This window comes from Solanum pennellii, chromosome 10, assembly GCF_001406875.1.
Source record: "Solanum pennellii chromosome 10, SPENNV200".
Lineage (NCBI taxonomy): Eukaryota > Viridiplantae > Streptophyta > Magnoliopsida > Solanales > Solanaceae > Solanum > Solanum pennellii.
The window spans coordinates 23,603,958-23,676,046 of NC_028646.1; the positions used below are offsets into that span (position 1 = coordinate 23,603,958).

At 36.8% G+C, this 72,089-nt stretch overlaps 1 protein-coding gene across 1 annotated transcript; it reads right to left on the minus strand.

Annotated features, from left to right (window-relative positions):
• Positions 1–12,038: 12,038 nt before the first annotated feature.
• On the minus strand, positions 12,039–24,335 carry LOC107032003 (putative RING-type E3 ubiquitin transferase C3H69). Its single transcript, XM_015233549.2, has 7 exons — positions 24,220–24,335; positions 23,032–23,119; positions 22,158–22,945; positions 18,197–18,266; positions 12,584–12,672; positions 12,399–12,459; positions 12,039–12,300 (listed from the first exon to the last, which is right to left on the minus strand). Exons 1-6 carry the CDS (start codon positions 24,228–24,230, stop codon positions 12,423–12,425), a joined length of 1,083 nt encoding a protein of 360 aa, XP_015089035.1. The 5' UTR covers positions 24,231–24,335; the 3' UTR covers positions 12,039–12,300; positions 12,399–12,422.
• Positions 24,336–72,089: the final 47,754 nt, after the last annotated feature.

Below are 72,089 nucleotides of genomic sequence, written 5' to 3' on the forward strand. Positions count from 1 at the left end.
ATCAATGTTTACATTTATTAAAAAGAGCTTGTGTTTTATCTTCGTTTTGTGTCATAAATTGCCAAACAACCGATTTTTTAACACGTTCTACCTTAGGCCTATGATGTACTGGGGGGAACAGGGGCAGGACAACGAAAGGGAGCGGAACTGGGAGTATTAGTAGCCGTATGTGGCTCAGTTTCATCATCATCATCATCAAAAGTAGGCGTATCAGTATAATTATCAATATCATTATCATTATCATTATCACTAAGAAAATCCTCATCAAAATTACCAAAGCGACGTTGTAAATGTTCATGATAAGGATCTAATCCTGAATTACTATCAATATTAAAAACCGTATCATCAACATGTGTATAATCATCCGTATTTATTCTTAATATAGTAGATTTTTTAGTTTTTGATTTAGAAGAACTACCGGTTTTTGCATTATCGGAGGATGTAAAGTTACAAATATTTTTTACACGCTCTAATGCAGCTTTTTTTCCTTTCCTTTTTGAACATTATTTTTACCGAAATCCATATTAAAAAATTAAACGTGAGATTAAATATAATACAAAAAATGTAATGCAAATAATAAATCACAAAATAAATAAAATAAAAGTTGGAACGAATGTACCGAACGTCTACTTAAAAAAGTAGACGTTAATGACCGCCGAAAGCCGAACGTGGAAAGTTGAAAATTGAATTTTGAAGCTCCAAATCTAATTTCTAAAGACCAAGTAAGGCAACACCGGAATTTAACATATTATATATTATAGAATTAGAGATTAGAGAGTTGAGAGAGTAGAAGATGAATAGATGATTTTGTGATCTAAAAGAATGAAATTTAGGGGTATTTATAAGTAAAAAAAAATGGGTTAAAGTGTAATTTTTAAAACTTTAGGGTATTAAAAAAGTTTGGGGTGGGGTAGGGCTCCTATTGGCTTAAATTTTACTCAAATAGCCGTTGGGGGGCCCACAAGCCGTAACCCAACGGCTATTAACGGATATATTTTTAAANCGGAACCGGTAAAAACTGGATATTCCTTAATTCCGTCCCGGTTCCTGTCCCGGAACCGGAAAAACCATACACTAACAGGTACTAACCGGTACCGAACCGGATCGGGACGGACCGAACTGGGAACCGGTAGGTACTGGTTCCGCTGCTGAGGAGGAGGCGCGTCAGATGAGAGCAGGAGAGTTAGCTGCTGGGGCGTCTAGCTCCAGANTTAAATTTTACTCAAATAGCCGTTGGGGGGCCCACAAGCCGTAACCCAACGGCTATTAACGGATATATTTTTAAAAAAAATTAACCGGACCGGACTGGACCAGTAATTTCCGGAACCGAGAAATACCGATTTCCATCCCGGTACTTGTCCCGGAACCGGAAAGAACCGGTCCATACCGGTACCGGACCGGACCGGGACGGACCGGACCGGTAACTGGTAGATACCGATTCCGCTGCCACCCTTATTCTTGACGAACGTCTTCAAAAACTTTGGCATTTTTAACGTTTGAATCTGGATCACCAAAATATTATTTGTCATAGCACACGAAAATCATAGAAATGAGGGGCATGCGCGATTTGGGGCTCATTTGACCTTGAAATGGGTTGGAATCTCCGTAAGGGCCAACGGTTTCATGGCCAAGGTCTTGACGGATGTCCACAAAAAATTTTGGCATTTTTGACGTTGGAATCTGTATCACCAAAATATGGTGTGCTATAGCACACACAAATCATCAAAAAGGGGGTATGTACACTTGGGGGCTCGTTTGACCTTGAAAATGGGTGGGACTGGCCGTGAAGGCCTGGCTACAGAGCCAAGTTCTTGACAGACGTCCAAAAAATTCTTTGGCATTTTTGACATCGGAATCCGAAACACCAAAAAAATGGCATGCTATAGCACACGAAAATTGTTGAAATGGTGGGTATTCGCGCTTCGGGGCTCTTTTAACCTTGAAAGTGGGTCGGACTGGCCGTGAGGGACAATAGGCTACATATACAAGGTCTTGACGGACGTCCACAAAAAATTTTGGCATTTTTAACGTCTAAATATGGGTCACCACAAAATTTGTGTGCTATAGGACACGAAAATCACCGAAATTGGGGGTATGCGCGCTTTAGGGCTCGTTTGACCTTGAAATGGGTCGGAGTAGACGTGAGGTCCAACCAACCGTATAGCAAAGATCTTTATGGACGTCAACAATAACTTTTGGCATTTTTGACGTTGGAGTCTATATCGCCAAAAAAATGGTGTGCTATAGCACACAAAAATCATCGAAATGGGAGGTATACGCAGTCCGGGGCACGTTTGACCTTAAAAATTGGCTGGAATGGCCATGAGGGCTAACAGGTTGCATAGGCAAGGTCTTGACGGACGTCAAAAATAAATATGGCATTATTGACGTCAGAATCCTGATCACAAAAAAAATGGTGTGCTATAGCACACAAACATAATTGAAAATGAGGGTATGTACGCTTCAGGGCTCGTTTAACCTTGAAAATGGGTCGTACTGACCATGAGGGCCAACAGGCTGCATAGGCAATGTCTTAACGGACGTCCACCAAAAAAATTTAGGCATTTTGACATTGGAATCTTGATCACCAAAAAATGATGTGATATAGCACACGAAAATCATCGAAATAAGGGGTATGCGCGCTTTGGGGCTTGATTGATCTTGAAAATGGGTTGGATTGACCGTGAGGGACATTCGGATGCATAGACAATGTCTTGAAGGATGTTTACAAAAAATTTTGGCATTTTTGACATCGAAATCGGGCTCACTAAAAAAATGTCAATATGGGGGGTATGATCGCTTTGGGGCTCGTTTGACCTTAAAAATGGGTCGGAATGGCCGTGAGGGCCAACCGGCTGCATAGCCAAGGTTTTGACAAACGTCTGCAAAAAGTTTAGGTATTTTTGACATCAAAATCCGGATCACCGAAAAAATTGTGTTATAGGGGGCATGAATGTTTTGGGGCTTGTTTGACCATGAAAATGGGTTGGACTGGATGTAAAGGCCAACCGGCTGCATAGCCAAGGTCTTGACAGATGTCCTTCAAAAATTTTGTTATTTTTGATGTTGAAACCTGGATCACCGAAAAAATGGTGTGCTATAGCATACGAAAATCGTCGAAATGGGTGGTCTGCACGCTTCGGGGCTTGTTTGACCTTGAAAATGGGTTAGACTGGCTTTGAGAGCACACCGGCTGCATAGCCAAGGTCTTGACAGACGTCCAAAAAAAATTTGGCATTTTTGACATCGAAATCCGGATAACGAAAAAAATTGTGTGCTATATAGCACACAAAAATCGTCAAAATTGGGATATGCTCTTTTCGCGGCTCTTTTTGACCTTAAAAATTGATCGGACTGGCCGTGAGGGGCAACTCGCTGCATTTCAAAGGTCTTGACGGACGTCCACCAAATTTTTTTGCATTTTTGACTTCAGAATCTGGATCACCAAAAAAATGGTGTGCTATAACACATGAAAATCGTCGAAATTAGCGTATGCGCGCTTCGGGACTCATTTGACCTTGAGAATGGGTCGGACTGGCCGTGAGGTCTAACCGGCTGCATAGCAAAGATCTTGACGGACGTCCACAAAAAAATTTGGCATTTTTTGACGTTGGAATCCGTATCACAAAAAAATGGTGTGCTATAGTTCACGAAAATCGTCGAAATAGGAGGTATGCGCAACTCATGACACGTTTGACCTTAAAAATGGGTGGGACTGGACGTGAGGGCCAACTGGTTGCACAACCAAGGTCTTCACGGACGTCAACAAAAAATTTTTGCATTTTTTGACGTCGAAATCTGGATCACCAAAAAATTGTGTGCTATAGCACACGAAATTCATCGAAATGGAGGGTATGCGTGCTTCGTGGCTCGTTTAACCTTGAAAACGGTCGTACTAGCCGTGAGGGATTGCAGGTTGCATAGACAAGTTCTTGACAGACGTCCACAAAAAATTTTGGCATTTTGATGTAGGAATCTAGATCACCAAAAAAATTGTGTATTATAGCACACGAAAATCATCGAAATAGGGGGTATGCGCGCTTCGGGAATCGATTGACTTTGCAAAAGGGTCGGACTGGCCGTGAGGGACAGCCGGATGCATAGCCAAAGTCTTGAAGGACGTTTACAAAAAAGTTTTGCATTGTTAACGTCGAAATCCGGATCACCAAAAAGATATCGATATGGGGGGTATGCGCGCTTTGGTGCTTGTTTGACATTGAAAATGGGATGTCTTGGCCGTGAGGGCCAACTGACTGCATAGAAAAGGTCTTGACAGACATCCGCAAAAAATTTCAACATTTTTTATTCGAAATACGGATCACCAAAAAAATGGTGTGCTATAGCACACGAAAATCGTCAAAATTGGGGATATGTGCGCTTCGGGGCTTGTTTGACCTTGAAAACGCGTCGTACTGGCCGTGAGAGAAAACCGGCTGCATAGCCAAAATCATGAAGGAAGTCCAAAAAAAATTTCAGCATTTTGGACGTCAGAATCCAAATCACCAAAAAATTGTGTGCTATAGCACACGAAAATTGTTGAAATTGGAGCTAGGCGTGCTTCAAGGATCGATTGACCTTGAAATTGGGTTGGATTAGCACTGAACGCCAACTGGCTGCTTAACCAAGGTCATGACGAACGTCCACAAAAACTTTCGGCATTTTCGACATCGAAATTCGGATCACCAAAAATATAGTGTGCTATAGCACACGAAAATTATCAAAATGGTGGGTAGGCGCGCTTCGAGGCTCGTTTGACCTTGAAAATGTGTCGGACTGTCCGTAAGGGCCAACCGTCTGCATAGATAAGGTCTTGATGGACGTTTACAAAAAATTTCAGCATTTTTGATGTCGCAATCCGGATCACAAAAAAATGGTCTGATATTATATCACACGAAAATCATCGAAATGGGGGGTATGCACGCTTCAGGGCTCGTTTGACACTAAATATGTGTCGGACTGGCCGTGAGGGACACCTGGCTGAATAGACAAGGTCTTGACGAACGTCCACAAAAAGCTTTTGTATTTTTTACGTCGAAATCCAAATCACCAAAAAATTGTTTGCTATAGAACATAAAAATCGTAGAAATGAGTGGCATGAGCGCTTCGGGGCTCGTTTGACCTTGAAAGGGGTTGGATTTGCCGTGAGGGCCAGTAAGTTTCATTGCCAAGGTCTTTACGGACGTCCACAAAATTTTTTGCCATTCTTGACGTTGGAATCCATATCACCAAAAAATGGTCTGCTATAGCACATGAAAATCATCAAAAAAAATGGGTCAGAATTTCTATATGAGCCAATCGGCTTAATAGACAAGTTCATGACAGACATCCACGAAAAAGTTTGGCATTTTTGACGTCGAAATCCGGATCACCAAAAAATTGGTGCTTTAAAGCACACGAAAATCTTCAAAGTGGTGGGTTTGCGCGCTTCGGAGCTCGTTTAACCTTGAAAATGTGTCGGACTAGCCGTGAGGGCCAACCGTCTGCATAGACAATGTCTTCACCACGTCCTGAAAAAATTTCAGCATTTTGACGTCGGAAACCATATCACCAAAAAAAGGTGTGTTATACCACAAGAAAATCATCGAAATGGGGGATATCCGCGCTTCGTGGTTGTTTGACGTCGAAAATGGGTCGAACTGGCCGTGAGATCCAACCGGATGCATAGCCAAAGTCTTGAAGGACGTTTACAAAAAAGTTGGCTTTTTTTACGTCGAAATCCGAATCACCAAAAAGTTGGTGTGCTATAGCACACAAAAATCGTTGAAATGGGGGGTTGTGCGCTTCGGGAGTCGTTTCATAATAAAAATGGGTTGGACTGGCCTTGAGGGCTAATCGGCTGCATAGATAAGGTCTTGACGGACGTCCACAATAAACTTTGGCATTTTTCGATGTTGGAATCCGGATTACCAAAAAAATGTTGTGTTGTAGCACACGAAATTATCGAAAAGGGGGGTATGCATGCTTCGTGGCTCGATTGACCTTGAAAATGGGTCGGACTGGGCGTGAGGGCCAACCGGCTGCATAGCCAAGGTCTTTACAGACGTCTACAAATCATTTTGGTATCTTTAACGCGGAACCCGGATCACCAAAAAAAATTTCAGCTATAACACACGAAATCCTAGAAATGAGGGGCATGCGTGCTTGGGGACTCGTTTGACCTTGAAATAAGTTGTAATCGCCGTATGGACAATAAATTTCATGGCCAAAGTCTTGATGGACGTCCACAAAAAATTTTGGCATTTTTTACGTCGGAATCCGTATCACCAAAAAAGTTTTGTGGTATAGCACACGAAAATTGTCAAAAGGGGGGGTATGCGCACTTTCGGGCTCGTTTGACCTTGAAAATGGGTTGAAATTACCGTAAGGGACAACCGGATGAATACACAAGGTCATGACGAACGTCCACAAAACAATTCAACATTTTTAACCTCGAAATCCGATTCACCAAAAAATTGGTGCTCTAAAGCATACAAAAATCATCAAAAATGGGGGTATGTGCATTTTAGGGCTCGTTTGACTTTGACAACGGGGTCGGACTGTCCGTGAGGGACAATCGTCTGCATAGACAAGGTCTTGATGGACGTCTACAAAAGGTTATGGCAGTTTTTACGTCGGAATCCGGATCACCAAAAAAAAGGTGTGCTATAGCACATGAAAATTGTCGTAATGGGGGTTATGCGAGCTTCGGGGCTCGTTTGACCTTGAATATAGGTCGGACTAGCCGTGAGGTCCAAGTGGATGCATAGCCAAAGTCTTGATGGACGTTTATAAAACATTTCAACATTTTTGACGTCGGAATCAGAATCACCAAAAAATGGTGTTGCTATAGCACACGAAAATTATCGAAATGGGGAATATGCGTGCTTTGGGGCTCCTTTGACCTTGAAAATGGGTCTGAATGGTCGTGAGAGCCAACCGTCTACATAGCCAAGGTCATGACAGACGTTCGCAAAAACTTTTGGCATTTCTGACGTCGAAATCCACATCTCCAAAATAAAGTGTGCTATAGCACACGAAGATCATTGAAATGGGGGGTATGAACCTTCGGGGCTTGTTTGACCTTTAAAATAGGTCGTACAGGCCGTGAGGGCCTACCGGCTTCATACCCAAGGTGTAGACAAACGTATACAAAAATATTTGACATTTTTGACATTAGAAACTGAATCGCCAAAATAATGGTGTGCTATACACACAGAAATCATCGTATTGGGGGGTATGCGCGCATCAGGGCTCGTGTGAACTTGAAAATCGGTGGGACTAGCTGTGAGGACCAACCGGATGCATAGACAAGGTCTTGATGGATGTCCACAAAAATTTTTGGCATTTTTGACATCGCAATCCGGATTACCAAAAAAAACGGTGTGTCATAGCACACAAAAATCGTGACGATTGTGCTTCATTAATGTTTTCTTCTTCTCTTACTTGGGTTTGATGCACTTGAGCTGAGGGTCATTCAGAAATAGTCTCCCTACCTTCACGAGGTAGTGGTAAGGTCTGCGTATACTCTACCATCCCTAGACCCCAGTTATGGGGATTTCATTTGGAATGTTGTTCTACAGACACTGATTGAGCTAGATCTCTAGATGACAGAAGATCTACATTTGGTTACTGTACACTCAACCTGGTTACCTTTAGAAGGAAGAAGCGAATGTAGTAACTAGATCAAATGCGGAGGCAGAATATAGAACTATGGCCCCAGGTTTTTGTGAAGTTTTGTGGTTACAAAAGCTTCTAGAGGAATTGAGATTGTCTGAAAAAGAGAAACCCCCTTGTATTGTGACAACAAGGCTGCAATCAATATAGCTTAAAATTAAGTCCAATATGACTGAGCAAAGTTGTCAATATTGATTGACGCTTCATCAAAAAAAATTATTACAAGTGGTGTCGTGAGTTTGTTCCATTTATCATTAAAAAGAACAGCAAGCTTATGCGTTTACCAAAGGCCTCAAGAAACTGATGTTTTATACACTGGTTTGCAAGTTGGGCATGTGCGACATTTTTGCAAGGCCCATCATTTCCAGAATAATTATGGGTAAGTAACAATTTGAACCATAATCAATAAGCAAATGATTAGACAACAAAAGGAGTGTCCATCAACGAAAGCAAACCAACTAAGGGCTACAACCATAGCATCTTTTATCACTTGATTTGAACTCTTCTTCTTTACTGGTTTGCTTAAAATTCCATTGCAATCTTAGTTTTAATTAATTGAAAACCCAAATAAATATTAAACTAGTGAATTTGTTCGCGCGATGACAAAAAATTTAATCAAATATTTTTATTTTTATTTTAATATTTGAATATTAAAAATATTTTAAGAATCATTTATAATTTTCAAATTCAAATAGACTGAATTTCAAATTTTAGTTATTATTAAATTGCAAATTAAATTATGTAACAATAACGATGTTGTATGAATTTTTTGTTATTGATTATATCTGTAATTTAAAATTACAAAATATATATGATATTAAATATATTATAGGAAGTGTTTGACTTTTAAAAAGAAATAAAAATTGATAATTTCACAAAAAACATTTACTTATAAATATGAAAATAAATTTTATTTTGATCATATGAAAATAAATTTTATTTTGATCAAATTTTTGAGTTATAGTTGAAGATTGATATAAAAGAATGATGCAATACCTCACTCTGGTCAAAATTATCACTTGTCTTTATTATCAAATTTTTAATTTTTTTTCTTTATTTTGATTAATATTATTCACAAAAAGAATATGAAATATCTTATTTATCTTTCTCCTTAATATTATTACAATCTATTAAATATTTTTCATCTCTCCTAATCATAATATTATAATTTATTATTTTTTCTACATTTTAGTTTTTAAAATAATAATCTTATTTATCTCTCCTCTTTATCATCATAATTAATTATTATTTTTCCTTAATTATTTTCTTTCTTTTTGATTCATAAAATTTGAAGAAAAAATAGATTTAAATATTATTATTATTCAAAAAGTTGTTTTTTAATTTTTTTTTTCTCTTGATCTGTAAAATATGTAAATAAATAAATAAAATTTCTCTTTGATGAAGACTCATAATTATTATTTTTTCTCTTTTTCATGACTTTTAAATATTTTTTTAATTTATATTTTATGATTAACAGCTCAAAAGAAGTTATAATAGTATCTAATTTAGGTTTTTTTTAAATATAGTTATAGTACTCTTCTTATATTATGATTACAATAAATATATTTACCTTATTTATCTCTCATCTTATCATTACTACAATTTATTGTTTTTTCATCATTTCTTATCATTGCTATAATTTAATATTTTTTCTTAAATTAGATTTTTTACCCCCTACATTTTTATAATTTTTAAAAATCAAAAATCTTATTTATCTCTCCTCCTTATTGTCATAATTTACAATTATTGTTGAAGAAAATTTTCTTCTTTAAAGTTTTTTTATTGATCTATAATATCAGTAAAAAAAATAAATTCAAATACTTTATTTGTCCCTCTCCTAACATTACTACAATTTATCACTTTTTCTTAAACCCTTTCTTTTACCTTCTATTTTTAAAAAAAGATTGTAGAAATAATAATTTTATTTATTTTTCTTCCTTACTATCACGCTTAATTTTATTACTATTCTCTTTTACTCTTCTTAAACGTTGTAGAATTTGAATTATAATTTTAATTCTAATGTAATGATCTCATATTTTGTTTGTCAAAGTCCTAATTTACATTTTTTTGGTTATAATTTATTAAATTCGTTTGGTTTACAAATTGAGAAACTATGATTATCTTAATGCTTTGAAGACACGTGATAACTTAAAAAGATGTGATTATTTTTCTCATCTCAAAATAATTAATATAATTTGTATGCATATGTTATAATAATAAACTTTTTTTCTGAATTTTTTTTGTAAAAAGGACTCAACTTTATTTCTATGAGCATTCTAATAAAGTTTGTTTAGAAAGTTTTTCCCAAATTTGTTATATGTATTTTGTTAAAGTATATAATGCCTCAAATTATTAGTTTCTTCAAATACTTTATTCTTTATGTAATTGGGGTTGTATATTTCTCAATCTCTCTCTCTCTATATATATATATATATATAAATAAAAAAAATATTTATATCTCTTCTGTATTACCATAAATAATTATTCTTATTCACAAAAAGCTCCTTTTTTCATAATTGTTTTCTTTCTTTTAATTTATAAATTTGAAGAAAAACGCAGATGTTAAATATTTCTGTTAATATTCACAGACTCTCTTTTAAAAAAATAAAAATAAATAAGTTCTCTTGATAAAAATAAGATATCTCTTTATTTTTAAATATTTTTCTCCTTTATATTTTATGCTAAAAAAACTCAAAAGAAGTTATCCATTTTCTTGATTTTTAAATATTTTTCTTATTTATATTTTATGTTAAAAACTCAATAGAAATTATAAAATAGTATCTAATTTAATATATGACATAATTAAAGTATTACCTTATTTATCTCTCCTTCTTACTTTTACTATAATTTATTGCTTTCACCTCTCCTCATCATAACTATAATTTACTAATATTTTTTCTTAAATTAGTCTTTTTATCTTCTATTTTATAAATTTAAAGAGAATATCTTATTTATCTCTCCTTCTTATTATCATAATTACTATTATTATTGAAATTTGTTTTCTTCTTTACAATTTTTTCTTTTGATCTATAAAATCAGTAAAATAAAATTCAAATATCATGTTTGTCTCTCTCCCTACGGCACTACAATTTGTCACTTTTTCTTAAATTCCTCTCTAATTTATTATACTTTTAAAAAATTCTAAAAAATAAATTCAATGAACTTATAATATNTAATCTTGCTATTTCTTGCCTCATCTTTTCATTCACTTTTCATTTGTGAAAAAAAAAAGAATAAATTAGAAAAATATACTTCAGACATTATTTTTACAATTTACAAACTGAATATTAGAGGATATTTAGATGTTTCTCGATCTTTGATATATTGAATTTCTATATAGAATTCCATTGTACAATTTTTATAGATCCGTTGATATAATTTTCGTTGGCATAAAATATTAAACTTGCACAAGTATATTCTAATGAATTCATTTATATAACAAATCAAAATTTTAATTTACCTGAAGCAGTAAATCTTCTTGTGGAATGATTCTTCAATTTTGTTAATTTACCTTCATATCTAATTTACCTTCATATCCTCTTGTCTGACTTCATTTGTACAAACAAATAAATTTTTTATTTATTTGAGGCCATAAAACTTTTCAAAAATTCAATTACCTGAATTAGTATATCTTCTATTGCAATAATTCTTCCATTTCGTCAACTTACTTTTCGATTATGTGCTCTCATGCATAACTTCGTTTGTATAGACGAATCAAAATTCTTGATTTGCATAAGGTAGTAATTTTATATTTTTTTTTGCATTGAAATTGAAATTTTATTGGTTACTTTCAGATTATGTGCTCTCCTATTTTATACTTTTTATTTGATTGTAATAAGTTATTGACAACCGTTACAATTCTTCATACTCCATTAGAACAATAAAAATATCATTTATGTAAAAACTTTTCATTGTCCTCTTTAATTGTAAGTTAATAGATGCATTAGATGTATTTAGTAGATTATTATTTTTATAAAAAAAAAAAACAAGTTCAAAAAATTGAGAAAAAAGATAAATTGGAATGGAGCCATATAGGCATGCCACATCAGTTTTTCTATTCAGCTTTATATATATATATATATATATATATATATATATATATTGATTGGACTAAGATTGAAGAGATTTCTTACAACTAGGCACACCTAGACATTGCTCCTTGCGGGATTCGACATGGATTCACATCCAATTATAGTTGCAATCGACTGCTTAGTCTATTCAGAACTTGAGTTGCATGATGAAGTGCTTTCAACTCAACACTAAAAGCAGCCAGTGAAGGAAACTCAACCATGAAACCAAAGGTCACTTACAAAGTGTTATAAAGAACTATTGTATATAACATAATGTTCGCAATTGCTGATCATCGTGAAGGGAGAAGATAGCAATTGAAATAAGCATTGCCTTCGAGTGAATTGATTACCTTTCGAGACATGAAGAAATGTTTATTTAGATCATAACCCCATATACATCAATTTTAAAGTTGATCATCAAACAATGTATTAACTTAGATCGATCATGAACAAAAATTCGAAGAACATTAAATAGTGGATTGGTAGGTGGAATTACTGATCGAGGTAAGCCCCAAAAAACATTTTAATTACTGATTCAATTTCCATTTCAAAAGGAGCTCTATAGTCTTTCTTTTTCCTGTCTCGAAAAAAATATCACACCAAATAAATCCATTAATTGGGCAAAAATGCCACCAATACAAAAGAGAAAAAGCAAACAGGATGATTTGAACATACCTTGAAATTACTAAAAGAAACTGTTCACCTAATTTCCAAATTCCTAAAGAAGTCCGAGAGCCTGAGGAAACCAGCAACATAGAAGAGCGAATCAAATGATGATCATAAACCAAAGCAAAGTATAACACCATGTAAGAGAGTGAGTAGTCAAATCATGAAGAAATAAAAGTTCAAGGACATATGACCTGATATTTTTAGCGATTACTGTGCTTCCATCTTCAGAGCCAAGATGGCGTAGTACCATTTCCTCCACACGACCATCACGGTGTTGATGCTGCAATAGGAGATCACAATGTCAACAATAAGCATCTTAAACAAAAATATCAAAATGTGAACAAAGACAAAAGATGGGAAATATAAAGGAGAAACATTGCTAACATGATGTAATATCACTATTCTTGAGCAAAGAAATGTCTAAATTTGATCAAGAATCTCCTTTCAGGAGAGAACTTATCCTGCGATTTGTGTGAAAGTGAATTGCATTTGATTTGCATGGGAACATAAAAAACTAAACTTTCCACTTCTTGTTATTCAATATTACCAGTGGAAACTAAACAACCGAAAAATCAACAGACTTGGGATGAACTATTATCAAGTCAGACTGGAAAAGTAAAGAAAATGTAGCTAGGCTGAAACTAATAAGCATGAATCTCACAAAACGCTAATGTGTCATATGTTTTGAAGATCACATCATATTAATATCTTTGGGCACATCAGATTCAAAATTCCAAACTTGAAAATGTTAGACGCAGCAACCCAGACCTACAAAGGTTAACTACATCAACATCCTACTTTGAAATCATTCTATCAGAATTCTAACGCCTAGCAAAAAGGTCATTGTCTCAACAGACAAGAAGGAAGTTCTTAATGATCTGGGGAGAGTGTTAATAATTATAAAATCATTAAAATGGCAAGAGCCGTTTCCTTGTATGTATAGGAAAGGTTTAGAGTCACGATAATTATGCAAATAGACATAGGAATTACTAGGTATTACTTCTTCCTGTTTAAAGACCCCAATATGCTCGAGGGAATGATCAAGCCATTAATTCTTAAATCTCTTATTTCTTTACATGATATCACGTATTAATCAATATTCGATTGATTAGTCTGAGGTTATCGACAAAAAAAATTTGTCTAAGTAACTCATTTTTTCGTCCAAGTTGCTTTTAGCTTCTTTTTTTTAAGAAGGTAACAACTTGTATTCTATTCCAAAACAAAAAACCATAACCTGCCACAACAAATTACAGGTTCCTAATTACATTTGTGAAGAGTAGCAGGAAGATCTTTAATCCCTATAGCAAAATTTACAAGAAACCTAAAACATCTGTAACTGATACTAGATATACCATGTACTCCTGTTTACACCAAAATAGAAACAAAACTAAGCAGTTCATCTTAATCTTCTGGATGGAATTACTCATGTTTTGGATGCATCTGAGACTTCTTACTCTCCACACAGAGCACCAGTTGCAAGCTGAATGATTTTCCATCTTTTTTTAAGCCCAATAATGCTTGCACAACTGCGCCATATCTTCAGAGTCTGCGTTAGTTTCCTAGGCATAACCCATTTCACCCCCTTCAGATTGATAAAAACATTCCACAAAATGTTAGTAGTCTCTACTTCTTCTTCACCACATAGAAGGCACCTAGAACTCAGTTGAATATTTCTTTTCATAAGATTTTCCTGGGTCAAAACGGCTTGCTTATCTTCAGAGTCTGCGTAAGTTTCCTAGGCATAACCCATTTCATGCCCTTCAGATTGATAAAAACATTCCACAAAATGTTAGTAGTCTCTACTTCTTCACCATACAGAAGGCACCTAGGTATCAGTTGAATATTTCTTTTCATAAGATTTTCCTGGATCAAAACTGTCTGCTTAGCAAGGAGCCAAGTAAAACAAGTACTTTGTAAGGGATTTAGTTTTCCATATTAGCTTCCATGGCCACCCATTCCTCTGACAGTTACAAGGATTAAACTTTTTCTACGCTCTTCTAACAATGAAATTGTCCTGATTATGATCCAGCCATCCCAAACTATCTTGTTCATCAATAGTTCCTTTGAACTGCCCCAAGACCTTGTAAAACTCAACCAACCTTGGATCTCCCAGTCATTTAGAGGTCTTCTATAACTCAGATTTCACCCTTTGTTTGACCACATCTCTACCAGAGTGTCCCTTTACTGCTGGTTTAGGGTGAAAATATCCGGGGACAAGGTTTTTAAAGATCCTTGTTCAAGCCTTCTATCTTCCCTAAAAGAGGTTTTCCTCCATCACCCAATTTAATATTGCAGTTTCCTGTGAGTTTTGGCCAATGGTTTTTGATGGCTCTCCAATGGCTTGACCTGTAAGTGCTAGTGACCATTTTAGTTATCCAGAGATCCTCCATTTCATATTTGGCTTGTATTACATCTTTCCACATAGCTTGCTCATCGGAAGAAAATCTTCATAGCCACTTCATCATAAGGCACTGGTTGCAGGTCATCCCCAAGAGAGTCGTTTTCAAGTATCATGGGTCTTTAATCCAAGGGAGATTGATGATGATGCCACACATCGTATTGGTGCGGTTGGATAAAATGGAGCCTCGCCTCGGGAATCTTGTGTGGTAAAAAGGACACCAAAACTTAGGTAAGCTCTACGGAGTGGTGGTTAGGCGACCTACTTTCTTGATAAAGTGTTTGTCTATCAAGGACTATCCTGTTCAAAAGATGCAAGTTGCAAAAATGAGGATGTTAAGATTGATGTATAGGCATACTAGAAGAGAAAAGATCAAGAATGAAGATATCAGGACAAGGTGGGAGTGACCTTTGTAGTGTACATGATGCGGGAAGTGAGTTTGAGATGGTTTGGGAATGTAAAGAGAAGAGGTGTAGATGCCTAGTGAGGAGGTGTGAGAGGTTGGATATAGTAAGGTATGAGAAGAGTTAAAGGTAGGCCGAAGAAGTATTGGAGAGAGATAATTACGAAGAACATGGCACTGGTTCATCTTACAAAGTACATGACCTTAGATAGAAGCATTTGGAGGTCATTGATGGTAGAAAATTAGTAGGTAGTTGAGCTTTGTCCCATTTTTCAGCAATATTTAGCTTGGTGGGAGTCTAGAAGCACCATGTATGTTGTAGTATTAGCCTTGTACATGACTACATGTAGTTTTTTACGTTTGATAGTTGTCAACATCTTGTTTATAGTGTTTCAATTACTACAGTATTTTGTTGTTATTGTTCTTTCTATGGATGCCAATCCTGCTTTCCACATTAATTGACTTGATTACTTTATTGTCATATTCCTTCTTCATTTTGATTTAAAGCACTTGAGCCAAGGGTATTTCAAACAGAACCTCTCCACCTCCATGAGGTAGGAATGGGGTTTGCATACACTTTACCCTCTTTAGACACACTTGTGGATTACATTGGGTATGATATTGTTGTAGTTTGTATCAGAGCCAAGGACTTTAGCCTTTACTCTGACAGTTTCTTCTTTCTTCTCCTCTTATTCTTTTTCTACTCAAGAAACCAAAGAAAAAAAAGAGTAAAGGGAAATTGGTTAAACGAGGATGAGATGTCAATTCTCAGTTTTCAGCTAAGATCCAAAGGTCAATTTAAAAGAAATTAGCTCACCCATCCTCCTGAGGTCTCAAGAAACACACAACCGACAGACGCACATGAGATTTTACATGCCCCTAGATACTCTCACCACCATCTTACGCACCAACACGTGAAGCTTCTCCAGCTTTCGATCAAAAAATACTTAAAGCTCACTTGGCTACTCTACACCACCCTATGACCTCTGCTCCGACAAAGCCTTATTGGTCCATTGAAAATTTGGAGCAGTTTCTCGATTTCTTTGTTCTTATAAAGTTTGAGTTTCTCCCCCCCCCCCCCCTTTTTTTTAAGAAGGTATCATTGTGTATATTCATTGAAACCAGTGCTTGGGTTGCACCAAACCATATTTACAGCTTGTCACAAAGTAAAAGAAAAAATTGAATCTGAATCCTAACAGGAACCTAGGATATCTATAATGGATTCAGTGTTCTCTAAATACACTAGCTTGCACCAGAAACAAAAAAGCCTGATACAATTTAGTTTGATCTTTTGGAGATCACAATTCTTGCTCTCAAAACATCTAGCATTTCTTTCTTTCCAAACAGTCCCACCAAATACAGGCTGGGACAATCCTCCATCTATCTCTATCTGCAGCTCCCATCCCTACTTCTCCCCAACTGTATAAAAGATGCATGATTCTGTTAGGCATAGCCCAAGCAGAACCCCTGAGCCTAATGAAAATCATCCATAGCTGGGATGTTATTCTACACTGGAGAAACTGATGATTGACTGTCTCAACTTCTTCCCCACATAAATAGCATCTAGAACACATGGAAAACTTCCTTTTCTTGAGATTTTCATGTGTTAAAATTGCTTCTCTTGCCAGAAGCCAAGTGAAACATGACACCTTGAAAGGGATTTTAGGTTTCCAAATCTGCTTCCAAGGCCAAAGAGAAGGTTGTTGTCCATCTTGATTTAGCAACTTATATGCAGAGTTAACCTTGAACGTGCCTTTTTTATTTCTGATCCACCATAATCTATCATGTTCATCCCTTGTTTCTGTAAAAGCTTCCAACCTTCCAAAAAAAATCAGTCACGGTCTCGATTTCCCAACCATTGAAATTCCTTCTAAACACTCTGGTTTTTTGTTTTGTTTCATCCAAAACATGGTTGAAAAGTAGGTACAAGTTGTTGAAAAGCATCTTTCGTGAAACCTTTGATTACATTCACACCTATTATTACTATTTCAAAATTAGAAGGTCGTATTTCCTCTGTTTTAACTTATGTGTCTTCCTCTCCTTAAGAATGTCATTTTCTATATTTAGTAACCCTTTGATATCAATATCTTCAAAAAGACATTTTGGTACATTATACACATCTCTAGTTCAAGTATACAAGATTCAATAGTCTTCCTTACTTTTTCAAACTCCACATCATTTGAGAATTCTTTTGAATAGATTGGAGTCGCTTAAGGGATTTCAAGACACGGTAAAGTTGTGGAAGAGGAAAGTTAAAGACTTTGAAATCAATGGGAAAAAGTTTTCCAAGCTAGAACTGGTTAGTGGGGTACAATATATGTGAAGTGATGTGCATATATTCAGATACTAGATAATATATGGTTAATGTTATTTCTACTGGAATGTGTATGACTTTCTATATCTGAGGTATGATATTTGTACATATGGTATGCTAGTATAATATTATATGTATTTTTTACATGCTAGTATAATACTAAGGGCTCGCTTGGTGTGAGGGATTAAAAATAATAGTGATGGGATAAAAAAAATTGTATCTTGTTTGGTTGTCATGCTTGGGATAACTTATCCCACCATTTATATCATAGTGATGGGATAAGCTATCCCAATTACATGGTAGGATAAGTTATCCCGTGATAATTATCCTAGGATAACTTGTTTCCAACCAAACGACCCCCAAAGAATTCATGTATGTTGATTTACATGGGTTTTTAATAGATAAACATATATGTTTCACAGCTAGTTTTGAAGTGTAGAGCGAGTTCCTCCACAACCACGATAGATGATGATATGACGCGAGCATAAATGAAAAAAGTGGGAAGTCAGAAAGCTGGCCTAACTTGTTTGCGGCTAATGTGTGATTGTTGTTATAGAAGTGTATTTTTGTTGCTTCACGTACAATGATGTAATTTATGTAAAAAAGATCTATTCCGCAGCAATAAACCACTGTCACTAATTAAAAAAAATAAAATTCCAACTATAGTCAGGCATCTTAACACTTCTTACCTTGTAGAAACAGCTAGTCCCAAATGGACAAGTCCCATTCCCAAAGTCAAAGTGCTTGCAATCAATAGATCTGAAAACAAGAATTAAAAAGGAATTACTTCAAAAAATGGCACATCAGAGAATCTTTTGCTTTCTGTTCAGTTTTCCCATTGAGAGAAGCTTGGGGCATGGAAGCATCCTAGTTAAAAGCTTTACAAAGCATAAATATACTCCATCTCAATTTAAAAGTGGCTGCATCACATCAATGTGATAAATATAACTACTATCCCGCATTACAAGACAGCTACTGCCTTGCTAGATTTTTAAGTTTACCCTTTGAATGTTCATGTGTATCATTCTGAAAGCTTGAACATCAAAATTGAAGCAAACTTTCATGATATGAAAATTAAGGATCTTAGTTATTACTTTGGAGAGTAATCTAGGAAAATGTGACTGTAAAAGAACTTCAGCTCTCGAGAGAAGGAATTCACTAATCCAGTCACAAGGAAAAAGATATGTTGAATCCCCTTTTATGTAATATTTCAAATTCTAATTGTTGCAGTCAAAGGGTCACCAGCGGTTTGCTAATTGCTACAGCCTTGAAGCCGGATGTAAAATAGGTTAAGCAACCTGGTGTTTTATGCAAGCCCAACAAGGGGTATTTAACGCCCAGCTCAAATATCAGACAGAAAAAACATGGCATTTTATCCAAGCTTCGCATTGAAAAGACATATGATCATGCCAACTAGGAGTTCTTGCTTGATATTCTAAAAGGGATGGCATTTGGACTCAAATGGATCAATTGGATTCAACAATGCATTTCAACAGTATGTTATCTGTCCGTACAAATGGTTTGCCTGCTGGTTTTTCCAAAGCTCAAACTACAGAAGGTATTAACATGGTGAAAACAGAAAAGTACAATGGCTGGATTAATGGAATTTAATGGCTAGGAGTGACAACAGCAACATGGCAATCACAAATTTATGACCTAAGTTGCTCGGACTCTTCACTTTTGGTGCCACACCCGTGTCGACACGACATGGGTGTGGGTGTGGAATCCGTGTCCGATTTGGTAAACAAATTTTGGGTACTTTGACCAAAATCGATGGGGAAAGTCTGGACAATTTTAATATTCCCATAATCAATACAAAAAGCTAAGGTGAAATTGAAGAAAATGGAATACCTTTTATATAGAAATTTCTATGTCACTCTTTTTCCTTTAATCTCCTTCCAAGATTCACCATAAGTTCTCCACATAATATCTCATAATTTAGGTTTTATAACTCTATATTAAGATATTTTAATTATTTTTAGGCGAATCCCCACAAGCCGTATACGTACATGGATCCAATCCCCAAATCTTAAAAATTAGATCATGAAGGATTCGACATCTAGATCCGCACCCATATCGGACACCCACACCTGAGCAACTTAGCAGATGACACCCTTATCTTCTATGCTGCAAATGTAAAACAACTTATGCACCTGAGGGTGATTTTGGTTCTCTTTGAATGTGTTTAGGTGTTCCCATCAATTGGAGGAAGAGCTCCTTCTTCCCAAATAATGAGGTTACTGATATGGAGTTCCTAGAATCAATGTTGGGAAGAAGAAGTTGGGTCCCTGCCCACTGTATATCATGGTACGCCTTAAGGAGAAAAATCCAAAATTTGGAATGGTGTTATTGCGAAGTGTGAGAAGAAAATAACTAGGTGCAAGTCCCAATATTTGTCCCTGGGAGGAAGAGTCATACTTATCAACTCTGTGTTAGATGCCCTCCTCTACATAATATATTTGTTTCCAATTGCCATTGGAGTTATTAAAAGACTAGACATCATTAGAACATCCTTTTTGGTGGCAAGGAAATAAGGAGAAGATAGTTTTCATTTGGTGAAATGGAAGGCCTCATCAGTGAGCAAGAAGGAGGGAGGACTGGGAATCAGAGACCTAGAGTTTTAGAACTAGGCTTTAAAAATTAAATGGCCTAGGAAATACACACAAGAAGATCATATATTATGAGGAAGAGCCATCAAAACAGAATATGACGAAGAGGACAGGTGGATGACCAATGAGGTCAATACCCCTTCTGAGATCAGTTTGTAGAGATCTATCAGGTCCAATGGCCTGATTCGAAGAACCACTCTTCCATTTAAGTTGAAGATGGTAGTAAAACTGTGTTTTGGAAGGATGTATGGCCTGGAACAGAAAGCCTATTAGACAGACTTTGTGACATTTTCAACCTAGTACATCACCAATATAAAATAGTTGCAGAACAATGGTCAAACCAGGGATGGGATATTACCTTTTGAAGAATGCCTACTAACGGGGAGCTGAATAGGGTGACTAAATTTAACAATCTCTTGGGAAGCTTTGGTGGCTTACAGAAAGGGGTAAATAGAATTTGGTGGAATGGGCACAACAGTGGTGCATACAAAGTTAATGTAGCCTATAAAGCTTTGAACCAAACAAATCAGTATATTGAAGAATGGTCCTGGAAGCACATATGGAAGAAGATAACATATTAAGTTTCTAGTTTTGTTTGGAGTCTGGCAAAGGAAGTTGTACTTACTCAGGATAACTTGATGAAAGAGGGATTACTCTTTGTCCCAGATGTTGTTTGTGTAGGGGAAACATCAGATATGGTGAACCTTATTTTTCTCAATTGTAAGACAACAGAGCATATATGGAGGATGTTCTTAATCTTAGTGGCATCACTTGAATAATGTTTCGCAAGATTTCTCAAACATGAGCAAGTTGGGAAGAGATAGGATGTGAGGCAAAGGCAGAGGAAGATAGAGAATTGTCCCAGCTTGTTTTTTTGGACAATTTGGAAAGAAAGAAATACCAAGTAGGTAGCCACACTGATTACAAGACTCGTTCTTGAAAGCCTCCCGAACACAAATATTTGATGACACTGTTTAATGAGTTTATTATTGAATTGTTAATTGACTTCTGAGTACATGAAACACCACAACAAAAGCTGAGACACTGTTAAGCTTGACCCACGACTTCTGTACCACATATAAAAGCTGAGAACACATCTTTTAGGTCATCTGGCACAATAGTAATTGTGGAGGAAGCCATCTAATAAGAGCTTGTAAAGCTTGGGATTCATCTAGAGCTCTTCTTTTTCCCTTGTTTTATTGATTTTTATATATTTGAGATATATTCGAGTTTTGTTCCAGTTTTCTACCATGACGATGTGTAGCTAAATTCTCTAATTCTAGAGCTATGGTCCTGCCTTAATGTTGATACACAAATGTTAATTAGACGGGTTTAATTTATCATATTGGTTTGTTTATTCATATCCGGAGTTTAATTAGTTGATTGTCTGGCCAACTATTAGATACTACCTATGAATCTTGAGTTGACTATAAAAAGGAACTTCTTGATTGCAATAGGATTGAATAGCAAATTCTTGAACCTAGCCATCAGGGAATCAATTCATAAATAAGGATACAAATAAATATATTTGTCGTGCTTAGTCAATTAGTGCAAGAAATCATTAATTCATTATTTACCTGAAATCTCATAGAAACATAGAGCTTAGAATAAATTAAACAGGCAAGTAAATATTTGATGAAATTCTATGAGTAATGTTATTCTTTAAGGTACAAGATAAATCAACAAGTCGAATTAATTGAAGAATTCAACAGGTTGTTCGATAAAACCATAACTCTAAAATATTTTCTTCCAATGATATCCAATAATCATTCGAAGTATGTTAATCAATTATTTTCAGTATCCAATAATCACAATGGCTTGTGATCATCCAGCAACTAAACTAAACTAATTCTAATTGTGTTGACAAGAAAAGGTTCAAACAATCCGCATATATGTTGTGCATGCATTTGAGGGCAACACATCATATGGATATGCTGGACTCTTAGAGGTTCAACATTGACTCTCATATGACATCGCTAGTATTACGATCGTTTAACAAAATGAAAGATAAGTAGTGAAAAGGAAAGAGAAAGTGATAAACCTGAGTTTGTTTTTGTAGTTGTCAACTATTTCTTCCTTCTCTTCTTTTGTGAAGTACCAAATAACACTTGGAATGACAAAATATGAAAGCTTTCTGCATATGGGACACGCCCTCAGTGCAGAATTAACATCCATCCCAGAGGAAGAACTGCCACGCCAATTCCTTATACACGATACACAAAACGGATGATCACACTCAGAAAGGATCCCAAACTTCCTCTCAGCTGCTGTTGACTTGGAAAGAACGCGTTCAAGGCATACACTGCATTCTATTTCTTGACTGCGCTTCAATAAATCAAGGTGCTTTTGCTTGTTCTCACATGTTTTTATATGCTCCTCTCTTTCCTCGGGCCTGAAAGGATGCAAGCAATGCTTTCCGCAGGTTGGACACAGATCTCCATGAACACGAGGACACTTTTCTCCCCGAGGACAATTACCAGCAGCAGCAAAAGCACAGATTGACCGATCAGCTGGATTATCACTGTTTAACTCAATCATGTCATCAATCTCTAATGCATCTTGAAGCTCTGACTTTTGGTTCCATGCTGGTTGGCTGGAAGCGTCATAAGGTCTGCTTGAAGCTAAATACTCAGTAGAAATGCCTGGCAGAACATCTGCGTTATGTGCACCCATTCCAGGAGACACATTGATAGGCGTAGAACTTGAAAGCAGATATTGTTGAGGTTGTGCTGAAGACTGAGCTGAAGGTTGTGATCGAGACAGTTTAACATGATCATATCTACACCTGCTTCCATAAGCACAAGATCCTTTTTGGTAGTAGGTACATACCTGCAACAATGATCCAAGGGAAAACAATCAGAAAGTAAAGGATCAATTAATCCTTGATCATCAAACTAAATTGTCAAGAACGTTACATTATTAGAAGGATTGTTCCAATCATGTGAAAACTCACAATGATCCCCCTTCAGACATGCCCCATGTGCAAAGAACTTGCAAAGAACCCTGGAGAAAAATTAGAAGCACATTGTGATTTAAATAAAATGGCCACCTAGAAGAGAATCATCAAACAAATAGAATTACAATTTGATTGAAAGTAACAATATACTTTGTCAATGGAAATATTAAGGTAGATAGTTAACGTAAAATAAAAACTAGTATCAATTTACCTCTTCAGATATTAACTTTTATATTGCTTATCAGTAAAAGAGGACTCTGTTCTTTTTTTAAAAATGAATATGGATACACACCATAAACAAACAATGAATGTTTTAAACAACCACTTAAATTTAATGACCAAGATAATAATGAAAACCCCATCAATTTCCTTGAAATTACTTATAACCATCAAAGAAGACAAACATCAATGGCATATAATCGGAGTTTCTTGCAGTTTATTTACAAAAAATATCATAATCACGATAAACACAAAGTAATACAAACTATATATTCACCAATATACTGAGTTAATTTTGCAATAAAACCGTTGAAAACCGTATAAGCATGCTAAAAATGTAAACAAGCATATGAAACATTCTCATATGTGACTAGGGAAACAGAATAGTAGTCAATCATTAAATTGTGTATGATTTCCCATAAACCAAAGCAGAAATCCACTTTCAAACGATAAAAACTATTATATACAATCCTCTATATCAATCAAATGAAAAAAACCCAAATCTAGTGCTCCATGATTAAATAAGAAAATATTTCATGAAGGCCCCTGCTTCAAGAATAATCATTAATTGCACGAATAAGGCACCAAAGGTAGCAGCCGCGCGTTTCAATTTGTCATAAACCCAAAAAAAAAAAAGGAAAAGAAAGAGGCAAAACAAAACTTTCTATAATTAGTTGTTCCATAATGATTCCCAAATAAAGCTTTTAGCTAAACTTAGGAATCACTACAAAATCACCCATTAAAGTTAAGAGGTTAAAACGAGACGGCGAGGAAATATTCAGATGAGTTTCTGATAAATCACCATGATTACAACATAGAATCCCTGAGAATGTTCAGGATTATTACACAACAATAGCAGGATTGATTGATGATGTAGAAAAAAACAAACAGCTGGACCCTAATGAAAAATCAAAATCAAAAAATGCACCTTTTGGACATGGCTTCCACCTTTGCCTCTGAGTTCTGACAGTCCAACCCTGAGGTGGCGGTTGGATTTTCTTTTTTTACTTCTACTTTGAAATATATTAGGTTTAATAAAAAATTATTGTAATTCCCCCTTTTACAACATTGTTCTATAGTCTAGTTTTAAAAGCAGTAATTTTTAAATTTTAAAATTAAATTATCTAAACACCCTTTTAGACCTCATTGAACCTGAATACATATTTAAATATTAAGACGTGCATTAAGATTTAGATGTGTAAATCTGAATAAACATCTGAATATTAAAATGTTGTCATTGAGACACGTGCATATGAAATTAAACGATATATCAATAAAATATTATAAAAATCTTATGTTAGTAAAATAATTTTTTAATAGAAAATAATATTTTTAACATTTTTAAGTGCAATAAGGTGATATGATTTATCTTTTAAGAATTTAACATCAAGTTACATTATTAATATGACTAGTTTTTGCACTAAAAAACTTTGAGAATCTAATATAATGCAATGTAAAATAGTTTATATAGAGTAGTAAGTATATTGTTTAGGAAAATATTTTATTTTATAATAGACGTCTTTATTGTTATCAATCAAATAAATAATACTTTCTTGTTTTTTGGAATCGTTCTAAACATTATATATCAATTCAAATATATTGATTAATTTATGAAAGTAAAATACGTATATTAAGTTAATAAGAATAAAGTAAATAATAACGGTAAGCATGTATAACATTAATTAAATAAAAAATAACTTTTTTGAGTCGTTGAGTTGTAGTTGAATTAAGATAGGTGTCTTATTTTTGAGTTTGAATTGTGTTAAGAGTGTGTTACAAATTTGATTCATTCAGACATTCAGACCCATTAAGAGGCTTATAAAAAAATAAAATAAACGAACTTAATGAATTGAATCTGAATAATTAAGATTCAGTCCTTAAAAAAAACACACTTCATGAGGCGAATTTAAATGATTAACATTCAGACCCTCATTAAGAGCAAACAAATGAGGCCTTAAATTACCTACTCATAAATGTTTTTACCTCCAAAATATTAAAGTGGTGTCCATTTTAATTAGTAATTAATCTTTTTTGAAAAGTTGCAACATGTATTTGATTTCTCTGTGTTTGTGGAACGAGTCTCTCTCTCTCTATCTATCTATCTATCTATCTATCTATCTATCTATCTATATATATATATATATATATATTCTTCCTACGATTGATCCAATAGAAAAATATGTGTACTTAATGTGAGTTTCTTTCATATTGATGTTGTCGGCAATAAAAAAATTGTATTTAGCAAAGTTACATTGTTAAATTTTGGCAAAAATGGTCTAATGGACCTTTGTATTTGTCTGAGTTTGTATTGTGAACTATTCTACTTATCTATTTGTCATCTACACCCCTTAATCCATCAAAACACAACATTTTGAACCCATTTTTTCCTACTCAACTATGTGTACATCACAAACTTTTGACACATAATATTAAAAATAATTATAAAATGATATGTATGATTATAAAATGATGAGTACATATATAGCCACTTCATGTCATCCTTCCCTTTTATCATATTTGATTATTTTATATGTAGTTCTTTTTTCAATTTGTATTTGCCTCTGCCATAGCTATCCCCATTCCCACAAATCGCAATCTCATTTCATTTCTCTCTCTCATCTTCCTTGCGATCTTTCTTTCCCGACCTCTTCCACTCTTTACATTGAAGAAAAAATGTCGAAATGATTATGGTTAGCCACAATATCCTTAAAGATCGGAGTTGATTTTGTATTCTATTGGGTTGGGATTTAAGTGGTGACTGGTGGCGTTGAGGAAGAGTGGGGATCTATTGGGTAGGCTTCTTGTTCACAATCTCGTCGAAGTTTAGGGATGGCGACGTTGCAAAGGTCGAGGTTTATTGGTGGAGTTGTTTTTCTTCTTGTTGGCTCACTTATATAGCTACTGGTTGAAGCTTGTTGGTGATGATGAGAATGAAAGTGGTTTGATCGGAGAAGGTGTGAAGGAGGAGAAAAAGGAAGTGAGGTTCGGTTTGGTCTAGGACTGAAACATGGTTCATTTGGATGGTAGATAACTTAAACAAGGGGGTCAACTGCCGGAAATTATTTAAGTTTTTGTTGTTGTATTTGTTTGATTTCAACTTATCAATATAGGTTTTCAAATTATTTGTCATTTAGTCTAGGTTTCATCTCTTATGTGTGTTTATGTTTGATCTTGGGGTTTAAGTAAACTACATTGATTTTGTTGAAATTATTTTGGGATTTTACTTTGTTTTGTGCTGAACGTTAGTGTATGATGTTTTTGTAGTAGTTTTATGCCTTCAATGGCGTATTTTATGATTTTGATTAGATTATAGGATTCTACCAAAATTGAATTTTTCATGGTTCTGAAGAAGAATACAACAAGAACAACCAATATTGAAGAAAAAAAGTAAGCGCAAATCCATGATATAGAGAGCAGTGTAATGACGAGAAAAAATTTGAGGATAGAAGATCGAAAAAGAAGCCAGAAAACCTCAAATTTTGTCCAAAATGATCATGTTAGATGCAAATGAGAAGATGATGGCTTTATAAAGCCCTAGTGTGACTTTTAGACCCCTTTCAAAGGGTCTTACGCTCATAATAGGTGTGTATCACACGCTCTTTGATATCAACTTCCATATAGGATGTCAAGTCAAAATTAGTGTTGAAGATGTTGTGTTTCGACGGATTATGGGGTTTAGATGGCAAAGGGTTAAGAAGAAGAATTCAGAATAAAAACTCATACAAGACCATTTCGCCTAAAAAAAAATTCCTACATAAAAGTAATAAGTGTAAACTTGGTCTTTTTTATCTGATAGTTTGTTCTTTATGGCCTATCTTTTTAGTATAATATTTACCTTTATACATCTTTTGGTAATTTAGATAGTGTTACTTTTGCATTAAATGAAGGGAAAATGATCAATAATCTTTACATTTACCTCACGTGCGTTTCACGTGGTTGTCTCGTCATGTCATTCATAAATTGTAAAACAGTAAGAATACATATTCATCACAATATATCGTTGTAATTATTTGAACTAGACCCTTATACCTAAGTTAATAATGAATTGTATGCATTCTTCCATTACTCAATATATTAAATATATAAGCGCATACTTTGTATAGATGTTTCTCAAAAATCAAATATTAGTTTCTAAACAGTACTCTATTATGCCCGACTAATTGGCTTGATTTAGATGCATATAATAACAGATAGTATAAAATAAATAGTATTAAATAATATTAGTATTTACTGTGTACTAATCCTAGTCCTATTAGGATTAGTACTCCTTAATCCTAGTCCTATTAGGATTAGTACTCCTTCCTATATCTCCTATATATATCTCCCATGTATTCCCTTATTAGGTTAACACTTTAATACAATCAATATTCCTTCATGGTATCAAGAGCCAGAAAACCTAGATCTTCTTTTCTCTAGGTTTTTTTCTCTCTTTAGGGCACCGATCGTTCCCTCTCTTCTCTTGGGCGGCGGCAGCCATGACAACCGAGGTGGATCCTCTCGATTCACTTCCTTCTGGCGTTAAACTCCTTCTCAGGCATCTTCATGCCCTGATTCCCGAAAAATTATCAGACATAAATTACCCTACATGGAAAATCACCGTTCTTACAGCCCTTGAGGCCAATTACCTTCTCAAATACGTCGATGGAAGCACAGAACCGCCGCCGGCAGTCATCACCGCCACGGACAAATCAGAAAAAACCAATCCGGCCCATGCCGCCTGGAAAGCCGTGGATGGCCAGATCCGATCATGTTTGATTGCGGTCATCTCTCCCACGGTTCAGAAACACGTCCGATCCTACACAACTGCTTCAGCCCTGTGGACGGCCCTCGCAACACGCTATGCATCAATTTCCCACTCTCATATTTTTCAATTGCGTGATCGTCTCCACACAATTACCAAAGGCACGAAAACTATGGCGGAGTATTTAGACGAGGTCTCCACCATCATCACAGCCCTCGACACCGTGAACGAAATCATTCCCGAAAAAGATCTCGTCATGTGCGTCGTTCGGGGGCTCCCATCAGCTTACTCCTCCATTAAACAGGCGGTTCGCATCAGTCCAACGCCCGTTGACCTGGATACTCTCTCCTCGTGGCTAAAAAGTGAAGAAATCAACGTGGATCTGGAGAGCAAACTTCTTCTCCGAGAAGCCGCTGTTATGGAGCCGGCCACCGCCCTCACCGCAAGCCAGAACTATCGCGGGGGGCGTGGTGGCGGCCGGCAGGGGAGCCGCGGCGGCTACGGCAGAAACAGCGGAGGCCGCGGGCGCGGCGGTCGGCAGGGCAGTCGTCCGCCGTACGACGGTCAGCAGCACGGCAGCAACAACAGCCTGCACTCCTTCGGCAGCGGCGGGCAGTCATCTTCCAGCGGCGGGCAGGGCACTTACGAGCGGGATCGTCCAACTTGTCAAATCTGTCAGAAAACAGGACACACCGCTGTTCGTTGCTGGTTTCGGTATGAGGAGAGCCGAAATAGTGATAACCGTGCCAATTATGCATCTCAAGCCGGCCCTTCCTCTGAATGGCTGTTGGATACTGGGGCCAACATGCACGTTACTTCTGATCTATCCAAGCTTAACGCTCCAAATCCATATCATGGCTCCAATGGTATTACTGTTGGCAACGGTGAGTCCCTTAATATTTCTCACACTGGCACGGGTACCATTAAAACCCCCACCGCTATCTTTCACCTAGGTAACCTTACCCACGTCCCTTCTATTAAATCCAATCTCCTTTCAGTTCACCAATTCACAAAAGACAATAATTGCTCACTCTTGTTCACCTCTAATGATTTTCAGATCCTAGACAATACTACCAAGAGGGTGATTTTTCAGGGCCCCTGTGAGCATGGTCTGTACGTTCTTCCTGGCACAAGTTCGTCTGCCCACCCAGTTTCAGAAAGCGTTCCTGTGGCTCCGGTGGCTCTTTCGGCTGATGGCCACAGTCTGTTGTGGCACAGTCGTCTGGGTCACCCGTCTACTCAAATAATAAATTCTTTAATGTCTCAATTAGGTTTTTCTTCCATTCATGTAAACAATTGTGACTCCTGTTCAATTGCTAAATCTCATAAATTACCTTTTACTTTATCTGAGAAGCGTACAACTGCACCTTTTCAACTTATTCATTCTGACCTATGGGGTCCTACTGCTGTTCCTTCATTTGCTGGTTTTCGCTATTATATTTGTTTTGTGGATGATTTTACAAAATACACTTGGTTGTACCCACTAAAACACAAATCACAGGCATACACCACCTTTGTCACTTTTGAAAAAATGGTTAAAACACAATTCAATTCTCATGTTAAACTTTTTCGAAGTGACAATGGAAAGGAATATGTCAATAACATCTTTGGCCAGTTTCTGCAATCCCTGGGAATTATACATCAAACCTCCTGTCCATACACTCCCGAACAGAATGGGGTGGCTGAGCGTAAGCATCGCCATCTCATTGAAACGGTGGTTACTCTTCTACATCAATCTCATCTCCCTGTCTCCTTTTGGGTAGAAGCTCTAGCCACCGCAAACTACCTCATTAACAGAATGCCCAGTCACACTCTCTCCAACAAATCACCCTATCAACTCCTTTACCAAGAACTTCCCAATTATACCAACCTCCGCGTCTTTGGGTGTCTTGCCTACCCTTGGCTACGCCCTCATATTACTCACAAATTACAACCTCGATCCCGTCCTTGTATTTTTTTGGGCTATCATCCTACCTCCAAGGGTTATCGCTGTCTTGACCCACAAACTCATAAAGTCTACATATCTCGTCATGTCAAATTTGTCGAAAATGAGTTTCCCTACGAGTCTATTTCCTCCTCCACAAATACATCATTCATTGGCGTCCTTCCCCTTTTTCCAACATACTCACAGGGTCCCTCACCACCTTCCCCCACACCTCCACCCACTACCCAACCACCCCTCATCACCCCTTCGACCGTCACCCACAATACACCCGCAACCACCACCCACACTCACAACCAACCCGAACCACCCCATACCCACAACATCTCCAGCCCGATCCGTTTTGGGTCCTTCCCGGCCACCCCCGAATCACCACCGCCCGTGCCACCCCCCAATACTCATCCCATGTTAACCCGTGGCAAAGCCGGTATCTTTAAACCCAAAACCTTTCAGGCTACCATACTACCAAATACACCCCTTCCCGATAGTGAACCAACAACCTACTCTGTTGCCTCAAAAAATGCTTATTGGCGTCATGCTATGGATGACGAGTTTAAGGCTTTGACTGATCAGAAAACTTGGGTTCTTGTACCTAAGCCCCATGGGCGGCACCCAGTGGGCTGTAAATGGGTGTACAAAATTAAACACAATGCGGATGGCAGTATTTCCAGGTACAAGGCTCGTTTGGTTGCTAAAGGCTACAATCAGGAGTATGGGCTTGATTACTCCGAGACATTCAGTCCTGTTATTCGGCAGGAAACCATTCGCCTGGTACTGTCACTCGCCGTGCGCAACAATTGGCTCATCAATCAGTTGGATGTTTCCAATGCTTTTCTTCATGGCATGCTTGATGAAACTATCTACATGACGCAACCACCGGGCTATGTTGATCCCCGCTTCCCTCAACATGTTTGCAAACTCCAGAAGTCTCTGTATGGGCTCAAGCAAGCCCCCCGTGCTTGGTACACACGTCTGAAAACGTTCCTCCAGGGACTCGGCTTCACGTGTTGCGTACACGACACGAGTCTGTTTACTCGACATTCAGCACACGGTACAGTCATTCTTCTTGTCTATGTAGATGATATCATTATTACAGGCTCTACTGCAGCTCTCATTCAGGATGTCACTCGAGCTATGCATACTACCTTCAAAATGAAGGACCTTGGCCCGTTACATTATTTTCTGGGAATGGAGGTTTCTCGGACAGGCAGCGGCTTGTTTCTTCATCAGTCAAAATATGCTCGAGATCTGTTGCAGAAAGCTGGACTGGAAAAATGCACCAGTCAACCAACACCGATGGCAGTCTCTTCGTCTACGAATGGAGCCGACACCCCCTTTGCCGATATCACCCACTTCCGCAGCCTCATTGGGGCTCTACAGTATCTGGCCATTACCCGTCCTGACATCCAGTTTGCTGTCAACCGAGTTGCTCAGCGCATGCATCAACCAAGTGAACATGATTACCATTGTCTAAAACGCATTCTCAGGTACATTTTTGGCACTCTTGGTCGTGGTTTACTCATTCGACCCGGGGACTTGGAGCTTCGGGGTTTCTCAGATTCAGATTGGGCGAATGATAAAAATGACAGAAAATCTACATCGGGGTTTCTCATTTTTTTGGGGCCGAACCTGATCTCCTGGTGTACAAAAAAACAACCCAAGGTCTCTCGGTCCTCGACTGAAGCTGAATACCGCGCCCTTGCTCTTCTTGCTGCTGAGACCATGTGGGTCACATATATTCTTCGCGAACTCCGCACCACTCACACTGTTCCTGCTCTCTATTGTGACAACAAATCAACCATCTATGTGGCCAAGAATTCCGTCCTACACACCAGAATGAAGCATGTTGATACCGATTGTCTCTTTGTTCGCGATGAAGTTCAGGCCGGCACCATGATTGTGCAGTATGTACCCACTAAAGAACAACCGGCTGATATTCTCACCAAGCCTCTTCCGAGCCGACAGCACGATTACCTCAGTTCCAAGCTTCCGTTCGCTTCCGCTCAGCTCAGCTTGAGGGGGGATAATAACGGATAGTATTAAATAAATAGTATTAAATAATATTAGTATTTACTGTGTACTAATCCTAGTCCTATTAGGATTAGTACTCCTTAATCCTAGTCCTATTAGGACTAGTACTCCTTCCTATATCTCCTATATATATCTCCCACGTATTCCCTTATTAGGTTAACACTTTAATACAATCAATATTCCTTCAGCATGAAACTTGGGGAGAAAGCTCTAAATACGATGTAAATATGTAATTCTGCTCGAAGGAACATTTGGTACTGGTTATGATGCCATCTAGAAATACATGAATCACATTCCAGGAGTTTCAAGTCATTTATATCATAATTATTTACACAATAATTGTATTTTCTTCATAAATTGCACGGTGATGATGAACTCATCTCTTCTTTAATCGAACCTATAAGATACAACCAATCACATTTACATTAGCTTCATCTAATCTGTGGGTTTTGTTCCTAATTGGTCACGCTAAAAAGATAGCAGTCAATCCCTTACCTAATACATCTTAGAATACAATATTTGTTGTATATGTCCTTGTCGCCATATATGATTGTTAAGTTATAACTAATACTTTTGTCTTGGTCATTGAGATTTTTCTTGATAGTGTTACATACAAATGTTCATGGGAGAAAACATGTTGCGAAAAATATAATTCAATAGTAGGAATTGTTTGAACTTGAGTTTTTTATCGTCATTACAAAACATAGACATATTAAAAGTTGCTTATGAATAAATTTAAAAGGATATCCTTCATTCTCAGGTGGTGATGATTGGATTCTTTGTATAAACACTTGCTTTGTTACATATGTCCACGTTATTATTTCAACATTTATGACATTGTTTTCAAACCCTCTACAAATCAATCGAGTCTCTTTTGCACAAACCATTTCATGGGTTCATATTCTTTATCATCATGATAGGTACATTCTCTTTCAAAGATAACAAAATATGTAGTTAATATACATCAGTTTTTCTGTATTTTTACCTCACCTTTGTCTTTTTATCTTGTTTAGCTATTTCAAGTAATTTGATTTCAATGTTAATGACATAATGGGTATGTTACCTATGCGGTGGTAGAACATTTGGTGTTGATTTACTCAAGTATTCTTTTTTATAGTAATTATTACGATCATTTGTCGCCGAGTCAAAGCTAATATATGTTCTAGTTTCCTTGGAAAATGAGTAAACAACATTTTATTTAGATTATTTACAAATTCAGTTTTACTTGCTAAGATTGCCTTTTTAGTTATAGATTTGTCGATCTGTCGATTTGTTGTAGCGATGGTAATATTTTTATTATTAATCATTCTTCAGGCTGACTATCACCACTTGCTTGGGCCACCATTTGTTGTGACATTAGTGTTAAATTGTCTTCTATTGTGCTTTCTTCGTCGTTTCCAAAATGAATCAAAAAGTCAATAAAATTTGGATCAACTCTTGCTCTCATATTGGATGTTAAATGAAACTTTTCCACTACTACCACAAATATGACCTCACCAAACTTGTTTTAACCGTCTCTGCTCATGTTGATTAGGAACCACCGGTAGTACTTGTCGAAAGCAACCTTCAAATACCATGACCTTTCCACCAAAAGGTGTAGTATGGTAAATTTTTTCATGAAAATTTCGATCCATCATTTCAATTGTGTGTTTCTTAGCCATCGGTGCTTCGTCCTAGATTATTAATTTGACTTGTCTAGTTAGTTTATCTCGATCACCTTGTTTTGACATATTTTTCATTGTTGATTCATTTTTGGTGGAGGTATTTCAAATCTTGAGTGGGTTGTATAACCTCTCTGTAAGATTGTTGCTACTATCCCAATGTTGGTGGATGTCATTGCTAGCATACCTCTCAATTTGATTTTTTCTAGCGATGTTCGATATAAAAATTATTTTCTAGTTTCACTCGGTCCGTCTACAAAGAAAATCCTAGTGAGAGTTGGTCTTTTACAATATGGTCTTGAAAGCTTGCACTTGTTGTGGATTCAACTTTGATTGTGCATATATATCTTCAGTTGGACCTTCATAGACATTTCTTTAATTATTTCTTGACATTCATATGTGTCACTTTAATTATATGCAATTTTTGTTTGATTTGTGGCATATCAAATTTTGCCACACTTTTACCTATGCTCTTCAAGTATGTATTTATATTTTTAAGGTACTCTAGAGCTGCACCTTTAGTGAACTGACATGGCTCCTCCTGAAGTCTTCCGACATATAGTTATAATATGTATCCCATAGACATCTCATATCTGTTGGATTTCAATGAACTAAAATGTTTGCAAATAGATTTCGAAGAGCTACGAGCATCTTAAAGATTACTGTAAACATTCAGAAATGCTATCATCTTATTCTAATAGACATCTTTCCTTGGTTATTTGTTTGAAACTGTCACGACCGGGGAGCACCCCCTAGACGTAACCGGCGTCGCCATCCTCTGAGAGGACTAAGACTAGCCTCTTAACATTCGTCATTACATTTCATAGATTAAAATTCCGGAAAAATTAAAACTTTTATACATTGAGGTTTACATAGACTTCTCACATACTACTTATGGAGTTTACTTAGACTCCTCACACAGGAATTAGCTTAAATAGGCTTCTCGTTAGACAACATAAGCCTATACATAGGAAATAGTCTACTCATATCCTCTCACATAAAACAATCTAAACGGGTAGAATTGTTGGACATAGCCAATACTAAGTCAATATGCCATTATAGGTTTACATTAATGTTGCAAATGATAAAGTAATGAAAAACATCTTTATGACAATACAACTTCAAAGCTAGAACGTAGAAAAGGTAACATCCCCGAACATGAGGACCTACCAACACTTGGAGAAAAGATTCCAAGTCTTCTTCAATCGGCCTCCTTGAAACTCAATGGCCAAAACCTACATATTTGTAGAAAACATAGAAATATGGGTTAGTACAACCAATTGTACTAAGTATGGATATATGCATATAAAACCATTTGAAGAGATGCATGAAAAGAACCGTTTCTTTAGAAAACATGCTAAGTCATTTGGAGAGACTTTAATGCACATACAAGAGAGCATATACGAGATACAAATCACAATAACATAAGACATGTTCATAACCAAAGACAACATCAACATCAAGCCATATCAACACATCATGTTCAATAGTTCATATCAACATAGCATACAAAACCCTTACCAACAATCCCATCTCAAGCCTACAAGTGCAATGCTCATGTGAAGCCCCATAACTCCACATAATCAAGTAAACAAGATAGGATATCATAAGTAATGATTTGTTTCATACAACATATCCTCATAGGTAGTCATCACCCCATATAGCCATTTAAACCAATAGAATATTCATTAACATAGTCAACATCATATAAGAGTGTCATCATATAAAGCCAACATTTCATAATACATGATATCATAATACATAAGAACATCTCCTAGGACTCCGTTAGAGTTAACTTGTGCAATGTCTAGGTAGAGTCCCATACCCCTACCTATCCTAAGTAGACCCGTCAGGTCTTCATAATCAATGTCTATCTTCATTCAATCATTCATTTTACTTTCGGGAATAATTGCCTTAACCGACATAGACCACATGAGCTAAATGTGGAATCCGGTGTCATGAAACCCTATAGCGAAAAAAGGTGGTCTACATGCCAAGGTAGAATCAAAACATGAACATAACATTCTAGGTGGCACCATTATCTAGTATTCCTATGGGGCCAACATAGTTCAAGAACTAGGAGACATGCTTGAGACCCTCTTTATGCACATTCACGTTGTAATCTCTATATCATGAGAACCATTGTGAACCTACCTTCCCACATTGGGAAGGGACACCTCTCATATCTAGTTCGTTCGGTGCTAAGCTAAAGTCATTTTTGAAATGTCTTTAAGCCTTTATTAATCAATCATAGCTTAATGTAGGTCATAGGAGATTAACCCTTGTACAACATATCATTTAGCTCATTAGGTATTGCAAGATAATGCCCTTTTATTGTAACCCTTCATTTGTGAGATTAACACACCATCATCATCATATCATAGTAAGACACATAAGTGATTCACAATCAACCTTATATCATCATACCTTAATCATAATCTCACAATTCATATAGTCAAGACATTTCAATTACATTCATCAGACCATCACCTACTTAATCTAATCATATGTGATACTTCAATTAAACATCATCATCAAGTATAGGCCATCATCATTGAAGTAAGGATTCAAGATCACAAGATGTTACCAATTCACCATCAGAAGCCCTCTTCAAGATCTTATTATCAAAAAAATATATCCATCCATCAATAGATGTAATAACATTATATAACAGTAATCAACACAAGAACTAAGTCAATTGTATCATCACTATCCAAATTAACTTCAATTCATAACCTAGGGTTAGGGAAAAAGGGTTCATCATGTATTATTCAAGAATTAGATCCCAATCCCAACAATACATGACCCTAGGCAGTCCATGGATGAATTAGAATAGCTAAACAAGTCGAACAATCAATACATTCATCAATTCCCATCAATAAGCAATATCCAAGATTTGAGAAAATTGGGGAAAGGCCATGATATCCACAAAAGTATCATTAATTAGCATCAATTACTCAACAATATACAATTAGTTAGCCATGGGTAATCACAATTAGTCATAATCAGTCATTTGTTTCAAGTTTAGAAGAAAATCCATTTGTAGATTAAAACCCTTGGAATTGGGTGATTTAGAATCAACTTTGAAAGGAACTCTTGGGGAAAGGAATCCCAAGAGTGAAGAACCCATAACTTAATTAAGATTTATCCACAAAATTTTAGTAAGAACCTTGGAGACTTTGTTGTCTTCTTTAAGCTTACTTGTTCTTCCAATGGAGGATGAATAAAGAGAGAAAGTAGAGAGAGGTGCGAGCTTTTGCGTTTTGATTTGGGGATTTGGTTTGAGTGAGTGAATGTGAGGTAAAACTGATTTAAAATCATTATATAACCCTCCCATGAAATACCCAAAAGACCTTTAACTTAAGTTGACCTATTAGTGAAGTCAAACTTGAACTCCAAATTTCAGATTTTTGCCAGGGAACAAGTCCACATCGCGGAGCTGTTCCCGCAAGATATTCTAAATTAATTTTGAACCAGAAGTGTCCGCTACGTGTCCGCGATGCCAAGGTTTTTGGTCCTTGTGGGTCTATGTCCGCGATGCGGAGACACTTCTTCCATGGCCAACTTGGCTGCTTCTTTGGCAGCTTGCTTGGCCAAGGGTGGGGTCCTTCGTGAACCCCTAGGGCAATCCTTGGTTGGGGGGGGGGTCGTACCTAGACGTTTTCACCCTATATATATTATTTTACCTATCTAAAGTCTTTTTACTAGTTTTATACTTCAAGTGACACTCCCAAACCTTCACGAAACCTAAGGACGTTTTACTAGTTCAAGTGCACTAGCTTCCAAACGTCATGGACGTTTCTTGACATTTTGAATCTAACACTTCATAACTAGTTTCAATACATTAAGCTACGCTTAGAAACAATGTTTTAAGGTTTTGTTCGTCATGTGAGGCTCTAGGTTAGGTCATGAAATTTTGGAGTGTTAAAGAATGTATCATAATGTGTTCCATTAATAGTGAGCATGTATTAAAATGATGTTGGGTCTCGAACATGATTCAATAATAATCTTTCATAATATATTTCCCCTTATCTAAGGTTAGTTGTGATATTAAGTAGCCTAGTTATGTAACGTTACTGTTTAGCACATAAATACCACATAATAAAGTGTATCATCTTACTAATATTTATGTTGTGTATCACGAATCGTGATTTGAACCAGTGAGATGTAAAGATTTGAGTGTTGTTTTAGGGTGAAAACTTTAATAAATAACCCTAACACATATATGGATATGTTTAGGGTCCAAGCATCCGAGTATGACCACCCAAGAACCACCCAAGGGATCGTTGAGGAGGACTCAACCTTGGAGCCAAAATTTGCAAAACAACACACCTACGAAACCCCTAACTTCGGCCAATAGACTGGTCTACGAACCTTACGTCATGGTCTTAGATTGGGGGAGTTTAACTCCCCGAAGTGGAGTCTCTGAATCAAACGACACTAATGCAGTGCGGGGCGTAACACCACCTACAGTCCGTAGGTGGTGGTCGTAGTTGCTGTCAATTTCCAACCTTCTAGTTTTTAAGTTGATGATTTTAAATCAAGCTGATTAATTAATTAATGTCTCATAGGGTTGGTTATCTATTTGATTAATCACCTTTATAAGCTAGCAAGACCTAAAATAAGCCTTCAAAACAATCCCCCAAAAAAGTTCCAAAAAATAGTCAACTTCAAATGGTCATACTAATATATCAAAGCGAATTAGGTGGTGAGTTACCTATTCAATTGAATATCTCTGAGTCCTCTTTTCAACGTCACCGAGTTTTCCCAATTCCGATCTCGGAATAAAAAGTTATGAACAAAATAGTGAAGCATTGTTATGACTTACAGAGGGCAGTGACGGAGAGTAACTCCACCTAAGGCAATATATAAAGGTATGATATGTTGAACTTGCTATAACCTTTGTACTAACGTATATTTCCAACATTCTAACCAAGTGTAGGGTTGGAGCTTTGAGTTGCTATTTGAGTCTACAGTTTCAAGGGTTTAGATGATTGAAGATCTTGGTGAGTCCTCATAGCTTCGAGTACAACATTCACTTAACTTTACGTCATTTACTTTTATGTTTAAGGCCTGTATGGGTTGAGTCATAAAGTTTAGTACTCATGTCAAGTTAGATGGTTTGAGAGAAAAGAGTTTGAAAAGACTTCTGTTTGCGATTTATGAAAATGACTTCGATTGTATATCTTAAAGTTTAAAATTCTCCAATATTTTCTAATGTCTTATTTTATGAATATGCTAAGGGCTTGTATGAGACTCCTTCTAGGTCAATTACGTCGTGTTACGACTTGGGGGTGCTCTAGGGTCGTGATAGAATTGAAATTGCCTAATGAGTTGGCTCCGGTTAACCCGGTGTTTCATGTCTTAATGCTCAAAAAGTGCATATGTGATTCAGTATCTATCCTTCCTTTAGAAGGTCTAAGAGTTGATGAGAACCTTTTTGATGAAGAGGTCCAGGTTGAAATTTTGAACCGGCAAGTGAAGATGTTTAGGAATTAAGAAGTAGCTTTCGTAAAGGTTCTATGGAGGAATCACTTAGTGGAAAGTTCTACTTGGGAGACCGAGGCCGATATGAAGTCTCGTTATCCTTATATTTTTCCTTCTTCTCCTAATCAAAATTGAGGTTAGTAGTTCCTCTTAGTTTAATGAATTGGGAGTCATGTGTAATATTGAGATTTTCATGATTTCCTTTATATTTGCATGTTCTTGTGAGAATTCATGCTTAAAGTATCTTGAGTTTTCATGAACTATATGTTCCTCTTGGTCAGTTTGCACTTTAGTATGCTGATGGTGTATTTGACTTCATGAGATCTTGTATTGAACATGCTTCATTATGTTTTGATAAAATAGCATATTGTCTCTTTTGTGTTTGTGTTGAGCTTAATTGATATGGATAAGGTTGTTCCTCCTTATATGTTACAACATGATGAATTTTGTGCATGTTGGTTTGTGGATGGAGTTCCTACTTCCTTGTGATGCATTATTTTATTTTAGGAACGGAGTTGATGCTCCTCATTTGAAATTACATTATTATTATATTGTATGCTTGTTGGGATGCTAGTCTTGAGTCCTTATTCGCCCTATAAGTGTTTAGAGTGTCATTCGAGGAGGATGTTCTTAAGGGGAAGATAATGTAAAATTCCGAGAAAACGATAGGTTAAACTAGAGACTAAACGTATGTTAAAAATCATGAATATCACTCACCAAGTATTGGCATAGCATTTGAGGTGAAAACTATGTGAAACGAGGCTAGACCAAGGGGCAAGTGCCAAGGCCAAAGTTGCCCCTAATCACATGAACACTGCCCCACCTTCACGAGAGGGACCACGAGTCGTGGTCCTCACCACGGCTCGTGAAGAGGGGCGTGGTCTTGACTTGGCCATTGTATAGAGGTCTCTTTTAGTCAAGCCACTACTTCACTCTTTACGGGTTCGACCACGATCAGTAGTCCACTTCATGAGTCGTGAAGGTGCCCGTGACTTGGCCATGATATTATTAGCCCAAAGTTTGGGGCTTACTACCTCAAACTCCGCAGGAGGAACCACAGGCGTGGTCCTAGACGGGGTTGATTAAAGAAGTGAGTTTTTAAAGTCTTTAGTTTTTAGTCCAATTAAGCTATGGGTGTTTTGGGTTTTTAGGGGTATCCATTGGTTTAAGCCATTATTCACCCATTCTCATATCAAAAACACAAACACTCAAACATTCTCGCATAACCCAATTCCCTCAAATATTTCTCTCTATACAAAGCTCCTCCATTGAAGAACACCAAGATTCAAGGTTAGGGTTCAAGATCCAAGGTTTTCAACACAATTTCGTGGAAAGGCTCTAATTAAGGTATGAAAGCTCTTCACTCTTGGGATATTTTCCCCAAGAGGCCCTCTCAAAGTTTGATTTCAAAGTCCCTCAATTTCTAGGGTTTCATTAAAAGTTGGAATTCATGTAATGTACGGATTTTGAACAATTCCCCACAAGACCCATGATTATCCCTTCTTTCTCAAATCTGAAGACAAGTACATTTTGATTGATAAATGAAGGATGAGAATCTAGTATGTTCCTATGTAATTCATTATGGTATTATGATGCTATCCTATATGATATATGAATACCATGAAAATAGGATTATATTAAATCATCAAGAAATCCTTTGAAGGCTATGAATGATGGCTTTCAATTTTATTATAGTCTTATATCGAATTGCTGATCCACTTATGGTGGAGGTGCTTACTTGATTGATGAATTGTGGTGTTGAGTCTTATTCCTCTTCCATACAATCCTAATTATGATCAAGTATGATTATGATATTGTTACACCCTCAAAATGAATTAGAATAAATTAGAGCTTCACGTGTGTTTCTTGAGTTAATAATTTAATGAGAAATAGTATCCAAGGGCAGGTTTGAGTGGTTTTGAAGTCAAACGTCAAAGGACGAACAAGACGTCTGTAAACTAGTCTTGTGTGTGCTAGTGTATCCTTATATGTTGTATGTGTTTTTACGTGTTGTTTAGAGTCTAAAATAAGTAGGGGTGACCCATTGTCTTAATAAACGAGTTTAGGGTCAAACAATCTGCGCACGAATCCCCAAGGACCAGCCAAAGGGTCCTTGAGAAGGGCCCAAGCGTTGGCAAAGAGGCTGCCAAGGCAGCGAACAAACAACCCCTTTTTGGAGGTGCTGGCGCGTCGTGCAGCTTACACTCAAAAGTTAAAAAGTTGCCTTGCGATGCGGTCATGTTACAAACCTCTCTGCCTCAAATTAAATTCCATAACCAAGATTTGGAGGTGCCTCAACAATGCGCAGCCATGTCCCATATTTGGTCGCATCGTTTTAAAGTCAAGTTAGACTTAATTAAGAGGTCCAACTAGTGTAGGGGCGTTTTGGGTACTTGTGGGATTTATTATAAACGGTTTTGAGTCATTTTTAACCACTTCACCAATTAAAACAAAATCCTCAAGTTAAAACTCAAAATCTTTCCATTCTCTCTCTCCAAAACCTTCATTGGAGATATTTGAAGCTCCAAGGAAGAAGGTCAATTTTCCAAGGTTTCAATGCAAATTTCGTGTATAGGACTTCAATAAGGTATGGTGATTTCATCCTTGATTCTTCTATCATTCAAGGATCCAATTCAAAGGCTTTTCAAAAGATCTCAAAAATCCTATTTCGAATTCTAAGTATGGATTCTTGCATTTAAAGGTTTAAATGGATGAATTATCATGTTTTCAATGTTAATTGATGGTTTTATGATAAAAAACTCCATGAACCCATGATCATCCTAATTCTCTAATTTTGTCTTGTAAATTGAGTTTGATAATTGTGATTGGTTATGGATGGAATTGTATTTAGATGGCTCTATATTATTGATTCTTATTGTTAACCTATCTCTATATATGTAGAATTGAGATTGTAAGGATGAGTTAGTAATCTTGGCCTTATGGGCTGTCAAATCCGGGTTTACCCCCTAGATGTAACCGGCGTCGTCGCCCTTTTTCAAGGACTAAGACCAGCCTCTTAGTCTCATGTCATTACATTCATAGGTTGAGAAATGCGGAAAAAATTAAAACTTTCATTATCACTACTTGGAGGTTTACATAGACCTCTACATACACATAAGATATATTCATATCGAGTATACATAGACCCTTCGTATAGGAAGGTTACACAGCCATCTACTTTTATTACACATACATATATATAAAATATAAAAATAGTCTAACGATTGTCTCATCTCATACCCTCTAAACGATTATCACAATATGGGCATAACCCTTACATCAATCCAACAAGAGCACATATAGGTCATACAAAAGTATAGTACTCAATTAAAAAGGAAAGAAATGAAAGAGTCTTTAAGCTCATAACAAGTCCATAAGCTAGATGATGGCATTGACCTCAAAAGTTGAGGACCTTATGTGCGTACACAAGCAAAACATGCTAAAAAGGGACTTTTAGTCAAAACATGCCATATTATCCCTTTAAGAACCTACTGCAAAGCCAACAAGTCAATCAACCAACCAAACATGCTTACTATCTCAACAAGTAATACTTATCCCAACATACTTGAAACCATGATTTACTACAACCCTATCATCAAGGAAAAATATTACAAGAATGGATAAGAGTCAATCATATCATGATAGCGAGACAACTATTCATGAATCCTTATCAAGTCAACAAGTGCAATAACCAAGCAAAGCCTCATAACCTTACTCAATCAAGTATCCTCAAAAAGAAACTATGACAAATGTCCAACTTTACGTAAGATAGCATTTAGGTTTACATTTCATCATATATTAACATTATGACCCAAGGCATACTCATTAGTAAACTAATTAATATATAGTATCAACAATGTGCCATAGTAATCATATATACAACATATATCATCATAACATAAACATATATAAAAACCTCCTCCTAAGACTCCCCTAAAGGCTAACTAGTGCAATGTTTAGGTAGAGCCCCATACCCCTACCTAGACTAAGCTAGACCCCTTAGGTTATCAAAGTTAGAGTTCAAGTCCTTTAATTGGTTTTACCTTTTGGGAACATCTTGCCCTAACCGACATAGACCACATGAGCTAGTATGGAATACGGTGCCAAAAAACCCTACACCGAAAGAAGGCGGACTACTTGCCAAAGTAATACCAAAACATGAAACATAGCAACTACGTTGATCCACTAGCTAGTATTTCTATGGGGGCAACATAGTTCAAGAACTCTGAGATATAGTTGAGACCCTCTTTATGCGCCATGCATTATAGTCTCCAATATCAAGAGTAATGTAGTGTTCCTACCTTCCCTATGTGAGAAAGCACACTCCTCAATCTAGTTCACTCGGTGCTAAGCTAGAGTCCCTTTTTGAAATGTCTTTAAGCGTTTAATTATCAATCATAGCTTAGCTTAGGTCATAGGGTATATCCCTTGTATAATCATCATCATCAATAGCTCAATAAGAATTGTATGAGTATAAGTCCTTTCATCACAATTCACATAAGTGAGGTTAACACGTTAGCATTTCATTGCATATCAAGACACATTGATGATTCTTACCATCCTTGTATCACATACACCTTAATCAAGCTCACAACATAGTCAAGACATTTAAATTCAACATCATACCACCCTATAATCCTAATATAAGGCATACTCCAATATAACATCACGACTTAACAACAATTTACCACAATTGGAATTAAAGATAGAGATTCTAAGACTTACCAAGTCTTCCTTATAGTTCATCATCAAGGTCTTACCATCAACCCACAACTCAACCCAGTTTGGGGAGTAACATCATCACACAATGATAATCAATAGGATAACAAGGCTAATTGCATACCCTAATTCAATTTCCCGTTCGGGTGGAATACCGGGAAGGTCATTAAGAAAGACCTCCGGAAACTCACTCACTATGGGTACCGACTCAGTGGGAGGAATTTCGGACTCTAGATTTTGGACTCTTACTATATGATATAGACAACCTTTTGAGATCATTTTGCATGCTTTTAGACAAGAAATAATACGACCTCTAGGAATAGAATTTCCCCCCTTCCACTCAACAACGGGTTCATTTGGGAAGTTAAACCTCACCACTCTTCTCCTATAATAAATGGAGGCAAAACATGCATGCAACCAATCCATACCCAATATAACATCAAAGTCAAGCATATCGAGTTCTACTAGATCAACATACGAAACTTTATTGGGCAACATTATTGGACAATTTTTATACACCCTTTTTGCAACAATCGATTCTCCCACCAGAGTAGACACTATAAAAGGTTCATGCAAACTACCGGGTAAAATGTCAAACTTTTTAGATACTAGAGGTGTAACAAATGATAAATTAGAGCCGGGATCAAGTAAGGCATATACATCAATAGAGAAGACTTTCAACATACCGGTCACCACATTGGGAGAAGTCTCTTGCTCACCCCTAGAGCGGAAAGCATAGAAGCGGTTCTTCCTTGGAGCATCACTAGAACCACTTTCTTGAGCTTGACCACTACCCTTGACTTGACTCTTTAAGTTTGGAAAATCTCTCATCTTGTGACCACTCTTGCCATAACTAAAGCAATCATCCGTCCCCTTAAGGCAATCACTATAGTGCTTTTTACCACACTTTTCCCAAGTTGACTTCCCATTTGGTGAATTAGTACATGTTCCCTTCTTGAATTTAGGGTTAGACACCCTATCACCACTAGGTTTTGGGAATTTAGAAGGGACTTGATTAGAAACCCGCTCCTTAAATCTAGGCTTTTCTTGTATTTTAAGCCCATTCTTTGAAGAACCTCCATCAAATGATTTTGCTCTTGTAGCATCTCTACTTTTTCTCTTAGACCTTGCCTCCTCAACCCTTGTTGCATGCACCATAAGGCGGAAAATTTTCATGTTGTCATGTAGCATGGCCGAATGGCACTCCTCTTGTAAGTCCTCGACACCCCCGTCAACAAAATGACTCATTTGGTCTCTAGGATCGGAAACCAAGAAGGAGCATATTTGGACAACTTAATGAATTCCAAAGAGTATTCATGGACACTCCTTCCTCCTTGGCGAAGGTTGATGAACTCCACCACTTTTTCCTCCCTCATCTCCCTAGGAAAGAACTGATCTAGAAAAGCCACCTTAAAGATCTCCTAAGTCACCACACCACCCCTCAATGGCCTATTATCCCTCCATTGCACCTACGATGTTTGCGCCACGTCCTTGAGTTGATAAGTGGCCAACTCGGCCTTCTCACTTGTGGACAACCCCATATCCAAATGCATTTTAGAGACTTCATCGATGAATTCTTGGGCGTCTTCATTAACCTTAGACCCGTAGAAAGTAGGAGGGTTCATTTGAGTGAAGTCCCTTAGACAGGAAGTCATGGTAGTGACTTGTTGATGAGGACAGAGCACTACCTCCCGGTTGGCTTGAGCTGTCATAGCTTGGGCTTGAGTTGTGGCTGCTTGTGCTTGAGTGGTGATTGCTTAGGCCATTTGAAAAAGAGCGGTCCTTATATTCTAATCCGTCAAAGGAGGACAATTGGCCGGTGCTTGCTCCACATTAACATCTTCTTCAAGTGGAGGAACTTGCTCACAAGGGGGAGGATCTCCCTCATTGTAATTTTCCTCTTCAAGTCTTCGAGCCTTATTCCTTTGAGTGTTAATGCTTACTATAAGCACAACAATAGGATTAGATGCAAAACCACACCATAAGTATACTCTAATGGCACGATATAAGATTTCCAAGAAAGAGAGCGATTCCTAAGCATCATATAGGTTCCTACTCATAAATATGGTGCGCTTCACAATTATTAATACAAACCTACATAGATGTGGTAGAGAGAGACATAACTCAAGGATATTCAACCTCATGCTCTGATACCAAGTTTGTCACATCCGGGTTTACCCCCTAGACGTAACCGGCGTCGTTGCCCTTTTTCATGCACTAAGACCAGCCTCTAAGTCTCAAGTCATTACATTCATAGGTTGAAAAATGCTGAAAAATTTAAAAATTTCATTATCACTACTTGGAGGTTTACATAGATGTCTACATACATTTATCCATATAGAGTATACATAGACCCTTCGTATAGGAAGGTTACATAGCCTTATACTTTTATTACACATACATATATATAAATATAAAAATAGTCTCAACAGTTGTCTCATCTCATACCCTCTAAATAATTATCACAATATGGGCATAACCCTTACATCAATCCAATAAGACCACGTATAGGTCATGCAAAAGTATAGTACTTAATTAAAAAGGAAAGAAATAAAAAAGTCTTTAAGCTCATAACAAGTCCGTAAGCTAGATGATGGCATTGCCCTCGGAAGTTGAGGACCTACCCCACTTGGAGGAAATGAAGAATCCAAGCCTTCAACAATGTCGCCTTCCAAACTCTTCAACCACCGGAACCTAAAATGGTTGGGAAAAGGGGAAGAAAATGGGGTTAGTACTCCACATGTACTAAGTATGAGACCTTATGCACAAACACAAGCAAAACATGCTAAAAAGAGACTTTTAGTCAAAACATGCCATTTACCCCTTTAAGAACCTAGTGCAAAGCAAAACAAGTCATATCAACCAACCAAACATGCTTAATTTCTCAACATGTAATACTTATCCCAACATACTTAATACCATAATTTACTACTACCCTATCATCAAGGAAAATATCAAAAGAATGAATAAGAGTCAATCATATCATGATAGCAAGACAACTACTCATTAATCCTTATTAAGTCAACAAGTGCAATAACCAAGCAAAGCTCATAACCTTACTCGATAAAGTATCCTCAACAAGAATCCATGACCAATGTCCAACTTTACCTAACATATCATTTAGGTTTATATTTCATCATATGTTAAAATTATGACCCAAGGCATACTCATATGTAAACTAATTAACATATAGTATGAACAATGTGCCATAGTCATCATATATACATCATATATCCTCATAACATAAACATATATAAGCACCTCCTCCTAAGACTCCCCTTAAGGCTAACTAGTTCAATGTTTAGGTAGAGTCCCATAACCCTAACAAGACTAATCGAGACGACTTATGTTATCCAAGTTAGAGTTCAAGTCCTTTAGTTTTTAACTTTTGGGAACATCTTGCCCTATCCGACATAGACCACATGAGCTAGTGTGGAATCCAGTGTCATAAAACCCTGCACCGAAAGAAGGCAGACCACTTGCCAATGTAGTACCAAAACATTAAACATAGCAACTACGTTGATCCACTAACTAGTATTCCTATGGGGGCAACAAAGTAAAATAAATAAGAGATATAGTTGGGACCCTCTTTATGCGCCATGCATTATAGTCTCCAATCTCAAGAGTAATGTAGTGTTCCTACCTTCCCTATGTGAGAATGGACACTCCTAAATCTAGTTCACTCGGTGCTAAGCTAGAGTCCCTTTTTGAAATGTCTTTAAGCGTTTAATTATCAATCATAGCTTAGCTTAGGCCATAAGGTATGCCCATTGTATAATCATCATCATCATCAAGAGCTCAATAAGAATTGTTTGAGTATAAGTCCTTTCATCGCAATTCACATAAGTGAGGTTAACACGTTAGCATTTTATTTCATATCAAGACACATTGATAGTTCTTACCATCCTTATATCACATACACCTTAATCAACCTCACAACATAGTCAGGACATTTCAATTCAACATCATACCACCCTATAATCCAAATATAAAGCATACTCCAATGTAACATCACGACTTAACAACAATTTATCACAATTGGAATTAAAGATAGAGATTCTAAGACTTACCAAGTCTTCCTTATAGTTCATCATCAAGGTCTTACCATCAACCCATAACTCAACCCAGTTTGGGGAGTAACATCATCACACAATGATAATCAATAGAATAACAAGGCTAATTGCATCTCTATAACACAATTCAACACTAGATCATAACTTAAGACAAGATACATAGGCTAGTTTCACACTACAATTCATAACCTAAATCACATCTCAAGAACTAGCATGATAGTCCTATAATTCATATTAATTTATTCATAATAACACCATAGGATTGTAATCTAATCAATAACCAAGTCAATTGAATGATCACAATACAATATACATTAATATCACAAGCTAGGGTTAGGGATGAAGGATCATATTCTTCAATTTAGAACAAACCACTAAAAATTACCATAATAAGGTTGAAATTCATGTTAATATATTCAACATAACCTAAATAAATCATTAACAACTCAATCCATAACTTCAATTTCGTAATTGAATGAAACCCATAAGAAAATTCAAGTTTTGAAATCCATTTTGAAGGAACCCTTTGAGGGAAGAGTCTCAAAGGTGAATTAGATCCCATATATTAATGTTTGATGATGAATTCGCCCCTTTACATACCCCAAAGCCTTATCCTTGCTAGTTTTTAATGGTGAGTTCAAGTAGAGAGAGAAATAAGAGAGTTTTTGTCTTAGAGTTCTAATTAATTTAATTGGGGTTGGGGATTTTATATGGGTTGTACGTTAGTTAATTAGTCTCCCCTTAATACCTAACTAACCCCTAAACCACCTAATTAATTAAATGAATCAATATAAAACGTGCAGGAAATTTGACCCTCACAGACGAGACCCCGAACGACAGGCCGTCTGTGAGTCAACGGTCCCTCACCCCTCCGTCCTGCACTCCATCGATGAGTTCATAGACTGTGCAGGCGGAGGAATTCCTCAACTTGTCTAAGTATGGGATGACGGTGGCATCGACGCCCCGTCAGTCCACACACGGACCGTAGGTGGTCCCGTCGATGCCCACTGTCTAGGCCCTGTTTCTTCAAACACAAGGGTCCTCCTCAAGGGCCCTTGGTTGGTGCTTGGGGAGTCTTACCCAGACGTTTCAATCATGAAACAACTCAAACACCTATCATCTATCCTTCCACCAATTTTTGTACCTTTCCGACTCCTAAAAGATAGTCAAATAGGCTAAGGCACGCTAACACCCCTTTGAACCAACTTCCCGGACGTCATGGACGTTCTTATACATTTTGGTTCTTAAACTTCCTAAATGACCTATATTCATTTATAATGGTCTTAATAACAGTACTTAACCATCATGACACTTATGTTAGTCTTTTCAACACGTCTTGGATTTTCAAGGTGTTACATTACCCCTCCTTTAGGAACATTTGTCCCCGAATGACACCAAAACTCTTTTGAAGGAAGGAATAGATTCAATACTAGCAGCCGAACCAATCAACAATATCAAATCATCATAAATCATGTCATTTTAACAAGGCAATTTCAAAACTCATATTACTACAAATAAGTCTCGAATCACTTCATTTTGAGGCATTTCCTTCTCACAACACTTAAGAGCTCAACTTACATTACATGAGTCAATTTGCACAAAGCTCAACTTAAAAACATGCTACATATAATTTCATAAAGACTCACCACATCAAAATGCACAACATAAATCAAAACAAGCAAAAAGAAAAATTTCAAGTCAAAAGCACAAATTACACTGTAACTTCACTGTGAAGTGCACAAAAATGCACATTTTGCGAAACTTCACCCAAAAGTCAAGAAACTTCAATTTCTAGTCATAATTATTTTATTAGAAAGAATGACTAACCTTAATTATCAAAAAGATGAGGGTAACAGGAATTCATGTCGGCCTCGGCCTCCAATGTTGCAGCCTCAACTAGATGATTCTTCCATAACACCTTTACGAAAACCACCTCTTTATTCCTTAACTTCTTGACTTGCCTATCAAGAATTTGAACCGGAACTTTCTTATAAGAGAGGTTATCCTTGACACCAAGACCCTCAATAGGAAGAATGGACTCGGGATCACCGATACACTTCTTGAACATAGAAACATGGAAAACTGGATGAACCGAAGCCAATTCACTAGGAAGTTTCAATTCATAGGCAACCTTACCAAACCTTTGCAAGTTTTCACAGGGACCCACATAAAGAGGACTCAACTTCCCTTTCTTGAAAAACCTAACCACCCCTTTCATTGGTGAAATTTCCAAATACACCTTATCACCTTCTTCAAACTCCAAATCCCTTCTCCTATGATCGACATAAGACTTTTGCCGACTATTGGCCATTTGCAACCGGTTCCTTATGATATGAACCTTTTACAAAGTCTTATAAATCAACTCGGGACAAAGAAGCTATGACTCACCCACTTCAAACCATCCAATAGGAGACCTACACCTCCTATCATAAAAGGCTTCATAGGGAGCCATGGAAATGGATGAATGAAAACTATTATTATAGGCAAACTCCACCAAAGGTAAATGTTTATCCCAATTCCCTTTAAAATCAATAATGCACGCCCTAAGCATATCTTCAAGGGTTTGTATAGTACGCTCCGCTTGACCATCCGTTTGGGGATGAAAAGCGGTGCTCAACTTCATCGTAGTACCCAACCCTTTTTGGAATGATCTCCAAAATCTAGATGTGAATTGTGCGCCCCGATTCGATAATGATGGATAACAGAATGCCATGGCGATACACAATCTCATATAGGAAGATTCTTGCATAATCCTCCGCCTAATACATAGACTTGACGGGAATAAAGCGGCTGACTTAGTCAATCGATCCACAACCACCCATATGGAATCATATGACTTTTGAGTCTGAGGTAAACCTACTACAAAGTACATATTGATGTCTTCCCAGTTCCAAGTAGGAATTTGGATCTCTTGTAGTAAGACACTCGACTTTTGGTGTTAGGCCTTTACCTGTTGGCAATTCGGACACTTAGCGACAAACTCCGCTATGTCCCTTTTTAGACCTTCCCACCAATATATCTCCCTTAGGTAGTGGTACATTTTTGTCGAACCCGGATGAATTGATTAGCGGGACCCATGTGCTTCTTCTAGGATCCGATCCCTCAATCCATCAACATCGGGAACACACAATCTCCCTTGGTACCTTAGCACATCCTCCTCCCCTAAGGATAATGATTCATTCAACTTGCCGAGAACCGATTCTTTCAACTCCATTAAGGCTAGATCAAGGTGTTGTTTGGACTTTACCTCAAATACTAGAGATGACTCGGAGTTATGATGAACTATAGCACCCCCATCCGGAGAACTTTTCAGCCTCACCCCCAACCTAGCCAACCTATGTACTTCCCTTGCTAGGTTTCTCTTGTCTTCGTCAAGGTGGGATACACTACCCATAGTCATACGACTTAGGGCATCCGCAACCACATTAGCCTTGCCGGGGTGATAAAGGACACTCATATAATAATCTTTCAACAACTCTAGCCACCTTCTATGTCAGAGATTCAACTCCTTTTTGGATAAACACATATTGGAGACTCCTGTGATCGGTAAAGACATCCACATGAACCCCATAAAAGTAATGCCTCAAAATTTTCAAAAAACACCACAACCGCTAACTCAAGGTCATGAGTGGGATAGTTTCTCTCATGTACCTTAAGTTTCCTAGAGGCATAGGCTATCACTTTCCCGTGTTGCATAAGCACACACCCCAAACCCACTCGGGATGCGTCACTATACAAAACAAAACTCTTTGTACCCTCCGATAGTGTCAACACCGGAGCGGAAGTGAGCCTATCTTTCAACAATTGAAAACTTTTCTCACATGCCTCCGACAACTCAAACTTCTTACTCTCTTGGGTCAAATTAGTCAAAGGAGATGCAATAGACACAAAACTATCTACGAACCTCCGATGATAACCCGCTAGACCCAAGAAACTCCTAATGTCGGTTGGAGTCAATGGTTTAGGCCAATTTTTCACCGCCTCCATTTTTCTTGGGTCTACCTCCACTCCCTCACTAGAGATGATGTGCCCAAGAAAAGTCATCGACCTCAACCAAAATTCACACTTGCTATATTTGGCAAACAATTGATGTTCTTTAAGGGTTTGCAATACTACCCTTAAATGACCTCTATGATCACTGTCATTCTTCGAATATACCAAGATATCATCAATGAAGACAATGATAAATGAATCTAGGTAATTTCGAAACACTCTATTCATTAGGTCCATGAACGCCGCCAGAGCGGACATGACCAAGAACACATAGTGCCCATACCGAGTCCGAAAGGCCGTCTTAGGTATATCCTAACCTCTCACCCTAAATTGGTGATACCCCAATCACAAGTCAATTTTTGAAAAGTAACCTACCCCTTGAAGTTGATCAAACAAGTCGGCAATCTGAGGGAGAGGATACTTATTCTTAATAGTGACCTTGTTGAGTTGGAGGTAATCAATACACGTTCTCAAGGACCGATCTTTCTTCTTCACAAACAAAACCGGAGAACCCCACGGAGAAATACTAGGCCTTATAAAACCCTTATCTAGTAAATCCTTGAGTTGAGCCTTCAACTCTTTTAATTCGGCCGAAGCCATCCAATAAGGAGGAATTGATATGGGATTTGTATCTGGTAGCAATTCAATGCCAAATTCAATTTCCCGTTCGGGAGGAATACCGGGAAGGTCATTAGGAAAGACCTCTGGAAACTCACTCACTATGGGTACCGACTCAATGGGAGGAACTTCGGACTCTAGATTTTTGACTCTTACTATATGATATAGACAAACTTTTGAGATCATTTTGCATGCTTTTAGACAAGAAATAATACGACCTCTAGGAATAGAATTTCCCCCCTTCCACTCAACAACGGGTTCATTTGGGAAGTTAAACCTCACCACTTTTCTTCTATAACCAATGGAGGCAAAACATGCATGCAACCAATCCATACCCAATATAACATCAAATTCAAGCATATCGAGTTCTACTAGATCAACATACGAAACTTTATTGGGCAACATTATTGGACAATTTTTATACACCCTTTTTGCAACAACCTATTCTCCCACCGGAGTAGACACTATAAAAGGTTCATGCAAACTACCGGGTAAAATGTAAAACTTTTTAGCTACTAGAGGTGTAACAAATGATAAAGTAGAGCCGGGATCAAGTAAGGCATATACATCAATAGAGAAGACTTTCAACATACCGGTCACCACATTGGGAGAAGTCTCTTGCTCACCCCTAGAGCGGAAAGCATAGAAGCGGTTCTTCCTTGGAGCATCACTAGAACCACTTTCTTGAGCTTGACCACTACCCTTGACTTGACTCTTTAAGTTTGGAAAATCTCTCATCTTGTGACCACTCTTGCCATAACTAAAGCAATCATCCGTCCCCTTAAGGCAATCACTATAGTGCTTTTTACCACACTTTTCCCAAGTTGACTTCCCATTTGGTGAATTAGTACATGTTCCCTTCTTGAATTTAGGGTTAGACACCCTATCACCACTAGGTTTTGGGAATTTAGAAGGGACTTGATTAGAAACCCGCTCCTTAAATCTAGGCTTGTCTTGTATTTTAAGCCAATTCTTTGAAGAACCTCCATCAAATGATTTTTCTCTTGTAGCATCTCTACTTTTTCTCTTAGACCTTGCCTTCTCAACCCTTGTTGCATGCCCATCAAAGGACCTCGAGATGCTAATCCACGAAAAAGGATACGAGAAATTTGGAAGAACTCATATACGGAACGAGGGCGACCCGTGTAAATACATCGGTTTCTTACTCGATACGTCCACCTACGAGACTCACCTTTGGCTTTCGTCTCGGTAGGTGTATTATTATACATTTTCCCAAAAGAAAATTCAGTAAGGCGGAAAATGTTCATGTTGTCATGTAGCATGGTCGAATGGCACTCCTCTTGTAAGTCCTCGACACCCCCATCAATAAAATGACTCATTTGGTCTCTAGGATCGGAAACCAAGAAGGAGCATATTTGGACAACTTAAAGAATTCCAAAGAGTATTCATGGACACTCCTTCCTCCTTTGCGAAGGTTGATGAACTCCACCACTTTTTCCTCCCTCATATCCCTAGGAAAGAACTGATCTAGAAAAGCCACCTTAAAGATCTCCTATGTCACCACACAACCCCTCAATGGCCTATTATCCCTCCATTGCACATACGATGTTTGCGCCACGTCCTTGAGTTGATAAGTGGCCAACTCGGCCTTCTCACTTGTGGACAACCCCATATCCAAATGCATTTTAGAGACTTCATCGATGAATTCTTGGGCGTCTTCATTAACCTTAGACCCGTAGAAAGTAGGAGGGTTCATTTGAGTGAAGTCCCTTAGACAGGAAGTCATGGTAGTGACTTGTTGATGAGGACAGAGCACTACCTCCCGGTTGGCTTGAGCTGTCATAGCTTGGGCTTGAGTTGTGGATGCTTGTGCTTGAGTGGTGATTGCTTGGGCCATTTGAAAAAGAGCGGTCCTTATATTCTCCGTCAAAGGAGGAGGATTGGTCGGTTCTTGCTCCATATTAGCATCTTCTTCAAGTGGAGGAACTTGCTCACAAGGGGGAGGAGCTCCCGTATTGGAAATTTCCTCTTCAAGTCTTCGAGCCGCATTCCTTTGAGTGTTAATGCTTACTATAAGCACAACAATAGGATTAGATGCAAAACCACACCATAAGTATACTCTAATGGCACAATATAAGATTTCCAAGAAAGAGAGTGATTCCTAAGCATCATATAGGTTCCTACTCATAAGTATGGCGCGCTTCACAATTATTAATACAAACTTACATAGATGTGGTAGAGAGAGAGACATAACTCAATGATATTCAACCTCATGCTCTGATACCAAGTTTGTCACATCCGGGTTTACCCCCCCTAGACGTAACGGCGTCGTTGCCCTTTTTCAAGCACTAAGACCAGCCTCTAAGTCTCAAGTCATTACATTCATAGGTTGAAAAATGTTGAAAAATTTACAAATTTCATTATCACTACTTGGAGGTTTACATAGACGTCTACATACATTTATCCATATAGAGTATACATAGACCCTTCGTATAGGAAGGTTACATAGCCTTATACTTTTATTACACATACATATATATAAATATAAAAATAGTCTCAACAGTTGTCTCATCTCATACCCTCTAAATAATTATCACAATATGGGCATAGCCCTTACATCAATCCAATAAGACCACGTATAGGTCATACAAAAGTATAGTACTTAATTAAAAAGGAAAGAAATAAAAAAGTCTTTAAGCTCATAACAAGTCCGTAAGCTAGATGATGGCATTGCCCTCGGAAGTTGAGGACTTACCCCACTTGGAGGAAATGAAGAATCCAAGCCTTCAACAATGTCGCCTTCCAAACTCTTCAACCGCCGGAACCTAAAATGGTTGGGAAAAGGGGAAGAAAATGGGGTTAGTACTCCACATGTACTAAGTATGAGACCTTATGCACAAACACAAGCAAAACATGCTAAAAAGAGACTTTTAGTTAAAACAGGCCATTTAACCCCTTTAAGAACCTAGTGCAAAGCAAAACAAGTCATATCAACCAACCAAACATGCTTAATTTCTCAACATGTAATACTTATCCCAACATACTTAAAACCATAATTTACTACTACCCTATCATCAAGGAATAATATCACAAGAATGAATAAGAGTCAATCATATCATGATAGCAAGACAACAACTCATTAATGCTTATTAAGTCAACAAGTGCAATAACCAAGCAAAGCCCATAACCTTACTCAATAAAGTATCCTCAACAAGAATCCATGAACAATGTCCAACTTTACCTAACATAGCATTTAGGTTTATATTTCATCATATGTTAACATTATGACCCAAGGCATACTCATATATAAACTAATTAACATATAGTATCAACAATGTGCCATAGTCATCATATATACATCATATATCCTCATAACATAAACATATATAAGCACCTCCTCCTAAGACTCCCCTCATGGCTAACTAGTGCAATGTTTAGGTAGAGTCCCATAACCCTAACAAGACTAATCTAGACCACTTAGGTTATCCAAGTTAGAGTTCAAGTCCTTTAATTTTTACCTTTTGGGAACATCTTGCCCTAACCGACCTAGACCACATGAGCTAGTGTGGAATCTGGTGTCATAAAACCCTGCACCGAAAGAAGGCAGACCACTTGCCAATGTAGTACAAAAACATTAAACATAGCAACTACGTTGATCCACTAACTAGTATTCCTATGGGGGCAACAAAGTTAAATAACTAAGAGATATAGTTGGGACCCTCTTTATGCGCCATGCATTATAGTCTCCAATCTCAAGAGTAATGTAGTGTTCCTACCTTCCCTATGTGAGAAGGGACACTCCTAAATCTAGTTCACTCGGTGCTAAGCTAGAGTCCCTTTTTGAAATGTCTTTAAACGTTTAATTATCAATCATAGCTTAGCTTAGGCCATAAGGTATATCCATTGTATAATCATCATCATCAATAGCTCAATAAGAATTGTATGAGTATAAGTCCTTTCATCGCAATTCACATAAGTGAGGTTAACACGTTAGCATTTTATTTCATATCAAGACACATTGATAGTTTTTACCATCCTTATATCACATACACCTTAATCAACCTCACAACATAGTCAGGACATTTCAATTCAACATCATACCACCCTATAATCCAAATATAAAGCATACTCCAATGTAACATCACGACTTAACAACAATTTATCACAATTGGAATTAAAGATAGAGATTCTAAGACTTACCAAGTCTTCCTTATAGTTCATCATCAAGGTCTTCCCATCAACCCATAACTCAACCCAGTTTGGGGAGTAGAATCATCACACAAAGATAATCAATAGGATAAAAAGGCTAATTGTATCTCTATAACACAATTCAACACTAGATCATAACTTAAGACAAGTTACATAGGCTAGTTTCACACTACAATTCATAACCTAAATCACATCTCAAGAACTAGCATGATAGTCCTATAATTCATATTAATTTGTTCATAATAACACCATAGGATAGTAATCTAATCAATAACCAAGTCAATTGATTGATCACAATACAATATACATTAATATCACAAGCTAGGGTTAGGGCTGAAGGATCATATTCTTCAATTTAGACCAAACCACTAACAATTACCATAATAAAGTTGAAATTCATGTTAATATATTCAATATAACCTAAATAAATCATTAACAACTCAATCCATAACTTCAATTTCATAATTTAATGAAACCCATAAGATAATTCAACTTTTGAAATCTATTTTGAAGGAACCCTTTGAGGAAAGAGTCTGAAAGGTGAATTAGATCCCATATTTTAATGTTTGATGATAAATTGATGGTGAATTATCCCTTTTACATCCCCAAACCCTTATCCTTTCTAGTCTTCAATGGTGAGTTCAAGTAGAGAGAGAAATAAGAGAGAGGGAAGAGAGTTTGTGTCTTAGAGTTCTAATTAGTTTAATTGGGGTTGGGCTTTTTTATGGGTTTTAAGTTAGTTAATTTCTCTCCCCTTAATCCCTAAATAACCCCTAAAGCACCTAATTAATTAAATGAATCAATATAAAAATGTGCAGGAAATTTGACCCTCACAAACGAGACCCCGAACGACGGGCCATCTGTGAGTCAACTGTCCCTCACCCCTCCATCCTGCACTTCGTCGATGAGTTCATAGACTGTGCTGGCGGAGGAATTCCTCTACTTGTCTAAGTGTGGGACAACGGTGGCATTGACGCCCCGTCAGTCCACACACGGACCTTAGGTGGTCCCGTCTATGCCCAATGTCCAAACCCTATTTCTTCAAATACAAGGGTCCTTCTCATGGGCCCTTGATTGGTGATTGGGGAGTGGTACCCTGAAGTTTCAACCATGAAAAAACTCAAATACCTATCAGCTGTCCTTCCACCAATTTATTTACCTGTCCGACTCCTAAAAGTTAGTCAAATGGCTAAGGCACGCTAACACCCCTTTGAACCAACTCCCCCGATGCCATGGACGTTCTTAAACATTTTGGTTATTAAACTTCCTAAATGACCTATATTTATTTATAATGGACTTAAAAAAAATTACTTAACCCTTATGACACTTATGTTAGGATTTACGACACGTATTGGATTTTCAAGGTGTTACATGGGCATGGTTAGGTGTAAGTTCTATGGTTATGTGGAATTTGTTGGAGATGTTAAATAATGGCTATTGTGGCTATTGGAAGGTGGTAAGTTGACATAATTCCTTTATTTAATGTAGAATTGATATCGAATTGCTATTGATTGGTATGGTCCACTTATGGTGTCAGTGTTTAATTGTTATAATTTTTATGAACATGGCCTTGTCAACATTAATATGTGAATTGTAGTATCATCATGTTATGGCTTGTATAGATGTACAATGTGAAGGATGATGCTGCATATGTGAGTGTGTGAGATGAAATCATGTTCCTCTAAATGTTGGTATGTGATTATAATAAACTATGAAGAGTCTCTATATGTTGATATGGTGTCTTTTTTAGGTAGACCTAGTTGTCCTTTCTTGAAACATGAAAGTTATATGAATGTGATATCTTAACTTGGTAGACTTAGGCATCCTTGTCATGAATTGTATGAATGAATAAAAGTCTCGGATTGCTAGACCAAAAGTAGGTACCTTTCTATAAAAGATTAATATGGAACCTTGAATAATAAAATAAGGTTTATAATGAAGTAAATCGAATAGACCTATCATGGTACCCGTTTCATGAATGAGCTATCCTAATGAACCTTTATCGGTATCGCTTGGACCCCTTCTTGGTAGTGGTACTATGAGTTGATAAGACTTAGAGATGGTACATTCTCAAATACTATTATGTGAATAAACTTACTCTATCAAAAACAATTAAAATCACCGAGTGAATATGTTTGTGGTAGTAGCTCTACTTGAGGATGAGACTAGAGTATAAAGAAGCCCTTGATATCCCTAAACATGTTCCTACATGGGATGTGTCCATAGTTTTACTTTTTTCATTTAGAACACCTTCTAGGGTGTGGGGTCTTATGACACCGTATTACATACCTAACTAATGTGGTCTATGTTGGTTAATGCCTATTCTCATCATGTGGGATGTGCACTCTAGTTATTGGATAGGTTCTACAACGTGTAGGTAGTGGAATGAGGCGCTATCTACACATGGCACACGTAGACTTTGAAGATGCTAAAGTGAGTTCCTTAGGTCTTCCAATACCATTATGTGAAGTACCTTAAATACATGAATTTCTCCTTTAGGGTCTTAAGTAATTAATGTTGACTTGTTGTGGTTGTGTTGGAAAGAAAATATCCTTCTCATTGGTAGTATTGAGGAACACTTAGGTGTATATTGAAGAGGTTGTATGGATGGTCTCTTCATGCCTAACTTAGGTGGGTCTTAAGGTAACCCTAGATAGAGGGTCTAAATGGTTAAATGGGTTACTTAATGATTATGGTCTTATCTTGAAAATTGTGGGAGTATTATCTTATGTTAATGATGATGAACTTTTATGATGTATTTTATACTTGGATTATAAGATTTTATCAAACTAGCATGAAACGCATATTTCAACTAAAGTTTGCCTTTTTACATGGGTTTCTTTCATGTTCACCATACTTAGTGCATTAATTGTAATAATTCCATATTCTTCTCTATGTATACAAGTGTAGGTGGTTGCAAGTGAGGATTTCTGGAGTTGAAGCTTGGGAAGTAGATTTCTCTCAAAATTGGTATGTCCGCATATGTTCGAGGACATGGACTATGTTACTAGTTTTCTTTCATTAAAGACTTTGGATAAGCATAAGATTCTTTTCAATGTAAGGGTCGTGACCTTATGATAATGAGATGTGTCTGTAGTGGATTTATGATGAGACTTAGTTTTCTTATGTTTTATAAATGAGTTTTCGTATTGACTTTATCATGAAAAGTTTTAATTATGCAATACTTTTCATACATATGTGATGAATGAATGCTAAGTGGCTTGTATAAGACCTCAAAGAGGTCGAGTACGTCGTGTTACTTCTATGGGGTACTTCCCGGTCGTAAAAAACTTTGGACTAGAGCATAATAGGGTTCAAAAGTCTCATGAGGCCACATCTAGTAGAGTCTTGATCATTGTCAGTGTGAGTCGCGACACATCTATGAGCGAGAGGCTATAGGAAAATAAAAGTTTCACTTTCTTCATTACGCTTGTTTCGTGCCATAGATTTGAGTTCTATAAGTGCCTTTTCTTAATCTCTTCTCTTGTGTTTATAAGATATGAATACAAAAAGGACACCTGAAAGAAGAGTGGATGAAGGAGTAGTGAATGGGGGAGTTCCTCCCCGAGATGAGCATGTTCCTCAAGGTGAACAAGTCCCTATAGCTAATCAAGGGAATGAGCTTCCGGCGGTTCCCCTGGACATGACTAATGAGAGGTTAGAGGGGATCTTCTTACCTTAGTTCAAGCCATGAAGGCTCAAGCAAATAGAGATGTGGGGCCTAGGGTGAATTTTCTTAGAGTACCATTACCTCTTGGTTGAGGGACTTTGAGAGGATGAATCCTCATACCTTTCTTGGTTCTAAGAGGGGAGAGGATCCCCAAGCATTTTTGGATGAGGTTTATAAGATACTTCACATTATGGATGTATGTTCTGGGGAGAAAGCAGAGTTGGCTTCATACAAATTGAAAGAGGTTGCTTAAGTGTGGTACACACAATGGAAGGACAATAGGCCGGTTGAATCAGGTCCTATAGAGTAGGAAGAGTTTAATAAAACATTCTTAGGGAAGTACTTTCCCCGTGAGAAGAAAGAGGTTAAGATTGAGGAGCTTATAAATGTTAGATAAGGTAATATGAGTGTGGATGAGTATTCTTAAAAGTTTACGTTATTGTCCAAATATGCTCCATCATTGGTGTCTAAGCCTAGAGATGAGATGAGTAGGTTCTTGGCCGGTATTTCCGATCTTGTGAAGGAAGAGTATCATAAAACAATGCTCCATAATTATATGACTCTATCTAGGCTTATTGTGTATGCTCAATACACTGATAAACCTAAGCTTGAAAGAAGCAGTAGAGATGTGAAGAGAGGAAGAATCAATGAGCAAGGTCAACCTGGGTTTAAGAAGAGGAATCCAAATCAAGATGTTTCTTGTGACCCTAAGGCTAATTATGAGAGGGGTGGTGGTTCCCAAGTGGATAAACATGATTTCACAAATTGTGGGAAGAATTTCACATCCAGGGATACCCCCTAGATGTAACTGGCGTCGTCATCCTCTTTGAGGACTAAGACTAGCCTCTTAGTTCACATCATTACAATCATAGTTCAAATTTAGCGGAAAATCTTAAACTTTTCAGTACTTCTACTTAGAGGTTTACATAAGACCACATATATGTCATACAAAGTTTAGTACTCAAATTAAAGGAAAGAAACATAAGAGTCTTAATACTCAGACAACTTCATAGCTTGATATTGGCATTTCCCTCGGAAAGTGAGGACCTACCCAACTTGGATGATCAAGATTTCCAAGTGTTCTTCAAAGTCGTCTCCAAAAGCCCTTCAACGATTGGAACCTAAAATATTGGGGAAAATAAAGAAATGGGGTTAGTACACCACTTGTACTAAGTATGAGACCATATGCACACACACTATGAAAATATGATAAGAAGGGGGACATTTCATAAAGTACGCACTTTTCATTAAAAAACTTAATGCACATTAAACAAGACAATACCAACCAATAGGCCATGTTCATTAAGTCATAGGCATGCACATCACAAGAATAACAATATCAAGTTTAGTCAAGTCAACATGCATATCAGATAATTAGATACATAGTCAAGTAAATCTATCATCAAGTCATAATAGCAACAAGCATGAATAAGAGTATTTTTCATCATAACCAAAGCAGGACAATTACCCATGAACCCATATCAAGTTAACAAGTCCAATGACCAAGTAAAGCCCCATCACCTTACTCAATCAAGTAACCCAACAAGAATCATGACCAACATCCTAATTCACATGACATAGCATTTAAGAGTACATATCATCATACTTTAACAATGTAGACCAACACATATTCACAAGTGACACCACTCAACATACAATATCAACAATGTGCAAGTTCATCATATACATATCATGTGCCATCAAAAACATATGCATACATAAGAACAACCTCCTAAGGCTTCTGTCAAGGCAAGCTAGTGCAAGGCATAGGTAGAGTCCCATACCCCTACCTAAGCTAAGTCAAACCTCTTAAGTTACCCTAGTTGGTTTGTACTTCATTACTTTATTTTAGTTTAGGGAACACTTGACTTTACCGACATAGACCACAAGATCTAAGTGTGGAATCCAATGTTGTAAAACCTTACACCGAAGGAAGGTGGTCTACCGGCCAAAGTAAAACCAAACATAAACTTAGCTTCTCGGTGGATCCACTACCTAGTCTTCCTATGGGGGCAACATAGTTCAATAACTAAGAGATAGGTATAATCCCTCTACATACCACTTGGAAATTGGGCCCTCCTCTCATGGGAATCCACTGGATGAGTATCTCTCATTGGGGAGTCAACACCACATGTGGAATTATAGTGTGGTTCTTCTTCTATGGAAAGCCATCACCTCCCGTTGTCATGTTCACTCGATTCTAAGCTAAGTCCCTTTTGAAATGTTTCCAATGTCTTTATTAATCATCATAGATTATTATAGGTCATAGGTTCTAACCTGTATATTCATCATAATCATAGCTTAATAAGAATTTCATGAGTATTGTCCTTTCATTACAATTCATATAGGTGATGTTAACATATTTAAATCTTCATATCATGATAAGGCACATTGGTAAATCATTCACCATCCTTATACCATTTACATCTTAAGCCAACACCTCATAATCATAGTCAAGACATTTCAATTCAACATCATACCACCCTATCAATCCTAATACAAGGCATACTCTAATACAACATCATGACTTAATCACAATTAACCATAATTTGAAGCAAAGGATAGAGATCATAAGACTTACCAAGTCTCCTTCATAAGTCATTATCAAGGTCTTACTATCAACCCTTACTTCAACCCAATTAGGTATAACATAATCATAATTCAATGACCAACATGATAAAAAGGCTAGAAGAATCACTATATCACAATTCAATACTAGATCATAACTTAAGACAAGATACTTAGGTCAATTCACAATATACTTAATAACCTAGATCAACTTCTGAAGTACTAGAATGAAAATAATACAATTCACCCTAATTAATTCATGATTAGTATAACAACATCATCTAGTAGTAACTCAACCAATAACCAAGTCAATTGAACCAACATAACCTAATGCATATCAAGATAATAAACTAGGGTTAACGGGTAAAGGTCATCTTATACAAACTAGACAAACCATCAAGATATATCATAATTAGGTTGAATACATGATAATATATTCATAATATCCAAAATAAATTATAAAAAATCAATTCATAACATCAATTTCGATATTGGATGAAACCCACTTGAAAACTCAACTTTTGAAATCAATTTGATGGAACCCTTTGAGGAAAGAGGTCTCAAAGATGAATTAGATCCCATACATTTTTAATTGATGAATATTGATGGTTTAACTTGACTCTGTTCAGCCCTTAAACCCTCCCCTAGCTTGGTATTCAATGGAGTTCTTCATTAGAGAGAGAAAGAAGAGAGAAGGAAGAGAGTTTGGGTTTGTGAGTTATGATTAGTCTACTGGGGTTGGGGTCTTTATATGGGGTGTAAATTAACTTAATTAGGCTTCCATTGACCCCTAAATAACAACCTTACCCTTAATTAAATAATTGGAACTAATTAAACACGTGCAGAAAAGTCAGGCCCTCACAGACGAGACCTCGACCAACGGTCCGTCTGTGAGTCGACGGTCAGCCCCCCTTCCGTGCTACACATCCGTCGATGAGTTCAGAGAGTGGTACAAACAGAACATTATCCAAAATGGCTATGTTTTGGTCGACGGATGGCATTGATTCCCCATCTAGAAACCTACGCCCCGTCGATTCCCCTCGTGGGTGCACACTGCCCAGGCAGTCCTTGACGCCGAAATGCAAGGTTCCTACTCAAGGGCTTTTGGTTGGTCCTTGGGGAGTCACACCCGGATGTTTCGACCATGAATAAACTTAAACACATTTTATACACCCTTCCACCAAATTTCATGAATTTGGGACTCCTAAAAGCTAGTCAAATAGGCTAAGGCACGCTAGTACCTCCTTGAACGAGTTTCCGGACGTCATGGATGTTCTTGAACTTTTGATTTCTAGACTTACTAAATGACTTATATTCATTAAAATGGACCTAAAATACTTTCTAAACCTTATGACACTTATGTTAGGCTTTAGAACACGCCTTAGATTTTTGAAGTGTTACAAAGAAGCACTTTGGAAGTGTCTAGACAGTAGTAGTGGGTGCTATTGATGTGGGAAGAATGAACACAAGGTGAGAGATTGTTCTACTATTTCTACTAGAGGAAGGTATGTCAGTCAAGCTCCCTATAATGGTCCGATTGTGGGTGAACAAAAGAAGAATCGTTTCTATGCTCTTTAAGCTAACAACCAAGCAAATTCGAATGAGGGTGCCCGTAAGTTTCCCTTTTTTGTTGTGATGGTTCCTTCTAAGTGGGGGAGCATGGTAATGTGGTAGGGATGATGGGGTTTTTTTCTTTTCTCTTCTATTCAGCTCAATCTTGAGAGTTAGAATTTCCTAGTAGAATGTTGCATGTTTTAGGAGTCTTTGTGAAAATGAGTTCCCTTGATCTCCTTAAAATATTGCATGTTTTCATGAGTTCATTTAGTTAAATGCGTTTAATGATTTGGTCTCTCATGTTGATGTGCATCTTTAGTGAATTACTTAAATGGCGCATGAGTAGACGTATGAGCATGCTTAAAAGTGAATTCTTGAAAATGATGCCCACATGTGTTTTTATGAGAAATTGACATAAAGTGCTAAAAAATGTTGTAGTGACATGATATGATGTGGATAAGGAAGTTCCTCCATAAATGAAATGAGAAATGTGGAGTCTTAAAGTATAGTGAGTTTGTAGATGTTGTTCCTACCTTCTAGTTGTATTTTGAGTCTATACGTGTAAAGTTGATGTTTCTTCTAGCATGATATATTGAATGAAATTGTTTAATATATGATAGTGGGCTTGTAGTCTTGAGTCTTTACCTTTTGAAAGTGTTTTAGTGTCATTTTAGGACGAATGTTTTTCAACTGGGGGAGTGTTGTTACACCCTCAAAATGAATTATGATAAATTAGAAATTCATGTGTTCTTCTTGAGTTAATAACTTGCTGAATTTGTTAACACCCAATTTGGACCTTCACAACACAAATTAATTCTCGAGTTTCTTATATTCCAAACAATTTGAAAATCAGTTCTATAAAATTTTAATAAAATATAAAGTTTGCGTTATTTTAAATAGTTTTGTAACTTTTTATAATTTTTAGATAATATATTACATAAATATGTATATAATTATTATATTTTATAATTTTTCCAAAGTCATCTCTAAAATACTTTTGTTGATTAAATATTTGGTCATTTAGTTTAGTCATATAATAGTTTATATTTTTAAATTAATTAGTTTATAATCAAGTTTATTACTTTATTTCGTTAAGATTAAGAAGTTTGCTAGTTAATTAATATTTATTGTCTTATTTAAACTTTTAACCAAATCGTCAATTAAGCTTAAATTTGATTTAAATCTCAACTCTAATTGGCCTTAAGGAAAATTTGTTAAGCCATTTTTGTAATAGTAGTTTGAGCTACATATTGACTATTCAGTATGACCAAAGTGTTGGGCCTCTTCTTTCAGCCGGCCCAATATTCAATTCCAAAATTTCGAGTTTTCCAAGCCAAACATACAATAGCAATACACATCATTTCCTACGCTAGACCATTTCTTTTCCCCTGACCTGGCCCATTCCAAAACAAAGAAACCCAGACCCACCGCTTCCAACTCCAACAAACAACAAAGACGGAAATCTCACAACACCTCTCCAACGTTCGCATTTACACATCGTGAACACGAAGATAGACGGAAAGTTGAGGACAGTAGGATCGTTGTATTCTTCCTCTTATGTCCCTCTCAAGTTGTATGAGCCCCAACAGCAATGGCAGAACACGTCTCCATCCTTTTGGCTCGATATTGAGCCATGTTGCACCCCAAGGATAATCGATTGATCCGACATGTCCACTTGCCCCCCCTTTCACTTGATTCTGGAGGAAATTTGAAAATTTGTGTATGAATTTAAGATTATCCTTAGAAAATTTTCAAATTTTCAAATTGGTGGGCCTGAGATCAAATTGGTCAACACCCCATTTCCGAACCCTAATTCTATTCTATATAAGCTTCCTTTTCTCCACCGTTAAGAGAGGGAAAAAAGGTGGAAAAAATAGTTTGGAAAATTTTTAGTCGGTTTTTACTTAGCAAGAAAATAACAAGAGAGCTTGAGCAAGAACATTGTAATACATTTCAAAAGAAGGGGTTAATAGGTTCGTTGTTTTGATTAAGTTGTTGTCAAGATTTCTGTTCTTTCGTTCGTGTGCAAATGTGATTTGTTTTGAAGAATTTTGCTCCCACCTCTTGCTCGTCTAGTCTCAGTTCAGGTATCCCAGAAATGGTAACGGCTTCTCCGACATTCCCTTCATCTTTCTTATGTCATTTCCAACAATGTAAAGTCATTATTGTGTGGTTATATAGTGCTAATGTGGATTCAAAATTTAATCGTATTGATTTAAGTGTTGTCCCCACTCTGTATCTTTTCTCAAATTTATTTGTGAGGACTTTGTCGTTTTCTTGTTTGGATGTTGTCGAGCCCTTTTTTTTGTTCAGTTTTCCTTTCGTCATGCATCAAGGCCTTTGTTAAGTTCTACTGATGTTATTGTATCTACTTATTTGCCAAAATGAGGTTGTGATCTCAGATTTGTGGTATGAAATAGTATGTCGTTTTTCTTATTGTCTGTTGGGTGTGTCAGCCGGTTTTCCACCTTCGAATCTCATGTTTGTCTTATTGTTCAGCATGTGGTGTTTGGGATCGAGTTTTTGTCCTCTTTGTCTTAATTTTAGTTGGAATGCTCATTATTTTTGGTATAGATTATAATAGTGCAGTTGTTTTTTTTTCTATTCATTCTTATTCTAGTTCTTGTTTTCTTTCAAAGTTTGATGCCTATTTCCCTTCTCTGATTATTGTTAAGCATGCTGGAAAACATGCAACTTATTACAAGTCGCATAATAGATTCCATATTTTGTTGAGCATTGATTTGTTTACTTTTCTTTGTCTTGAGTTATCTCGTTATCAAAAAATGCTAATTTCCTTTCTCCTATTTTTTTTAAATTTTAGAAATTGGTTGTATGAGACTGTGTAACAATTCTTAACAACAACCAAATGTTAGAAATCCCTTTGTTTCGCCATATTGTTTTTCACTCTTAAAAGACCATGAGTAAGTTATTGTTCATTAGTTGCTATATTGTTCCTTTCATGTTATATGTTTTTAAAACTAGCTTGAGGTATGCTTAGTTATACACATGTAGCAATCTTTCATCCTCTACTTAGAATATGTTTGCACATCTCGCTATCAAGACTTGACATACAAATGAAATAGTCAGTTTATAGTTTTGATTGTATAGAATCTAGAATACTGTTGTGTACTGTGAATTCGAGGGTTATCCGTGTTTCTATGAGATATGTATCAATTAAATACTATTTCTCTGTTTTGGGTTAAGGTTTAAATAGTATGGACTCTATTTCAGGTTTATTGACCTGTTTCCTCTTAGGATATATAGTTTGTGGTTATTGGTAATCCATGTGCAAGACGTGTATTTACTTGATTTGACAAATTGATTGTGATCAAAATCAGTTATTAATGTTTTCCTTTTCGTTTTATTGTGCATGTGAAATCTGTCAGAGTTCACCCTTAACTCCCATTTTACCCTTGCATTTCAAGAGAGCCAAAAAGGTTCAAGTCTCTTCCTTCCGAGCCGGCCAACCATAGGAATCAAGGAAACGGACCCCGAAAAATGACGAACACAAATTAGGGATAATACGAGATTCATGCCTCTTTTAAAACAATTAGTCAAACTAATTATTTATCGGATAACCACATTAGTGGATATTTTGGGTGCCTTTAAAACTTTCCTAAAATATTAATATGAACCCGAAACCCCCCAAATATTTTCAATTGATTCCCTGTTTTAATTTATTGAAAATCGGTTTTTTAAAATTTTTCTATAAAAATTAAGTGACAACTCTAAGCCAATCTAATAAGTAATATTTTTTTATAATAAAACAGAATGACGACTCTGCTGGTGAGTTGAATGGTTCTAACCTTAAAATTAATTTGTTTGGCTATTTGTGTTTAAATTGCTTTCTTATTTATCGTACTATAAAATTGTGGCATTTCATGGCATCAACTCCGCCTAACGGCAAATAGATTGCATTAGAACAAAAGCAGTTACGTGGCTTACCACGGTTGTCCTTCGAAAAACACACAGGTCCAATTTTTAGAAGTTATAAACAAATAGTTGGCTTGTGATCATGCAATGTCAGTTATTAATCTTCACCCCATTTTTTGTCCGACTCGAGTTACCGTCATTTCTAAACCAATTTTAGTCAAACTAAACTAGAGCAAATAGCCTAAGATGACTTAATACACACGGTGTATTAAGTCCATAGTAAACTTTCAAAATCATGTCCAAGATCCCCGACCTAAAGAAATATCATGATATTTGACATTTGAAAGATGTATGTGTTGAAACCTGATTTGGGATGGGGAATCTTAAGCGGGTTTTATTTTGTAGGTATGGATCATTTTCCCAAATTTGACATGGTAGTAGAAGCCCTAGTTTTTCTGAAGTTATCGTATAACGACCTCAACAGGGATCACAGAAGAACCCTAAAAAAATATGTAGGGGCCCTAACTGTAATGACTCGAGAGTACCCCTAGAAGTTAGGGCATTCTCGAGTCAGAATACGGCGTGCTTGACCTCTCGGAGGTCTTATACAAGACCTTAAACATCATTCATTGCATACATGTTTGAAAAGTAATACATAATTAAAACTTTTCACACGAAATAGTAATACTTCAAAATATCTCTTTTATAGAAAAATATAATGAAAGTCTAAGTCTCGCCATCTTAGACTCACGAATATACGTGGACACGACCCATACTTGAACAAATAGGAAATAGCTAAGTGTATTACAATGTTTTCAATAAAGAAATCTAAACATCATGATGTCCTCAAATCTAGCGAGGACATACAACTCTTGATTGAATGAAATGCTAATCCAAGCTTCACTTTGAGACTCCTCTAAAATGCCACCTACACCTTTAGAGATAGAAAAAATGTATGGAATTAGTACAAACACATGTACTAAGTATGGCTTAATGCATAAAATCATGATATCAAACATTTAATGGAAATATGCTCTTTGTTATTAGAACATTATACTACAAGCATAAAAAAACATTTAACACCTTAGAAACATATAAGACATCACATAAGAATTTTATCCAACATTAAGAAATATTACAGTGAACTAAGCAATTGTTACAGTAAACCCTTTTTGCATGCAATCCTCTCACTAAAAGTTATCCTAAGACTCACTTAAGTAAGACAAAGAGAGACCTCCCATACACCATCTCTAAGCACACCTAAATGATCCTTGCGACAACCTATAATGATATAAGTACACATACAATACACCTAAAGACATAACATGAGATCCTCCTACCAAAGGTGATTCTAAGGTTCACTTGAGTGAGTTGTGAAGCAACTACCTATACAATCCCTTCACACACACCTAAGAGATCCTTTAGAATACCTAGTATAAGATTATTCTCACTTCATACAATAACATATATAAAATATGACATTCTCTTCACAAAGGTTATCAAAAAGACTTAATTAAGTAATTCAAGAAGAGAACACCCATATACCCTCTCCAAGATTACCTAAATAATCCTTATGATGTCCTAAGTTTAGATTATGTCTACTTAATCAACCAACTTTCGTATCTAGAGTCATTCTTAAGCTTACCTAGATAAGACATGAAGTGCCCATTCATATACCCCCTTCGCACCTTAACTAGACAACCCTTAAACTACTCTAGGTAAGTACTTATTCATTTACGTGCTTTCCAAATTAAGTCCTTATCTTCATTATCTCATTTAAGATCCATTAAACATATAAGGACCTTAAAGTAATAGTCTTGGAGAAGACCTAGGGACTCACTCACTAACATCTTCAAAGCCTATTGTGCAATGTCTAGATAGCGTCCCATACCACCACCTAAACTTCATCGAACTTCTCCAACACTAGTAGGTATCCCATATGATGATAATAGACAATAACTGACATATACCATGGTAGCAAGGCATGGAATCCGGGGTTGTAACCTACTCCGATGGAGGGTGTTCTACTTGCCAATGGTAGAACTTGGACACATCCCATGTAAGCACATGGTTAAGGAATATGAAGGGTTTCTTTGCTCTCTAGCATCATTCTTAAATAGATATACTTCCCAAACCATACTCACTCGGTTCTAGCCTTTGTTATCATAGAGTAATTCACATAAAGGATCACATGAAGAGGTTCCATATCTAGTTCATAACCCAATCACATTCACCTTACCAAAGAGGTACCCTAGGGTTGCCTTACAATGTTTAAGAGGATAGATTAATGATTTTCCTAAGTATGGTTTCATGCCGTTCCATCCAACCAACCTTAAGTACACCATCACACAAGAAGGATACAGACCTTATTAGCAATGTTCAACGTCACATGTCATTCATACATATAAGACTAATAGGCTTTAGCATCCCAAGTCAAGAAGTCACATTCTCATCATACATGTACCAAGTAAGGGACACAAGTCTACCAAGAGAAGACACACACATCTTCACATATAATATATCATTCTAGAAGCACATACGCATAACCAACATTATCTTTAGGTCACCCTATTTAATACTATAATATCATAAATATAACCATCATAAGACTCACATAACCAAGTATGACGAATCATGCATCAGCTCTAAGACTACACACCTAAGGACATAGTCATACTCTAACATGATCACCTAACAACATCAATAGAAGAACACATACATTCACTTTAATCATAAATAGAAAGATATGATCATACTTCATATAAATCAACTACACAAACCATCATAATATATCAAGTGGTGACGACAAGCCATGATCATCATAATACATAAAGTAACCCTGACGAGGCAACATAATTCACAAGTAAAGCACATAGCACCAACACCATAAGTGGACCATACCAATCACAACATAATTCAATACGTAAAGAAAATTAGGGCATCATACCATCAATGCATAGCTAAATCATCCAATACAATACCAAAAGGCCCTTACCCACGACCATGATCATCAATTCAATACAAAAATCATAATACTCAATGAATCTAAATCAATTCAATATAGATTTATAAATATAAGATAGCCTATGCATCAATCCAATTCAATTCTTACATCATTCAATAGCTCAAAGAAAACTATACTAGAATTCATAAGCATTGAGACATGATCACTTAACCCATAAAATAGTCAAAACTAGGATTGCATGGTTTGCATGGGTTCATATATATTTTTAGGTTAAAATCATAAAATTAAAATCAATTCAATCATAGTACAATGATTCAAAATGTTTTATGCAAGAACGCATGGCTAGATCACAAAATTGGAGAATTCATGTTTTTGATCATCTTTGAAAAATCATTGGAATTGACTCCTTGAAGAAAAGAGATTCAAGGATGAAAACCATAACTTAATATAGAAGATTAAACCACAAAATTGATGGAGAAAACGTTTGGAAAATCAATCTTCTTCCTTGGAGCTTCAAAGCTTCAACAATGGAGTTTTGGAGAGAAGAATGGCGAGGTTTTGTTTTGAGTTGAGGATTTAGATTTGATTGGTGTGTTTAGGTGTATAAAAAGACACAATAGCCGTCAATAATCATCCGCAAATTACCCTAAAGAACCCTGCACTTATCAGACATTTTAACCAACTCAAATTTGACTTAAAATTGACACGACCAAATATGGGAGTTTACTGCGTG

Excerpts from the sequence above, each read along its gene's own strand:
- LOC107032003 (XM_015233549.2), bottom strand. Across the intron at positions 22,946-23,031 it reads GGAACAATCCTTCTAATAAT|GTATGTACCTACTACCAAAA; the intron begins GTAACGTTCTTG and ends TCATTGTTGCAG. Across the intron at positions 12,460-12,583 it reads GTAATCGCTAAAAATATCAG|GCTCTCGGACTTCTTTAGGA; the intron begins GTCATATGTCCT and ends TGGTTTCCTCAG.